Raw genomic sequence first — 71,872 nt, 5'->3', positions numbered from 1 at the left:
GAAGGAAGGAAGGAGGGAAGGAAGGAAGGAAGGAACGAAGGAAGGAGGGAAGGAAGGAAGGAAGGAAGGAAGGGGGAATCAGCTTACCAGTAGAGGAGAGACAACCCATCGAATCGCTCGGCGTCTTTTGGGAGGAATGGCATCGCACGACGATCCGAGACAGAAAAAATAACAACAACAACCACACACACACACAAACACACACACACAAACACACACACACACACAAGTGTTAGGGCCCCATGAGGTGGGGGTGAGGGGGGGGGGGGGGTGAGGGGGGGGGGACGCGGATGAGATGAGGCGACGGCGGTTCAAGAGAGGTCGGCGACCGTGACCAGAGTGAAGAAGGAGAGGGTTGGAAATCCGCCTCGACAGAGAGAGAGACACGCTTACCTTTACTCACTAATCCATGCTGATACCCGCCACACACACACACACACACACACACACACACACACACACACACACACACACACATAAGCACATGCACACACACGTCACAGAGGATGTAACTTTAAACATTTTCTGAAGAGGCATGCTGAGAGATTAGAGCATTATAGAACATAAAAGAGTTTCCGCTCTAGAATCACCGGCACACGTTCTGCAGACGGATCCTAACAGTATCGAGCAGCACACGTGGGTCAATACAGGGTCTGAATCATTACTGGGAAATGTTTGTGCGATTTAAAAAGACAGACGGGAGGGAGAAGAGGTGAAAAAGTAAGTAAAGCTAACGTTTATTCTGAAAAGACATGTAATTATGTGACTCGTCCCACACAGACACGGGGAGAACGTGTCAGAAGACAAACTGTTAAAACAGAAAGTTAAATTCAAACTTGTTCCAGCAGGTTTCAGTCGTCGTCCTCCTCCTCCTCCTCCTCCTCCTCCTCCTGGCTCCGCTGTTGATCAGCTGCTACGATCTCATCCAACCACCGGACTGCAGCGACATCCATCGGCAGGACAAAAGCCGCCCCAGTGGAGTTTACACCATCTATCCTGCTGGAGAGAGGTCTGCTGTCAAGGTACGCTTCACCTTCACATTCACACCACAAAGTGTTTCTGCCAGATTAGAGGAACTTCCTGTTTATAAGAAGTGGACGTAGTCGCTGTGACGCCTCTCATTGGTTTGTGAACTGATGTTTCTAACCACATCTGGACTGAGGAGGAGTGACGTAGAGACGTATACGTCTCTGGTAGAGACCTGTCAATCGTTGCCCAGCACTAGTAAAAACATAAAAGCAGTTCAACTTACCACAGCTGCTGTTCACTGAAAGACAGTCCATCCTCCTTTCTTTGTTCACAAAGAGTTTAATACCGCGGTTGTTCAGCACATCGGTTCAGTTCCAGTCAGAGTCGTCCTGCGAACGTGTTGGTTGAGTTGTAGATACAATCGGGTCTCAGCAAAGGTTTCATTCTTAGCCATGAAATGTGCAACGCTTCTCCGACCCTTTGATACGATGTCCAGTTTTTCCGGTCTTGAGAAATCCGTTTCTCCTCCTTAAAAAACAAAGCTAGCAGGGTTTGAGCTGTTCCCTCCTCCGTCTACGCTCCATCAGTCAGTAGTTTGATCTGTTGTCCTGAAAAACAACCCTAAACCTCTTTGGATGAGGTAACAGAAACAACACAAGGATCAAAGAAATTCAAAAGAAATTAAATTTTAATACATTTATTTTGAAATTGAAAATAAATAAAAATGATTAAATATATAAAATTGAAATCTAGATTTGTTTAAATTAGAAATAAATATAAAATGTATATCCAGATTAAAATTTTATATTTTTAATTTCAAAATAAATGCAGAATTCAGAGCATATCTATTGCTGAGGAGATGAGTTTATTACATGTAGTAATGATCTGAATCTTTAGTCATAATGGACGTAGACACTGATGCGTCACATTTAATGGCATCAGCGGTAATCCTGTGATTTCAAAACTTCCATCATTTGTTCATTTGTACCCAGAAAGGAAACTCGTTGATGTCGATGAGCGTTTGACCTGCAGAGTCTCAGCGATGACACATCGGACAGGAAGTGACCCGCTATCTGCTCAGTCTTCAGACAGAAGAGTGACTGAGGACATTTAATGAAGCGTGTTACTCAAGAAGAAGCTCCGGTTAAACAACAGCAGCTTCCTCTTCCTCTTCCTCTTCCTCTCCCTCACCCACATTCTCAAATACTCATTTATTTGCACTTTGGGCTCATTGGAAACTCTTTATTACTGCCAGAAATATGTAAAAAAACTAATAAAATGAACAATCAATCAAATACAAATCCATTTCTGCCTCTAAATATAAGATATACATATATATATATATATATATATATATATATATATATATATATATATAATTATATATATATACAGAATAAAAACATAAACAGTAGTTTCTCTCGTTTAAATGTTGATTTTCAAGTTGTGATTCGAACATCAATAAAGTTCCATTTGGATATATATATATATATATATATTTACATTCAATATATACATACACATTTTATACATTAGAATAAATAACAGAAGTTGGTTCATTGTTAAACACGATGTTCAGTGACTAACAGAATTGATCGTTTATTGTTCTGATGAGTTGATTTTCTGTTTTATATTCGTTACTTTATTGTGAAATGTTCCTGATGTCACGCGTCACCTCACAGTGTGTACTTGTACTGGTGTGTACTTGTACTGGTGTGTACTTGTACTACTAGTGTTGTAACAGGATGATGACGTGATGAAGACGACCACACAGGAACATCCTCCTTTAGAGACATAAATACACCGACAGCAGTTCATCAACTCTTTATGAAGGCTGACTGGTGAGTTCTGGACATTAGAATAAGTCACTTTTATTCATGTAGATTTTATATATATATATATAAATATATTTAACTCTTTAATGTGCGAGATGCCAAAGTTTCACACAGTTTACATATTTTGAAACGTGTTTTTACAGCGTTAGTTTGGTTGATGTAGCTAAATAGTATTTTATTTAATGTTCTTTTCTACTACAAATATATTTAATTTGTACGTTTATTTGCTGTAGTATACTTTCACGTTTATTTTACTGTGTTTAGAGTTGTCAGTATTTTTTTTATTTCGTAAATTACTTTTATTAAGTATTTTTAAAACTGCATATATGTTTACATTATTATAAACCGTTTTATTAAGATGTATCTGTTTTAAAAGATATGAAACAAAATGCATTATTCAGTGTAACTGAACACAAAGTGACTGTGTGTGTGTGTGTGTGTGTGTGTGTGTGTGTGTGTGTGTGTGTGTGTGTGTGTGTGTGTGTGTGACGTTGAAAAGAGGAAGTGGAGAAGTTTCCTGAATCTCAACACTTTCCTCTTTGAGTTCATTGTGTTTTCCTCCCACAGCTGTTCTCAATAGAAGCTGAACATCACTTTCATCAGTTAGAACAGATACACGATATAAAATGTTCTCCGGTCACAACACCACCTCCTCCACGATGAACCTGACCACCCCCCCGCCCGGCTGCCCCCCCGTCGGTATCCAGCTGGAGGGCCTGATTCTGCCCCCGGTGCTCACCGTGGACGTGGTGCTGGGGCTGCTGGGGAACGTGGTGGCTCTGTGGATCTTCTGCTTCAAGCTGAAGACCTGGAACCCCAACAACCTGTTCCTCTTCAACCTGGTCATCGCGGACTTCCTGGCTCTGGTGAGTCTGCCGCTGAGGATCGACGCCTTGCTCAGGGGCCACTGGGTGTTCGGAGACGGTCTGTGCCGGATCAACCTCTTCCTGATGTTCTCCAACCGCTCGGCCAGCATCGCGCTCATGACGGTGGTCGCCATCTACCGCTACTTCAAGGTGAGGACCAGCTGTGAGGACGTCACCACGAATCTACACGATTTAAAGATTTGACACGTCAGCAGAGCGTCTATATTTCAATATGACACCAAAACTAATGTTACAATAACAAGAAGAATAACTGTGTTTATGTAGCACCTTTAAAAACAGAGTTTACAAAGTGCGTTAAAGAAATAAATGAACAGTGAACTAGAGAGATCTAGAGAGAACCAGAGAGAACCAGAGAGATCCAGAGAGAACCAGAGAGAACCAGAGAGAACCAGAGAGAACCAGAGAGAACTAGAGAGAACCAGAGAGAACCAGAGAGAACTAGAGAGAACCAGAGAGAACCAGAGAGAACCAGAGAGAACTAGAGAGAACCAGAGAGAACTAGAGAGAAATAGAGAGAACTAGAGAGAACCAGAGAACCAGAGAACCAGAGAGAACCAGAGAGAACTAGAGAGAACCAGAGAGAACCAGAGAACTAGAGAGAACCAGAGAGAACCAGAGAGAAATAGAGAGAACTAGAGAGAACCAGAGAGAACTAGAGAGAACCAGAGAGAACCAGAGAGAACCAGAGAGAACCAGAGAGAACCAGAGAGAACTAGAGAGAACTAGAGAGAACTAGAGAGAACCAGAGAACCACAGAGAACCAGAGAGAACCAGAGAGAACCAGAGAGAACTAGAGAGAACCAGAGAGAACCAGAGAACTAGAGAGAACCAGAGAGAACCAGAGAGAAATAGAGAGAACCAGAGAGAACTAGAGAGAACCAGAGAGAACCAGAGAGAACTAGAGAGAACTAGAGAGAACCAGAGAACCAGAGAGAACCAGAGAGAACTAGAGAGAACCAGAGAACCAGAGAACCAGAGAGAACCAGAGAGAACCAGAGAGAACCAGAGAACTAGAGAGAACCAGAGAGAACTAGAGAACCAGAGAGAACCAGAGAGAACTAGAGAGAACCAGAGAGAACCAGAGAACTAGAGAGAACTAGAGAGAACTAGAGAACCAGAGAGAACCAGAGAGAACTAGAGAGAACCAGAGAGAACCAGAGAGAACCAGAGAGAACCAGAGAACTAGAGAGAACCAGAGAGAACCAGAGAGAACCAGAGAACTAGAGAGAACCACAGAGAACCAGAGAGAACTAGAGAGAACCAGAGAGAACCAGAGAACTAGAGAGAACCAGAGAGAACCAGAGAGAACTAGAGAGAACCAGAGAGAACCAGAGAGAACCAGAGAGAACCAGAGAACTAGAGAGAACCAGAGAGAACCAGAGAGAACTAGAGAGAACCAGAGAGAACCAGAGAACTAGAGAGAACCAGAGAGAACCAGAGAGAAATAGAGAGAACTAGAGAGAACCAGAGAGAACTAGAGAGAACTAGAGAGAACCAGAGAGAACCAGAGAGAACTAGAGAGAACCAGAGAGAACCAGAGAGAACCAGAGAGAACTAGAGAACTAGAGAGAACCAGAGAGAACCAGAGAGAACCAGAGAACTAGAGAGAACCAGAGAGAACCAGAGAGAACTAGAGAGAACCAGAGAGAACCAGAGAACTAGAGAGAACCAGAGAGAACCAGAGAGAAATAGAGAGAACTAGAGAGAACCAGAGAGAACTAGAGAGAACTAGAGAGAACCAGAGAGAACCAGAGAGAACTAGAGAGAACCAGAGAGAACCAGAGAGAACCAGAGAGAACTAGAGAGAACCAGAGAGAACTAGAGAGAACTAGAGAGAACTAGAGAGAACCAGAGAACCACAGAGAACCAGAGAGAACCAGAGAGAACCAGAGAGAACTAGAGAGAACCAGAGAGAACCAGAGAACTAGAGAGAACCAGAGAGAACCAGAGAGAACTAGAGAGAACCAGAGAGAACTAGAGAGAACCAGAGAGAACCAGAGAACTAGAGAGAACCAGAGAGAACCAGAGAGAACTAGAGAGAACCAGAGAGAACCAGAGAACTAGAGAGAACCAGAGAGAACTAGAGAGAACCAGAGAACTAGAGAGAACCAGAGAGAACCAGAGAGAACCAGAGAGAACTAGAGAGAACCAGAGAACCAGAGAGAACCAGAGAGAACTAGAGAGAACCAGAGAACCAGAGAGAACCAGAGAACTAGAGAGAACCAGAGAGAACCAGAGAGAACCAGAGAGAACCAGAGAGAACCAGAGCTTCTCCTGAAGATAGCGTTCCATCATGACATCATGATTTGCGTTTTCTTTGGCCGTATCACCGGTTTAAACGTTTGACGTGATGACTTCCTGTCCTCTGGCTCCAGGTGCTCCACCCTCACCACCGCTTCACCCGGCTGACGCAGCGTCAGGCCGCGCTGGTGTCGGCGTTCGTCTGGCTGCTGGTCGCCGCTCCTCGGCTCCCCATGCTGGCCTTCAGCCACATCAAGGGCGCCGGCGACGGGACCCAGTGCTTCTTCTTCACCTCCTACAAAGAGGCGTCGCGGGCCATCGTGGTCCTGGTCGCCACGCACCGCGTCCTGACGGTGCTGGAGTTCGTCTTCCCGACGGCCATGCTGCTGTTCTGCTCCGTCCGCATCTCCGGCTTCCTGAGGCGCCGGCGGATGGGGAACCCGGAGAAGGTGCGGAAGGCCATGCGGGTGTGCGTCGCCATCGTGGCGGTGTTCACCGTGTGCTTCCTGCCCACCACGGTGGCGACCGTCGGGGTGTGGGTGATCCGCTCCTACCGGCCGTGGGACTGCGCCTCCTTCTACACCTTCACCCAGCTCACCATCGTGTCCCTGGGGCTGAACTTCCTGAACTCGGCGCTGGACCCCGTGGTCTACGTCTTCTCCAGCTCCATGTTCCGTAGGGCGCTCTGCGGCGCGCTGCCCCGCGCGCTGCGCTGCGGGGAGCCGGACGACAGCGAGAACGCGCCGTCGACGGGGACTCAAACCACCGACCAGCAGGAGCTGAAGTCCACGAGGCCCGAGACAGGAAGTGGAGCCGTGTGACCAGCTTTCCCTCCATCAGATGCTCATGACTCATTGTAATGGTACCGAAACGTTTGGAGGATTTAACTGTTGCTTCATATTTATTCTCATTAGTAGCGATCCAACTTTTTCAAGTTCTGGTTCATTTAGTAAAAAGAAACTTTATTAATCTTATTTTTCTACGTAATTATGATCATTTGTAACTCAAACTATGTATTTGAACAAATGACAGATGTGGATTTGACCTCTGGCCCCTAACATGACCTCTGACTGACTGAGTTCATGTTTTCATGGTTCCACGTTGGAGACGTTTCAGATTCACTGTCATTGTTTCAGACTCTTTACTCTTTGACATAAATTCCTGATGAAAGATGCTTTGTTGTAAAGTTGATGATCTGTTTCAGAGGAGTTTCTGATGGATGAAGGGCTCCATCTAGTGGACACGTCCTCAACTACTCCTGCCTCAGATGTTTGAGCAGTTTATGGAAATGATTTATTAGGAATAAACTCCAAGAGATGAACCGTCTGGTCTTTAAGGTCCTCAACGACAATCATACGATACGAGCACAACTAGACGAAACATTCAACGAAGATAACAAGACAACACATTAAAGTAAAGATTTACATTAAAATTAAAGAAGAAAGAAAATCATACAAATAACAATAAACATCGATGATGATGTGACAGAGAACTCACATCACACGAACACAGAGAAAAGCAGCGTCAGACGATCTGTGATGCGTTCAGGTGCATGTGTGTGTGTGTGTGGGGGGGGGGCTGAGTACCTTCTGCAGCTCAGAGCTGAGGTCAACTCTCAACATAAAGGACACACACACACACACACACACACACACACACACACAGCCTCTGAATGATGGGTTGCTGATTGAAGAGACAGAAAGTGGACACAAACACACCAGTGATGAGGAGTGGGATGATGTGTGTGTGTGTGTGTGTGTGTGTGTGTGTGTGTGTGTAGCTCTTGTCCAGTCAGAGCGGTTGATTGAAACAGACTCAACCATCGTTTTCTCTTCGTCTCTCTCAGCTCATCATTTCCTCTCTTTTCATTCTCGCTCTTATTTTCCAAGATGGCGACGTGACGACTACGTCCACTTCTGATCAACAGTCTGGAAACAAGAAACATGTCGTAAATAAAGCATTTCAGGATCTTTCAGTATGAACACCTGAACACTAACGTGGTGGTATTTTCTGTGCGTGCGCTCACAGACGGTCTGAGGAGAGACCTCCCGCTGTGAGCTCAGCTCGTCCTTCAGAAGGCCGACCGTCTCCGGCACAAAGAGGACGAAGCGCGTTGGAGGCGTAAAGAAACCACGAGCCGCTCTGAAGAGGCTCTTCACCGCCCGCCGGCAGCAGAAGTCCACTCCAGTAATCAGCGGCGCTGCTGCTCTGTGGAAGGACGAGTTTTAAAGACAGAGCAGGACTCTCACCTCCTCACACGTCTCTCTTTACATCTTTATGTGACGGAAGTCTGGAAGCCGGATCACATACAAAAACCAACATGACAAAGTCTAGCTAGACCCCAACTGGGTCCATGCTGCACCCAGACTGACCTGGACTGATCCAGACTGACCCAGACTGACCTGGACTGATCCAGACTGACCCAGAACAGAATCCGTGTTTAATTTAGGCAAAGAAATATTGATTTCTGTGACTAACTGAGATCAGGAGTAGTTTAGATCACATCTATAGAAATAAACCTTACGTCAGGATTTCACATTTGAAAAGCTCGTCAAAGTGAAAAACATTCAACCTTAAAGTGCATTAATGTTATTTAACTAAACGATATGAGAGGGTGAATAAAGGGAACGCATCTTTTAAAACTAGTGAACACTTGAAGATGCACGGAAACTAAACGTATTCATGAAGTTGAATAATGAACATTTTAAAAAGGTATGAAACGCAGCGACCAGCCGCTCCACACGCGTGATCCGTGTTCCTGCTGCAGACGTGTTGGAAGGAAACATCTGAATCATTCGGTCTGGTTTGTTTTATTCGTTACAGATTCAGTCTGAGAAGAGAGCTTGTAAGTCTAAACTTTGACTCGGTTGTGCTTGATGTGATCGTTTGCATGCTAGCTTTAGCATCTTAGACACGAGTCCATGTTGTAGCCAGAATGTAAAGTTTACTTTTTGGGAACTCTTGACGTATTTATCACAATAAAGTAAGACACTTTGTTTCATTGCAGAAACAGCCGATTGATGCATTTTGATGCATGTCACATGTCGGCCAGAGAGTCTCTTCTGGGACTAAAACAAGCGCTCCTTCTCCTCACAGCCACCTCTACAGACGTCCAGTGAGTCAGCAAAACCTTCTGCTTTAAAGACAGTTTTAAGTTCATCAATTCTCAATTTCTTGCAAGAAAATCGTAAAGCTGAGATGTGAGCAAATGGCAAAAAGTTGCCCATAAACATAAAGTGGCAGAACTTGTCATAACATGCAAAAAAAAAAAGTTTGTCTGGTCAAACCATTTTAATGAGCTCACGCTGCAGCAAACAAACCTCACAGAATGAAGTTCCAGTGGTTTTACTCTCAACACCAACTTTGTACGGCCACAGCATCTTTAAGAACAAACGCTTTAAGGGGACGGACTAGGAGACGGTTTTAATGTTAAAGGGAAACCTTGAACAGAGGATCACAACCCACTAAGCAAGACCATCGTCTGCATAGTTACTCAAGAAACATCTGGAGTGGACTTGAAATATATTCATTACACTTTGTGTAATTTTAGTCGGACCAATGCTGATATCGGGCACTTAGTGGAACGGCTTTGGTTAAATGGTCACATGGCAGAATGTGGTTCTATCGAGTTAGAATCTCGACTTTAAATTCTGTATTGTGGCAAATCCCAGAAACCTTTGTTAACCAGTCAACTCTTCACAACTGGACCTTTGGTCTCGCTGAAGGGTACAGATCTCACTGCTGCAGGCAACCTCGAAACGTTTGCAAATATACATGTAAAGACGGTCAAAGAAGATTCCTCTCCTACTTATTTACCAATAGTCCTCGATGGGCAGAGGTTCAAAACAAAGCCGTAATATGAAATAGTTAGGACTAGTAAGGGCCCCATTCAGACCTCCATATGTGGTCTGGAGTCCAATCCCAAAGACTTCTATTGATGCATTTTAAACTCAAGAACTCTACAGTAAATAACACAACTGTATGGTTCTTGCTGTCAGATTATTTTATTAATACTTTTCCAAAACAGTTCCAGGAAGGCTGAAGATCACGTAACAAAGTTCACCTGAAAAACAGGGAAAAGGTCAAAGGTTAGTCATGAACATCATTGAACAGCTTAAACTTCATCTGCTTTGTTTACCTCATTAGACCGTCCCTCCTGGAGTCTGTCTCGGTGGAGGTGGAGGTTTAGGGTAGAACGGGGAGTACCTAGTGTGGGAAGAGACTACGGCTGCTCGCCGGTAGCCATTTCTGGACTGGATGAGTTTGGACGAGTGAGGCGGAGGAGCCGGCATCCAAAAGGTCGGGTCGTAGAACGATGGGTCAACGATCCCTGCAGGCAAAGCCGCCAAAGGCCAACCAGAGGGAGAACCAAAACCACTACCAAGGCTGGCGGTTGCAGGAGCAGCATAAGCATAAGCTCCACCTGTCGGGTTGTAGAATGAGGATTCAGGTCCCGGTGCAGGTCGAGTTTCCAAAGGCCGACCAGGGAGAGAACCAGAACCAGTACCAAGGCCGAAGCTTGCAGGAGCAGCATAAGCTCCACCTGTTGGGTTGTAGAATGAGGATTCAGGTCCCGGTCGAGTTTCCAAAGGCCGACCAGGAAGGGAACCAGAACCACCACCAAGGCCGAAGCTTGCAGGAGCAGCATAAGATCCACCTGTTGGGTTGTAGGACGAGGATTCAGGTCCCGGTGCAGGCCGACCAGGGGGAGAACCAAAACCACCACCAAGGCCGAAGCTTGCAGGAGCAGCATAAGATCCACCTGTTGGGTTGTAGGACGAGGATTCAGGTCCCGGTGCAGGTCGAGTTTCCAAAGGCCGACCAGGTGGGGAACCAGAACCAGTACCAAGGCCGAAGCTTGCAGGAGCAACATAAGCATAAGAACCACCTGTCGGGTTGTAGAACGAGGATTCAGCTCCCGGTTTAGGCCGAGTTTCCAAAGACCGACCAGGTGGGGAACCAGAACCAGTACCAAGACTGGAGGTTGCAGCAGCAGCAGCATAAGGACCAGCTTCGTACGTCAGGTCGTCGTCGAGCGAGGAGTCACCTCCCTCTGCAGGCTGAGCGACCAGAGGACGGTCGGAGAAAGAAGCAGTTCTGTCACCAAAGTCTATGTTTTTAAGAACAGCATCAAGTCCATCAGTGGTACCTTTGTTACCTGAAACCAAAGAGAAGAAGACACAGGTCCAGGACTGTTAGAGTGAAGACATTCAAGCGTCTCAACTAATCTTTGCTTTATGATCAGATCAGACGACTAAATATACAGAACAGCAAAGGCTCGTGGAATAACAGTTTCAATGCTTTAGGGGGCGAGAATAAGGACCGGAGACTTACCACCTCTAAAAGGAGCAGATCCAGGACCATAGCTGAAGGCTTCAGGAGTACCGATGTAAGGAACGGGTCCATTACCAAAGTCCAAGGTTGGAGCCTCTTTCCCAGCAGCGGCGAACATGAAGCCAGGGGGAACCAGGACTGGGCTGAACGCTGCTGCGTCACCTGAGCTCACATTGGAGTCTTCACCGGTGGCAGCGTCAGATTGAGGAATCTCAGAGAAGGTGTGAGTCTTCTTCCCAGTGCTGCTAGCTGATGGGTCGGTATGGAGGTCGTACCCTGCACCCTGGGAAGGAGCGTTGGAATCGGGACTATCAATGAACTGGTTTAGCTTGTAACGTGGTGACCAGTCCGCAGCCACAACAGGAGTTCCCAGACCAGATGGGGACTGGTTTCCAGTGGTAGAGCCGGCATGTTGGGGGGCCGCCTCAGGCTGCTGATAATCAGCAGATGGTTCATGCTGCAGGTTGACCAGAGGAAGACCAGGATCAGATCCATTACTTGAGCCCCTAACACTGTAGCCTGAGTCTGGAGGGACACAATGAGTCGTGAAGAAAAGTCTGCAGCCAACACACGGTCCAAGTTCTGATTATTTGGGATAATTAGTGGTTTAAAGTTTGCATTTTAACCTGAAAGCCTTTTCAATCAAAACACAAATTCTCTTGTTATTCTACTTTCAGATCCGTCATCATTGATTTTATATCTGATTAAAGTCTAAAAACACATGAACCTCACCTCTTTCAGCAGGAAGACAAACTCCACCGCTAACCAGCAGCAGACAGATCCAAGAGACCCTGAGAGACACAGAACACAGCAGCTCATCCTCTGAACAGTTAACTTGAACTAGAAGGATCGTGGTCTTTGTCGTATTAACCCCTTCAGCTCACCTCAGAGACGGTCCAGACACCATGTTTGACTTGAAGCAGCGACTGGTCCTCAGCAGCTGGTGGCGGTTCGCAGACTGAAGCTCTGTGCTGTGAACTCAACGAGGCTCCTCTGGTCTTTTATACTGACGCTCCACATGCGCTCTGCTCTGATTAGAGTCATTGAGAACACCTGAGTCCCTGCAGCCGGTTTCCAGAAGAGAGGCTTCACGCCTTAGAGCCTGGAAAGTGACTTGAAGCTGTCAGATAAATGTAATGGAGTAAAAAGAGAGTAGAACATGTGAGTACATCTTGTAGAAGATGTACTCACATGTTCTACTTCAGTATAAGTACCAACACTATAGAAATACTCTGTTACAAGTTCCGTAATGTAATTTCTACTAAAGGTGCAGTACGTAACGTCTCCGGTGTGCTAAACGTTTGTGAGCGCTCCCTCTTTAGAGGGTTTGGTTTGTTCATTCTGAAGCAAACAACAACAACAACAACAACAAGCCTTATTTCCAGGAGATTAAACACAAAATGAAAACGTACTTATTGATACTTTATTCCATTTCTGCCAACAGATCCCTCTTAATGCCACACACTGTTCCTTTAAGTCCAAATATAAAAGAATAAGAATCAAAATATACTAAATAAAGTACTCACTCTGCAGAATGTCAGATTAATGTGTTTTATTATCAGATCGTAACTGTTGAAGGCGGAGCTTATTTTAAAGACTTTGGGGAGCTTTGGTATCAATAAAGTCGTATCTTAATCTATAATAATAATAATAATAATAATAATAATAATACAGCATTGATTAGTCGGTTATATTTTTAGTCTGAATCTCTAAAGTAGCTTCAAATGAAATGTAGTGGAGGATAACACTGAAGTAAAGTAAAGATCTGATCTTTGGTCCTTTAAATATGAGAGTAATATTTAAATATGAGAGTAATATTTAAATAAGAGAGTAATATTTAAATAGAAAAGTGAAGCGAGTTATTGATTGATCACTGAGAAGCCGGCGTTGTGTGAAGGCAGTCGCACCGAGCTGAAGAGACTTCAGAGAGCGACAGAAAAGAGGCTCCGACACAAACCCAGCCTTCTTCTCCTGCAGATGAAAGTGGAGAGAGTGTGTGTGTGTGTGTGTGTGAGAGTGTGTGTGTGTGTGTGTGTGTGATTTGCTACCTGACCTTTGACTTCGCAGCCACGCTCCTGCAGCCAGGCTTCCACGAGTGGAACAAAAGCTTCAAACAGACGAGAGGAGACACTTAACTGCTGCACTGGATTCACAGAGAACGTGTGTTTGTGTTCTGCAGGACGAGAGTCATGTGATCTAAATATTACCGGCTGCTACAAAAAACCTCTGATGGTTCAAGAACTAAAGTCTGCAACAGCTGAAGCTTTTGTCCTCGTTGTAAATTGCTCCTCATCACTAGATGGCGCCGGATCCCACACACTGCACCTTTAAGGACAAAGTACTTCTACACTGTGGTACTTTTAGTAAAACACGTGAGTTCATCTTCCACAACTTCCAAAGACCCAAATCCCTCGATGCGTCTTCTGCTACGACTCATAACGACGGACCGACCAATCAGAACGTGACGTGAAATGAGACAGAATACACTAGCGAGCTAGCACAAGGCTACCGCTAACAGCTTGTTTTAAGAGATCTTGTTACTCCTGTGTTAGCTTCTCTGTACGGGCTCCCTGCTAAACCCAGAATAGAATCTAGAATCCTTCTCTTCACCTACAAAGCCCTGACTGGTTGAACACCGTCATGTGTTAAGGGTCTCATAGTAATCTATTACCCCACCAGAATGAAGGATTACTAGAGTCTCCAAACATACTTCTCATCTAACTCGTCAAAGAAAGTGAATCAACATATTTCAGGAACTTTTCCTTTTAAAGTACATTGTCTTCTTGAATCTGAGGAGACTTTTAAAGTCCTCTTTAGACTTGACCTGACTCAGTTCAGTGTATTTTGATCTGTATTTGATGTATTTCTCTGGTATTGCCTCTTTATTTCTACATATCTTGCTCTTGTCGGGTCTATAAATGTGTGCCCTGCATCTCTTTTCACTCCATTACATTTATCTGACAGCTTCAAGTCACTTTCCAGGCTCTAAGGCGTGAAGCCTCTCTTCTGGAAACCGGCTGCAGGGACTCAGGTGTTCTCAATGACTCTAATCAGAGCAGAGCGCATGTGGAGCGTCAGTATAAAAGACCAGAGGAGCCTCGTTGAGTTCACAGCACAGAGCTTCAGTCTGCGAACCGCCACCAGCTGCTGAGGACCAGTCGCTGCTTCAAGTCAAACATGGTGTCTGGACCGTCTCTGAGGTGAGCTGAAGGGGTTAATACGACAAAGACCACGATCCTTCTAGTTCAAGTTAACTGTTCAGAGGATGAGCTGCTGTGTTCTGTGTCTCTCAGGGTCTCTTGGATCTGTCTGCTGCTGGTTAGCGGTGGAGGTGAGGTTCATGTGTTTTTAACTTTCTGAGAACAGACTTGAATCAGATATCAAATCAATGATGACGGATCTTAAAGTAGAATAACAAGAGAATTTGTGTTTTGATTGAAAAGGCTTTCAGGTTAAAATGCAAAGTTAAACCACTAATTATCCCAAATAATCAGAACTTGGACCGTGTGTTGGCTGCAGACTTTTCTTCACGACTCATTGTGTCCCTCCAGACTCCAGATATCGCTACACGTCTACTAAGGGCTTCAGTGGTGGAGCTCGTCCTCTTCTGTTCGACTCTCCCCTTGGAAACCAGTCCCCGTCCGGTCCGGGAACTCCCATCGTGGTCTCAAACTGGTCACCAGGTTATGAGCTGAACCGGTTCATTGTTGGTCGCGGCTTCAATGCTCCTGAGGCTCCTTCCCAGGGTGCCGGGTCCTCCTCCTCACTCATCCAGTCCAGGAATGGCTACCGGCGAGCAGCAGTAGTCTCTTCCCACACTAGGTACTCCTCGTTCTACCCTAAACCTCCACCGAGACAGACTCCAGGAGGGACGGTCTAATGAGGTAAAAACAGCAGATGAAGTTTAATCCGTTCATTGATGTTCATGACTAACCTTTGACCTCTTCCCGGTTTTTCAGGTGAACTTTGTTACGTGATCTTCAGCCTTCCTGGAACTAATGAATAAAAGAATCTGACAATGAGAACCTATTGTGATGTTTCATTTACCAAACGGTTCCTGTGACCTGAACCGATTTATGCACAGGCTTAAAATGTACTATATTTAAACTAGACTGTGTATAAGAAGTGGACGTAGTCTTCATGACGTCTCTTGTGTGTTTGACATTTTGAAGCCTCAATTTCAGCGATTTGGCCGTCGCCATCTTGGTTTTTTTCTCAACCAGTAAACAGGAAGTGATCCTATCTGGACTGAGGAGGAGTGACTTAGAGACCTGTCAATCACTGTGTAGCCCCGCCCCTAAAGCATCCCCTGCTTTATGGTCTGTTTGACTCTAAATGGACCATCATTTACTAAATGAACATCATGCTGTATTGAAGACTTGAAACTAGAGATTGAGACCATAAACTCATGTTTACAATGTTTACTGAGGTAATAAATCAAGAGAGAAGTAGAGTCATTTTCTCATAGACTTCTATACAACCAGAGGAGTCGCCCCCTGGTGGTCATTAGAGAGAATGCAGCTTTGACCTCACGCTTCAGAGCTGAAGGTTGTCTCCTGGTTTAAAGGTGTATTAGGTAGCTTTGTCTAAACTAAATGTTCCAAGTTGGCAAGCAGAAAAGACAGAAGCCTCACATTTCTAGTTGAGGATTATTTTTCTATTACACTTTTTTTATGAAAATGTTGCATATTCCATCATAGCAGAACTGATCAGTATTTGAGTCTGAAAGTGTAAACAGGAGCCGCTCCTTCACAATTCATTCTGAATGCACACAAACAAGACTGTCTCTTCAGCTTCATGTTTTATTTTATGTCTCTGAACGAGCTCTCAACAGAAATTACCTTTAGGGCCAATTAAACACAAACTAATTAATCTTTAAAATATCAAAGGCAGCTTCAGTGAGTCCATCACTCAATCAACTGGACTTCAGTCTGTTTTTACAGCGACCAATTAAAACATGAACATAAAGTCAGCATGTCGGATACATTTGGTTTAATGGTTGAAACTTGAGTCTTAATAGAACGACTTGTCTTGTGGCTTTCATGACTTATGACTGAATGTTTGATGTGATGTCACAAAGTTCCACTGAACATCAATTTATCACATTAAAATACTGCAAACCCCTTTTTTAAAAATGTGTTGTATATTTGTGACCAACAACATGTTGGTCCGTCCCTCATTACTGTCTGACTTCCTGTCTGTGGTCTATTGGTTCCTACTGTTTCTTCAGAGACTCACTTTTTGGGTTAGAGATTTTTGTTTGGGACTATTTTCAGCGGCGGATGAATCTATATTTGGTGTTCTAGTATTTGTGAGTTTGAGTCAAACTAAACTGTCAATCAGAGTTTAACTTTTAATCAGTTTTTATAAGAAAAGAGTCGATGCTTTAAAAACATTGGAGTCATTTAAAGCTCTTCAACAGTCAGAAATACACGACAGGAATACAATATTATTATTATTAATATAATAGAAACTAAACTCAGACAAAAACATTTCCAACATAAAGTTATAAAATGCATCATGACATGAAAAGTAAAGGAACGATCAACCAAAGATCTCTGGGTCTCAAGCTGGAGGTCGAGACCCCAAAAGAGGCCCCAACGTGAATCTGAAGGGTCAGAAGAAGAAGGAAAGGAATTCAATAATGATAATAAAAAAATAAAAATACAAGTTTTCATAAAATGTTGAGTTTTTCTGCGTTTTCTCATCCAGTCTGTTGAGCTGCTCATCACAATAACAACGTGATGGAGATCAGGGAGGGTCACCCTGCATGGCGTCTGACGTTGAGGGAGAACCCGGATGAAGGAAAACTGAACCCGTAATATTGAGTGTTTATTGTTCCAGGGCCTCGTGGGGGGGCTCACAGGTCCTGGATTTGACCCGGAATAACATAGCAGTCGGTGGGTCCGGAGGAGCTGAAGGGCAGCATGTCTAAAGAAATCTCCGCCTCGCACTCGTACTGCAGGATGGCGGGCAGCAGTAAGTTGCTGTGGTGGCGGGAATCCTCTGAAGTAACGGAGACCTTGTCGAAGTCCTGATCCTCGTCTCCGTCCGTGTGCGGCGGAGGAGGCGGCTGCGCGAGTCTCTGCGGCCCGGGGCCCGGCGCGGCGCAGGCCTCCTTCTGCATGGTGGTGTCGTGGTGATAGGACACCAGCTCGTTGCTGAAGTCCACCGCCTCCACCGCGGAGCTGGAGCAGTACTTGTTACAGCCCAGGATGGTGGAGAAGGCCTTCCTGAAGTCCGCGTTGAAGGCGTAGATCACCGGGTTCAGGGACGAGTTGGCCCAGCCGAACCACACGAAGATGCTGAAGGTGGTGTCGCTGACGCACGGCGGCTCTCCCTCCGAGTCCAGGTCGCAGAACGGAACCACGCAGTTCAGTACGAAGAACGGCAGCCAGCAGAAGACGAACACCCCCATGATGATGGACAGGGTCTTCAGGACTTTCGTCTCTCTCTTGAAAGACGTCTTCAGCGAGCTCTCGTCCTGCGTGGACGCGCGGTGGTGGCGGTGGCTTTGCGCGCGGGGCCCCGCAGCCCTCTCCAAAGACGAGATCCGTCTGATTTGGATTTGCGCGATGCGGAAGATGCGCGTGTACGTCCCCACCATGATCACCACGGGGATGTAGAAGCTTATGAGCGACGAGGAGATGGCGTAGGTCCGGTTCAGGCTGGCGTTGCAGTCCTCCGGGTCGTCCGCCGTCGAGTTGTCCGCGCGCGCCCGGTGCCAGTTGAGCTGCACGGGGATGAAGGAGATGAGGATGGAGAGGGTCCACGCGACCCCGATCATCAGGAAGGCGAACCTGCGCGTCATCTTGCGCTCGTACCTGAAGGGGCTGGAGATGGCCCAGTAGCGGTCCATGCTGATGATGCACAGGTTGAGGATGGACGCCGTGGAGCACATGATGTCGAAGGCGACCCACGTGTCGCAGAAGCGGCCGAAGAGCCAGATGCCGGCGACCTCGGACACCGCCCTCCAGGGCATCACCAGCACGGCCACGAACAGGTCGGACACCGCCAGCGAGATCACGAACGAGTTGGTGACTTTGGAGCGCAGGTGGCGGAACTTGATGACCGCGGCGCACACCAGCGTGTTCCCCAGCAGGGTGGAGACGATCAGCGCGCACAGGACGCAGCCGGTCAGCGCGCGGAGGCTGAGACCACCACGCGGACCCTGGCTGTCCGCCCCCGCTGTGACCACCTGGTGCTGGTCCAGGTGGACCTGGTCCTGGTCCTCGTTAGAAAAACTCTCCATGGGTATTCAGACTCAACTTCTTCGCCTTCCTGTTTCCACCATCACCTGCAGCGCGTGTCCGCTCCACGCTCTCTGTCTCCATCAGGAGGAGGAGATCCTCGTGAGGGTCCGCGACACGGAGGCGGCAGAGAGAGACCCCCAACGTAGTCAGACCTCCCGTTACTCCCGACACACCGTCACCGGATCGCATCGCTCCCTGGAGACAAATGTCCCCAACTTTAAATTAGAGATAAAACGATGAGAATAATTCATGAAGTCATTCCTCAACATAACGAGTCAGTCTGCTGAGTCTGAGCGGGAATAATGCAGCAAACACAGGAGGGAAATAAAGAAATATTAAATATATAGACTTTAACAACTGATTTCATATTTAAGCTAACTGATCTGAGTTTGGGGACGTTTTCTCAGTAGAAGACACATTTGAATGATTTGTAGAATATTATGGTTTATTGTGAAAGAAGCTCCAGAGCAGCATGGAGGATGTGACTCCGCCCTCTAGTGGACAAACACTCACATCACTCTTCATCTTATTCATTCAGCAGAAAACATCACGTGTCTCTTCTTCACCTCACATGAGACACATTCACTGATGAAGATCAGTCACATTTTAATATGTAAAGATGATTCACAGACACTGATCTCTGAACAAGGATCACGTTTTTACTTGTATGATATTTACATCCTAAATAATAACTGATTATAGTTTTATAACAATGAAAAGTAACTGTTTCACGTTGATCAGTCAACTTGTGTTTTTTCAACAATGTGAAATAAATTCACTCATAATCGACACAAATGTGATATTTGTGGTTTGTGATATAGATAATAAATCAAATGTGAAAACAATTTCAAACATCAAAGTCATAAAACATGAGGAAGAATTATTTCTAAAAACATGAACATGTTACTCATATTTACAGTGTTTCTGTCTGAATGATGAAATCATAATTCAATATTTGATGAGAGACACTTTATGGAAACATTCAGCCGGACTATTGTTTTTCTTTATTTAGAATCAAACATTCATAAATATGATTCATTTCATTTTTAATGTTTTTTTTTGTAAAAAAGTATAAATTTAGATTTTCCAATTAGCACAAAGTTAATAATTAATCCAGTCAGAATGAAACCTTGTTGATCCTTTTACTGCCATCTTTCATAAATGATGAAATGAATTATGTTTATATATTATTATTTATTATTACTGTGTGTATATTTAAAGTGAAGCTGTTTGAATTGAATAATGATGAAACATCTTTAACATCAGATTGTTGTTCCAAAAGCAAACAGAAGACGAGCAGCGAGTCATCAATAACTCATCTTCATCAACATGAAACTGGATCAATTCATGAGATTATTATGTTTTATCTTCAGATCAAAAGATGAATAAATGATCTTAATAAGAAAATAAAGAAATAAACTCATTAAATGAAGCTCAGCGATGATGTAACTAGTACATCAAGTACTCTACTTGAGTACACAGTTGAAGTACTTGTACCTTAATACTTTCTACTACTACTTCACTGTATTTATCTGACAGTGTGGTACTAGTACCTTTACTGAGTATTGTTACACACTAGTTCTTTTACTCAGTGTGGTATGGTTACTGCTACAGAGTATGTTTATGATGCAATATCAGTACTTTTACTGTGGCAGAATAGTTTTACTGTGTTATTAGTACTTTCACTATTACTGAGTATTTTTACAATTCAGTATTAGTATTTGTACTATAACCGTGTAGTTTTTTACTGTGATATTAGTACTTTTACTATAACTGAGTACTTTTACATGATGTTTTTAGTACTTTTACTTTACCTGTATATTATTACATGTTGTACTTTTACTGCAGTATTGTATCTGAATACTTCCTTTGTGATTAAATGATGTTTATTGATTTATTAATGGAGTCCGGTGATGAAAGGGTTATGTTTACTGTGGACAGATGACGTCAGTGTCAGCTGTTCCTCGGGCAAGCGCTGTCCGCGTGCACGTGTGTGTGTGTGCGGATGATTCAGCAGCTCGTGCAGCAGCAGCTCGTCCTCTGCACGGACGGATCTCCGGTAAACAAATAACAACGGCTTTCATATCGGTCTCGATTCACCTGCTAAGCAGCTCGTGAACCCGTGCAGGTGACACGTATACGCCGGAGACCCCGTAGTGTTCGGCACCGCTGTGACAGGCCGGAGAGCAGCAGCGGACCCCCCGCAGAGAAACGCTCCGTTCCGCTGGATGTTCTCAGGGTTTCGTGTTTGTATCTGGACGGTTCTCTTCTCTCGCTCCTCAACAAGGTGTCCGGCGGGATCGAACCCCGCCACGTCCTCACCGACGCCCCGCTGGGTTCATTCAACCGGCGCGACTTCGCACATTTCCGCATCTTCCGCCGTCTGATGCTCCGTCTATCCGGCAGGTGAGTGTCAGTCTCCCCGAGCGGAAACCCTCCTTTAAACTGTTCCGGTGACACGTCCACGTCCACTAACACGGACGAACACTCGCATGCGACACGAGACGCGGTCTAGTCCGCTCACACGCCGGTGGACCGGAGACTACGGCCGGTTCAGCGCGTGTGGAGGAGAAGTGAGTGTTTTCTTGACGGGCTTCTGACGCCATGAGAACTGATGCAGCGCATAGTTTATACACCATAACGTGTCACCGTGACGTCACATGTTGGTCATTGATTCAACATAAGCTTATGATGTCATGATGAAACAAACTTAAAACGTTATCCTTAAGAAATGTCTGTTTAAGAATAACAGAAATGAACTCTTTGATTCATGGAAAGAAAATGAATCTTTAAAGTCAACAAACATCCATAGATTCCAGTTTCTTTGTTTTATGTGAAGAAAAGTGAAAATGTTTCATTGTTGTTTGATGAAACGAGACATTTAAGATGCTGTGAGACATCGTAACGTGTTTTATGGAACAATTAATCAATTAATTCATAAAATAACCAATAATAAAAGTGATAAAGTTAGTTACAACCCTGAATACTTTAAAAAGAAAACACAAAACAGTGTGTGGATATCCCATAATGCTTTGTTTACATGACAGACAGTCATTGTATTGTCTTTATAGGTGTGTATGCATGACAACACTTTATTGATGTGTTGCTGTTTATTTTAACCTTTTAATCTCCACATGAATATTCATGAGGGCAGAGTTGTTCTATCAGTGTTTTATTTGTTCGGGCTGCAGATGATTACTTTCTTGTCTGAGACTGTTCGTTGAGACAAAACAAGACATTTAAAGATGTTAGTATTTAGATAAATATAACATTTAGATTTTACAATGAAAACTGAAAACAATAAAAATAGTTCAGTTGATTTTTGAGAAGCTGGAACAAAAACCAAGAAGTCAAAGAGACAGAAATGTGTTTGAGTGAAGAACGTCTCTGAGGTTCAACCACATTATTTACATTCTTCAGTTCCACCGGGTTCTCTCTAAAGTCCAGAGGGGGTTCCTCACCAGGTCTCTCTTGTCCCGGTCTCTCTCCGGAGCGCCATGAAAGATTCTCTGGTTTTATCTGGGTTCCAAACTTTAGATCCATTTGGTTCCATTCGTTCTGCTCTTTAATTCTTTGGCTCGTAATATTGTTTGAGTTCTCTGGTTCTCTGGTCTGGTTTGGTTCTGTTGTTCTGTTGTTTGGTTCTGTTGTCTGGTTTGGTTCTGTCCTCGAGATCTTAAGCTCCACGGGCTCTTGAGTTGTTTTGCTCTGCAGCTAGAGAACAATAACTAGTGACCTTTTGTTGTCCCTTGGTTCTGCTGGTTCTGCCTTTTTAGACCTTTAGTCTTGTCTTGTAGATCTTTTGTTCTCTGGCCTCTTGGTGACCTTGTGTTGCCGGTTCCATAGTTGTTGGTTCTCTAGTTGTTGGTTCTGCTGGTTCTCTAGTTGTTTGGTTTTCCACTCTTCAGGTCTGTTGGTTCTGTTTGGTTCTCCCTGACAGCAGCAGAACAGAAGATGAAAAACCTGTTCCTTACTAGAGAACTAGGAGGAACTGAAACTGAGGACGGGATGCAGCAGAAGACGTGAGAGAACAGTGAAACCCTGAAAGAGCCTCGGTCCAGCTGGATCTGGACCGGTGGAGCTCAGCTCATCAAACATATATTGTTCTGGAACATCTCACCTGTGAATCATTGATCTAAAGAGTGAAGAACACAAAGACGTTTCTTCTTTATCTAATCTAGAGAATATGAATGATTTCCATCACGATGGATCGGTGTGTTTCTATGAACTGGTTCTAGACCTCATGGGAAACATTCGGTCTGAAGTCTCTGTTTGGACCATGTTTAATAAACTTCAAAGACATTTTATAATTCTTAATAAACTCTGATTCTCCCAAACAGCTGTTTTGATCGCAACTCAAAACCGTGAAATTTGTCCTCTGTGTCTTTAACTTTGTCCTCAACTCCGTCCTCACTGTGTCTTCTCTCCGTCCTCACCGTGTCCTCACCGTGTCCTCACCGTGTCCTCACCGTTGCTGATTCACTCTCTGTGTCTCCTTCTCCATCGTACTGACTCCTTGTCTCCTGTCTCTCTGTCTCCTTCTCCATCGTACTGACTCCTTGTCTCCTTCTCCCTCGTACTGACTCCTTGTCTCCTGTCTCTGTGTTTCCTTCTCCCTCGTACTGACTCCTTGTCTCCTTCTCCCTCGTACTGACTCCTTGTCTCCTGTCTCTGTGTTTCCTTCTCCCTCGTACTGACTCCTTGTCTCCTGTCTCTGTGTTTCCTTCTCCCTCGTACTGACTCCTTGTCTCCTGTCTCTCTGTGTTTCCTTCTCCCTCGTACTGACTCCTTGTCTCCTGTCTCTCTGTGTTTCCTTCTCCCTCGTTCTGACTCCTTGTCTCCTGTCTCTCTGTGTTTCCTTCTCCCTCGTTCTGACTTATACAAACAAATAAATAAGTTATTTCTTCTCACTCATGACTTTGTTTATATGTAATATTATACGTTGAATATCTTCCTCTAAACCAGCAGATGGTTGCATGAGATTCGTGGAGCTTTTATCGGCTTTAATCCGTTCTGAGTTAATTAAATTCACTTAAAGTTTATAATCACATCTGATAAAGACGAGCAGGAACTGGAACCACGTGGAAAATGACAGAAATATATATTTATTTCCACAGTTTCCTAATGTTGATACTTAGGAGTCGTGCTAAACCTCTGAGAGTCATTCTCTATACATAATATATTATCATTATATTTCATAATCGCACATGAATCCATCAGTAGTTGATCTAGTGTCACCTCCGGGGTTTTTGTGGCAGGAAACGTTTGTTGAATCTGTGCATCTCTGTGTCTCTGACTGTCTGCACAGTTTCCTCTCTGATCTCTTCATCATCGTCCTCTTCCTCATGATGAACTCGGTAGCTTCTTGAAATGTGTTCTTAGCTGAACGTGGTGTTTATTTATTCTTTGAGATCCGGTTTAAGTCAAAGTGGTTTCAGATAAAGTTCCTGTGACTCTTTTTCTTAAAGGGACCGTGTCTGACAGCAGAGAGCAACAACATGACCCTCAGCTAAGCCCCTCCCCTTTCTAAGTGTTTAGGGAACTATGGTGGCCCTTTAGGGACAGACGGTGACTGTAGTATTTTAGTACTACCAGCAGCTACTCATACCAATACTCTGTTCTAATCATTGTTTTTAAAAAAGATTTATAAGATTTTCAAAACTCTCTGTCTTTAACGTTGATATCAAAGACGGGAGTAGCAGTAGATGTAACATATTGTGATGCAGTTGTTCCAACATGGTAGAAGGAGTGGGGAAATGAAGGCTGGGAGGAAAGAGGAGGAGGAGGAGGAGGAGAGGACATCTTCGTCCTCTAGAGCAGGGGTGGCCAACCCGCGGCTCCCGAGCCGCATGCGGCTCTTTGCCCGGTTTCATGCGGCTCTTACGTTCATATCGAAGTTTGTATTTGTGTTTTTTTAATGTGCGTGTTCGCTTCGCTTGAGTTAAATACGGTATTTTCGTCAAACGAGCATGTGCGGCCACAGATTACGTTCCTCGTCGACCCATTTAACGCCGAGACGGACTGTTTGAAAGCCCCGCTAGTCACAGATGAGGCTGCGGCTGAGTTGGAGATGATCGATCTTTGTGAGGAGGACCAACTCAAACCTGCTTTAAGGGACGGGACCATTGAGTTCTGGAAAAGTGTGCCAATGAAAAAATACCCCAATGTCAAACGGGCTGCGCTTAAGATACTGTCAATGTTTGGGTCAACATACGTCTGCGAGTCTGTGTTTTCTACCCTGAAACACGTGAAATCAAAGCATCGATCTGTTCTGACTGACACCCATGTGAAAGAATTGCTTCGAGTGGCAACAACGGAATACAAGCCAGATTTGAAGAGGATTGTTCAAGGCAAGGAATGCCAGAAGTCCCACTAAGTAACATGCATAGTAAAAGAAAAACACTATTGTAAATTATTATATTTTTGTTTGTGGACTTGGTTGAACTGAGAGTTTGTCTGTGTGAGACAGTGCACACAATGTTCATTGTTGAAAATGACTGGCCTGTGGTCTTTTTATTTATTTATTTATTTATTTGCACAATTCAAACAATAAAATTTCAAAACAAACAAACATAACAGAGATAAATGAATATCACAGTGCAGGAGGAGGCAGAAAGCCAACTGGGCTTATTTGAAGCCTCCACCTATATAATATTAAAATTTTTCAAAATTACAAACATAAAGTATGAATAAGACATTACATTACAACGAAAGAAAGGAAGAAAGAATGAAAGATAAGATAAAAAATAATGTAATTGTGTCAAGTGTGTGCGAGCATGTGTGTGGATGTGAGAGTGAGCATTGTCCTGTGTTTGTTCAGTGATGTTGGTTTATACACCTGCAGTAACTCATAAGCAATAGTAATACAAGTCCCTATGAGTGAAACAATTATAAATGTAATGTAGCAGACAAAACAAGAAAGACATGAACAATAATACATAAAAGACTGTTACAAGACCGCAGTTAGATGTTCTTTTAGGCACCTTTTGAAACATTTTACAGAGAGACATTTTTTAGTTAAGTGGGAAAAGTCATTCCATAATTTGGTTCCCCTGAACCTTATTGAAAATTGACCTCTGCTAGTCAGTAATTTAGGAGGATGAAGATGTGAAGATTGGCGAGTTGAGTATGAGTGAACCTGTGAATTGAATTTGTAGTAAGTCTTGAAATGATCAGGAATATTCCCTTCACCAGAAAGTATCTTATAAATGAAAACACAAGTTTGGGAAGTGTTGATGTTATAAATATTGAGAATCTGCAATTTCTGAAATAGAGGAGCAGAAGATGAGTGTGACTGTGATCGGGTTGCGATCCTAACAAAACGTTTCTGGAGGACCATCATTTTTTGCAGAGAAGTAGGGAAAGTACTTGCCCAAACTATATTACAATATGAAAGATAAGGATAAATGATACTGTAATAAAGAATAAGTAGACAGTCTGCAGAGACAAGATGTCTAACCCTACTTATTATTCCAATAGATTTGTTTATTTTTCTACTAACACAGTCAATCTGTTTACTCCAACTTAAACTCTCATCAATAATAACTCCTAGGAATTTTGTAGATGACACTTGAGGCATCTCAACAGATTCAATTTTAATTTTAGATAAATCCTTAGAGTAAGATTTTTTGCCACTGAAAATAATAAAATTAGTTTTTTTGATATTCAAAGATAGTTTATTTAATTTGAACCATGTAGCATAGGCAGTTAAACCAGCATTAACTTCCATAATCAGTGAATTGAAATTTGAATGAGAAAGAAGTAGGGTTGTGTCATCTGCAAACATTATCGGAAAAAGGCTTTTTGACACATTAGACAAATCATTAATATAAATAAGGAATAATAATGGTCCAAGAATGGAGCCCTGTGGAACCCCACATATTAGACTGGCTTTGTTTGAATAACAACCTTTAACACAAACAAACTGTCTTCTGTTGGAGACATAATCTTTTAACCATTTGTATGCAATGTCATGGAATCCATATTTATGCAGCTTTTCCAATAAAATATTATGGTTTACTGTATCGAAGGCTTTGGAAAGGTCTAAGAAAATACTGCAGGTAAATTCGTTATTGTCAAGTGCAGAAATAACTTTATCAACAACGTAAAGTAAAGCCATATAAGTTGAATGATTTTTACGGAAACCGTACTGGTGTTTGTAAAGAATTGAATTAGACTCGACATGAAGCATTATTGTCTTAGGAGTCCATTTCTGTCATTATCATGTTGGTGTGTGACCTTTACAATAAATCTGGCTGAGCAAAGGTATGTGTGTGTGTGAGGAAGGGATAGGGTGATGTTCATGTGTGCCCATGTGTATGATGTGGCTCTTTGCGGTAACACAGTAAAAAATGTGGCTCTTGGTCTCTGACTGGTTGGCCACCCCTGCTCTAGAGAGACAAGCACGGGATGGAGAGACCCAGAGAAAGATGGAGGAGGAAGAGTGATGATGAGGAGATGATGGATGACAGCTAAAGGGTTCAGATGACAGCACACACAGAGGCTCTCCTCCTACCCATAATCCCTTGCTGTTATGGGGTTGTTTGAGGTTGCTGGTTCAGATTACGGTCACATTGCTGAAGAGCAGCAGCTCAGATCTGAGGTTTCATTCAACGTATCGATGACTCCACCGACAAGTGCAGTTACGTCACAACAGACCTTTAAACTCTCCACGGCAGCAAACACTTCCCTTTATCTGATAAAGAGAATAATATCTGACACAACAGACAGTGAGGCGTCTATAAATCTATAAATCATACACATGAAGCTCTAAAAGCACGCTCTGTCTGATAAGACGTAGTGATAAAACATTACTGCAACTAAAAGTTACTTATAGTATGAAAAAGAATCAAAAGCTCAACCTAACTAAGTAGTTGTGTTGTCTCAACCTAAGTAGTTGTGTTGTCTCAACCTAACTAAGTAGTTGTGTTGTCTCAACCTAAGTAGTTGTGTTGTCTCAACCTAACTAAGTAGTTGTGTTGTCTCAACCTAAGTAGTTGTGTTGTCTCAACCTAACTAAGTAGTTGTGTTGTCTCAACCTAACTAAATAGTTGTGTTGTCTCAACCTAAGTAGTTGTGTTGTCTCAACCTAACTAAGTAGTTTGGTTCAATCTTCTCCAAATTGAAGATTTTCTGATTTAGGTTGATTTATATATTTTAGATTCTGTTAACTGAATATATTTAGTTTTCAGACTCCTGGTTGGACAAAACAAAACTTTAGACATTCAGTAGGTCGAACAATGAATCTATTAATCCAGAACATATTGGCAGATTAATTGACAAAGAACATAATTGTTTTTCAGAGTTTGAGGCCTGGAACATGTTTTTGAAGTTATTGTCACATAACATGTTTTTGAGGAAATATAAACTTTCCCTGAATGAGGAGCAGAAGCTGATGAAGCAGATGTCGTGTCTGTGATTGAGACAGAGCGGCAGCCGATCAGGTTTCTATTGATTCATTCATCATTGATCGATGAGGGAAGGTGATCCTGCTGCTGCACAGCGTTAGCCTGTTAGCTGTTTTTATTCTAAGCTGCTTTTCTACACATACACACCTGTGTGTGTGTGTGTGTGTGTGTGTGTGTGTGTGTGTGTGTGTGTGTGTGTGTGTGTGTGTGTGTGTGTGTGTGTGTGTGTGTGTGTGTGTGTGTGTGTGTGTGTGTGTGTGTGTGTGTGTGTGTGTGTGTGTGTGTGTGTTCAGCCTCAGCATGTGAAGATGAATGGTGTTCAGTGGGGTCAGTCCATCTGTGAACTTCTTCTCTTTACTATCAAACAATCACAATTACTCTTAAGTGATACTCAACATTACTATTATTGTTATTATTATAATGTGTCTTTGTGAGCCAGAAACACTGACAAATATGTATAATATGAGAATACTTTGACCAGACTCCAGCAGCTGTGAACCGCGAATAAATACAATTTAAAATGAGCGAATAACGATTCGACCAACATTCTTATCTCGTAATTTTTTGTACTTATTAAAAATTATTCTTATTATTTTATTCTTATTATATATTATTTTATTTATTCTTATTATTCTTATTATTATCTTGAATCTTTATTTATTTGAACTGCCAGTTCTTTCAAAATATAACACAATTATTAAAATAAGCTGATTTACGTTTAGAAGAATAGTCGGTCTGGAGGTTTTTTTCACGTCTTTATGACGTAATTATGAAGAGAAATTACTCGATAAGATGGAGGTTTCAATAAATGAAATCATAATGGATTAAAAAAAATATTGTATAAAAGCTTTTAGTAAAATTATAGAAGAGTTTATGACATTATTATAATTATATCAGTATATATACGTATATATTTCTCCATTGATCGTTTCAAAGCTTTCAGCTGATTATTAGTAAATCACACAGCTGACATTTCTTTGGTTTTAGTTACTTTTACTTGTTCTGCTTATTAGAGGAGATGAAATATAAGAAGACATGAAGTAAATGTGGATCCGATCTTCTCTGGTGTTCCTGGCCGGTGGCCCTCGATTCCTCTCAGCTCAGCGAGCAGAGAAATGGAGCGCGAGGACATCGATAACCCAGTGAGACTCAATGGATGTACAGTAGAGGAGGAGGAGGAGGAGGAGGAGGTCAGGGTTCAGAATAAAGGAGGAATCAGTGAAGGAAACAAAAGAGAGGCGTTCTGGTTCCATTAATTCTGAACCCTAAAACGCACCAGCGGGATGAAAAAGCATGTTTTCCTTCAACAATCGGCAAAACTAGATCGCCGTCACAGCCAGAAGCTTTAATAACCGTCATTACCGGAGGATTTGACTGAACTTCAGGGAAAGAGGAGAGAGGAGAGAGGAGAGGAGAGGAGAGGAGAGGAGAGGTGAGGAGAGGAGAGGAGAGAGGAGAGGAGAGGAGAGGAGAGGAGAGGAGAGGAGAGAAGAGGAGAGGAGAGGAGAGAAGAGGAGAGAGGAGGCTGGAAACCTGTGAATAGTTTAATATTTATAATACTCCATTTTTTTCCAACATTGGTAACACTTGTTGGCTTTTGGAGAAATGTTGGATCTATATATTTATATATATATATTTATATATATATATATATATATATATATATATATATATATATTTTCCATATTTTTCATATTTTTGTAAAATAAATGATCAAAGAAATTCAACGTGCGTGTTTCTTTCTGTTTGATGCTTTATGTCATCGTAGCTTTGTTGTTCTGCACTAAAGACGTGTTCTAGTTCTCTACTTCATGATGGGTCTGTTTCCATAGCGGAGCGGGGCTTTTATTTTGAAAATCAAGACCACAGAGGGTTAAATCTGAAAGAAATCCCTTTTAAGTAATCAACCAAATGTATCATTAAGTCAAACTAGTTTTTGATTTGAACGAATGTTAACCTGAGCATGAGATGAGCAGCAGCATTCTTTAAATGTTGATGTAATATATTAAAGTCTGGAGCCTTTAGAACTTTATTTTGTTACCGGCTTCTTGGTCCAAACTATTGATTTCATTGTTAATATCTGTTAACTATATCTGGTTGACCTCCAGGGCAGCTCATGTTCATAACGACTGCACTTTAATCCTGTTGTATAACGTCAGTGAAGCTGAACCTTGAGCCCGACTGTGGTTCAGGTTTCAGTCTGAGGCCGTTTGCTCCTTTAAGGAAGTTACGTAACACAAAAATGAGAAAGGAACAGCTGTTTCTTGGCTGTTTTGGTTCCTTCTCCCCAGAGGATGAACCCTAGGGACTACATAGAAGGATTTAGTTTAGACCTAAGTGTAGAAGCTGTTCATTTAATCACCCAAAAACTTCACACATTCATGCTCCCCTCAGGACAGAACTAAAGCATTCATCAGGCCTCAGACTCTGTGTTTAATGCTAATTAGCAGGTCAAAGATGATACTTAACATTCATGCTGTAGATGATTGATTGATTTGTGTCACGTGATGTGCTTCATAGATTATAATCAGTCATAAAGTTATTGGCTTTCTTTGGTCCTTTAGTCTTTGTCTCCTGGACACAGAGAGAGCGGATCGTTGCTCAGATATTACTTGAAGAGAGACAGACGAGGGAGGATCTCTTCATCATTCAGTCGTGACCTCGGTCATCACTCTTCATCGCTCCTGTGTGTCCTTGGTGTCACAGCTGGACACACACACACACACACACACACACAGTGCAGGAAAACATGGCCGCCTGGCCTTTGTCATCATGACTTTCTGTTTCTAGAGACTGCAGCTATCTGTCTGTTGAAGGTTGAACTTCTCCACGTTATGTCTGAATATGACTCGACCTACGTTATGTTGTAGAGTTATGTATTTATATTCTGCGTTGTGGTTCATGAACTCACTTTCTATCCAGTTATAATCTTTTTATCCAGACGTCTGATGCTAACGTTAGCTCAGCTTGTTTCTGTGTCTGTGTGGAGCTGATGTGGACTAAACACTCACAGAGCTTTAGAACCAACGGCGGATGATTCCTCTGAAGACGAGGTCTGACTTCGTCTCCCGCTGCAGACAGCAGACCCTGGTCGCTGCAGGTCTTTGTGGGCTCGTGATGCTTCTCGCTGTGTGCGGTGACACAGCAGTGTGGAGGTGATGACTCAGCATAATGCACCACCTCTTACAGGAAACGCTTCAGTAGTTTATCTGATGAGACGATACGGTAACGTATGGCTGGGACTTCCTGCCGCTGGCTCAGTGGGTTATGTAACAGTGAATATTCTTCATGTCGGTATGTTTCTGTTCAGCTTTTTAATCTTTGAAGCCCTTCAGGACGTGCAGCTGATCACTGAAATCACAAGTTCATACGTCTCTGTCCTCCTTCATACGAACACGTCAGCAGGTTTAAATTTAGGAGAGCTTGTGATGCTCAGTTCAGTTCAGTCTGGAGATACGGTGGCCTGGGGCGGACAAATGACTGAGGAGGCTTTCAACATCAGACTGCAGGGCGAGATCATTATTATTATTATTATTATCATCATCATCATCTGGTCTCATGATAAACACAGGAATCCAAAAGTTGAATAAGGGGTTGATTGTTTTTTTAGATTAAATGACATTCAGATCATTAATAAGTTGTCACTACACAGCACTGTTGTTGTTTGCACTGTTAGCCGCGTTAGCGGCTAGCTGCTGGCTCAGCCGTCACCATGTTGAGAGCCGAGCGGAGGCAATAAAATGCTCCGAGCATCGAATTAGCACCTTAAATGTTTCCTTAGTTTCCCTTAAAGTTGAATTCGTTATATGAGCCTGACTCTGCTTTGTGTGTCGGTTAGCATGCTAACGCGCTAAACTAAGATGGTGAACTTGGTAAACCTGCTAAACGTCAGCATGTTTGTTGTTATTGTGAGTGTGTTAGCGTGCTGGCGTTAGCATTTAGCATTTAAGTAGAGCACGCAGACTCTTTAATGATTCAGGTTTGGGGAGAACAAACAACACGTTTCTCATTGAGCATATATACAGCTTCACTTGTGTTATATTCTTTCAATTCATATATCTGAATGTATACACACACACACACACACATTCTCTTCACTTTTGGTGTGTGTGTGTGTGTGTGTGTGTGTGTGTGTGTGTGTGTGTGTGTGTGTGTGTGTGTGTGTGTTTGTGTGTGTGTGTGTGTGTGTGTGTGTGTTTGTGTGTGTGTGTGTGTGTGTCTGTGCAGTAGGGCTGTGATGGGTGTTTTTTGTTGGCGGTGCAGGGACGGATGATTGTTTTTTTTAAGGGTGTGGTGTGTTAATGTGTTACCACTAACCGCATCGTCACACACACACACACACACACACACACACACACACACACACACACACACACACACACACACACACACACACACACACACACACACACACACACACACACACACACACACACCCTGCAGTGTGGAGTTGCCACGTGTCTCAGCCGTTAATCACGCTGACAGTTTGAGTCAGAGCTGCTTCTCTCTGGTTTTTTTCCTCTGACTCAGGACTGTAAATTGCTTTCTACAAAAAGGCTTTTTGTTGGCGTGAAACTAATCTTTCAACAACCATGTTCATCTCGGGATTCTGCAGCAGAATAAAAATCTCAAACATCCAGATTAAACATGAAGCTACATGCAGAGAACTCTCTTATTTAACACTTGAGTGCAAGTTCTGCAGGAAAGAAATGAATAAATGTTTCTGTGTTTACATGCACAAGACAGTCGTTCTATTTAATTACACTGCTTTATTCCCATAATCAGAATTCTTATCTATTTGAGTTATTATGTTATCATTTTAGATTGTGTGTCACGACATCTTTAAATATGTTTTCATATATCAAGATATGTATTGTTGTGTCAACTGAGACAATCCTGTCTATTTGTGTGAAGATCTGTGTGTTACCGTCTCATCCCTCGTATGCTCCTCTGATGCCTTCAAAGAAGGTTCTTATATCTGTTTCTGTTGTCTCCTCCGTCTCCAGCTCCTCCTGCGCAGTGTATCCATGGTGAAGTGGGCGGGGCCTGATGTCAGCCCCTCCTCTTGTGGATCCTCCCACCATGCCCACCATGGTTTCTAGGCTGCCCAAGTTTGGCTCGAGGCCCAAATCCACCGCACCTTCCAACGGCGCTCAGACGGTCACGGCTGTCATCGCCGCCGCGAGCGCCGGCACCCGCCTCACCAACGGGTTCTACCACCACCCCGGCCCGGCGGGGGTCAACGGCGGCCCGACCGCGGCCCCGACTTCTGTCAAGCAGAATGGATTCATCCGAGTGCCGACTGCGTTCTCCATGAAGTGGAGGAAAGAAAACGAGACGGTGGAGGACGGAGGAGCCGACGGAGAGAAGGAGTGGAGACGTGGAAAGGGCGGGAATCGCTCTGGTAACAACATCCATCAGTTTTACCCCCAACGGCAACCGGGATCCCCGTCGGTGTCGCAGCGGGACGCCAAGAAGACCACCACGTCCTCCGCAGGGAACCTTCCCGTGACGTCGTCCTCATCACTGCAGTCCGGCCCCAGAACACTTCCCGTCTCTAAAGGCGGATCTCTCGGTTCCAAACCAAGCCAAACCGCATTCGGGCTAAACGACGGCACGAAGCAGACCCCGAACGGTCTCTCTGGATCCAATCCCAAGGGAGGAACCAACGGTTCTCTGAGACAACCCCACGGCACCGCTCGTTCAGGTGGTTCTGGTCCCGGCTCTCGATCCGGCTCCCCGCTCCAAAAGAAACCGCCGGCCAGCCGCTGTTACTCCAGCGACAGCCTCGGCTCCGCGGCCGCGTCCGTCCAGCTCTCCGAGAGCGACCGAGTCCGGTCACGCAGCCTCACGCAGGTCCGACGGCAGCCCTCCCCCACCCTCACCCCTGCTTCCTCCTCAATATCTCGCAACCCAACCTCCGCCCGCTCCTACGCGGTCAACAGGGCCGCCGGGCGAGGAGCTTCCTCCGCTCAGACTCCTCCAAAAGGCAGCTTGTTGGTGAAACCCCCTGCTGGTACCAGCCAGACTCCTGAGGGAGGAGCCAGAGGAGGAGGAGGAGGAGTCAAAGTTCAAGGGAGGTCAGGGGTCAGCATCCCTTCCCTCCTGCCCACCGCTGCCTTAAAGAAGCCCCTCCTCCTCTCCGGCCTCGGCCCCGCCTCCAAGCCCAGCGGCATCAGCTATAAGCTGTCACGGCCGTCGCTCATCAAGCAGTCCCGCCCCCTCCGAGTGACGACAGCCAATGAGCACGGAGGTGAACAGGAAGTGAACCGAGGACCGACGGCACGGAGGAGCTCAGTGGAGACGCCGTCTACCACAGAGACCAGTCCAGGTATGAAAACTACAAGACACTAAAACACGCTTCTTTCTGTTCAAATATTCTCATTTTCTCATCACTTCTCATCTTAAACCTCATCAACTCATCTCATGTATTTCATCACATTTTCATTCCTAATTTTAACTAATTTCTCATCAAATCGCACCTTCAAAGTCTTACTTTATCTCTTAATTCTCATCAAATCTCATCTCCACATTAGATATTTAATATATACGAATATATATACATTTCTTAACTGAAATCACTCATCATTTTATATCTCATCTCATTTTTAACTCAAATATCAAATCTTTCGTGCGTTTATCTGTTTTCCTCATCACGCTTCACTAACTCTCATTCATGCCGTATTTTAGACCTCAATCCTCGTCACATTCGTCGTCTCATGAAATGTTTTATTCCATTTTTCTGTCGCTGATATATGAAGACAAATTTCTCAACTCATGCCTCGTATTTTCTGTCATCTGTCGTCTAAACTTCTAAACATCTAAAATCTCATTTTATTCAGTGTTTCATCTCATCACCACATTCCCATTTTCCGTCTTAATCTCAAATGTTTCATCTCTTTATTTTATGTCTCATATGTTCTACTTCATCTTTTGTCTCCTTCTCCAGAGAGTTCCCCGGAGGCTCCAGAGAGGGAGGGGCTGGTATCCCAGGGAGAGGTGTCCATTGTGGGGGAGACGCTGGAGGACATGTCCCTGTCCTCCAGCTCGTCTCTGGACAGAAACGACACCAGTCAGGAGTACATGGACGACTTTGACAACCTCGGTAAGAAAAGACAACACATGAACACAACAGTTCTCTTCTACTTTTTAAAATGTGTCCCGAACGTTATTATTTCCGTAATAAGTGTAAATCAGCAGCGTCTCGCTTTGTGTACGCAGGAAACGGAGGCGTGGCCATATTGCTCCTCTCCTCTAAAAACGAGGAAGACGACTCGGGGCTCGACCAATCGTGCGCCAGGTTTGACGAAGACGAGGCGGCTGTCGGCGGCGTCGCCAAGGCAGCGGGACTCTGTTTCCTCGACGAGGGCGTGGACTGGTCCGGGATGACGCTGAGCGGTGAGTTTTATATTTTACTGGATGAACGAGGAAGTCCTGAGAAGCATTTCTGTCAAACTGATGGCGTTTCTCTCTGCAGGCGAGCGAGGGGAGCACCAGCTGAACCCGGTCCCCCATCGGAGGAGGTCCAGCCAGCCGGACTACCACGAGCAGGTAACCACCAGATCAATAAAGACTTCTGTGACTGTCCTAGATTACATGATGTAATACATGAGGAACACTTCACTGTAATGCACAGAATACATCATGTCAACATGAAGGAAATATTTCCAAACACAAACAACCAGATTTAACGGTAAATACTGTAAAGAGGAGCTGCGCGTCTCTTCCTTCAGCTTCCGTGTCCTCTGTGACCTCTGTGTCCTCTGTGACCTCTGTGTCCTCCGTGACCTCTGTGACCTCTGTGACCTCTGTGTCCTCCGTGTCCTCTGCAGGGCGGCTCGTCGCTGGACTTGTCCCCCTCAGACAGCTGCGGGTCCGGGGGAACCTACATGTGGGACGAGGAGGGCCTGGAGCCACTGGGGGGCGCCACCACCACCACCGCCTCCATCAACACCATCAACACCACCAACAGCAACAACAACACCACCCATCACATCGGGAGCTTCGACTCGGACCTCAACAGCATCGTAAGGCGTGTGTGTGTGTGTGTGTGTGTGTGTGTGTGTGTGTGTGTGTGTGTGTGTGTGTGTGTGTGTGTGTGTGTGTGTGTGTGTGTGTGTGTGTGTGTGTGTGTGTGTGTGTGTGTGTGTGTGTGTGTGTGTTATCTTACCTGATTTTTTTTTTACGGAGGTGTAGGGCCACTGGAAAGGGTGGACCCCACATTTGGGTGAAAAAAGTTCGGGCCCAGCAAAGGGGGAAAACAAGAATGTGTGTGTGTTTAGTGAAAGGAGATAAAAAGAACAAAGTGAGGGTTTAGTCTTCCAGCAGCACCGTCTACATCCTGCTGGAGGTCTTTGTCCTCCCAATCGGGTCGTCTGGTCTCGCTCTCATTGGACAGAGCTGGTTGTGGTTCCAGTGAAGCGACCCAGAAGAGAACACAGTGAGCATTAAAAACAGGCAGAAACACAAACCGTTGGCACGCGTCGCACATTTTTTAAAAACTAGTCTGGACTCGAGGTCTCAAACCTCCTTCTGTTCCACAAACGTCTCATTTAACACGAAAGCACCCAGAAGTCTGAATCCTCCTCCAGGTCTTGATCGACTTGCTCAGTTGTTGTCGGTTACGGTTCTGCATATCGAGTCCAGTTCTGATCCAAAATATTTTGGTTTGTTAAGTAATATGAAGAACCACCTTTATTATGCTGCAGGCTCAACAGTAATGTGTCATAAATCATGAGATATATTGTGTATTAATTTAGTTTTAAAAGGTAAGAAAATACTACAAAAAGCGTCACTTTAATTAAGTCACAGTTGGTTCCAGTGTAACGTTCAGAGTTGAGGTAGAAACCGTTTCTCTAAAAACCTTAAATTTATCTCTTTGCAGCAGAAATGCTGTAAAAGCTCCAACCTGTGCAGAATCCTTCAGTGTCTGAACAGACATGAAAACATTGAAGCAAACCTGAAATGAAACGGATTCACAGCTGTAGATTATTTAACATGAACACTGAGACCAGGTCTGAGGATCAGGACCGTTGAGGTCTGAGCGGAGTCCTCTGGCTCCCTCTGGTGTCTCATCTCTGAACTACAGCTGAAGACTTCAGAGCGTTTACACTCAACATAATGAATGAATGAGGATCAATGGGATCAAACTGGTAATAATAGTTGTTATAATCTGCTTATAGCGCTGCATAATTGTGAATGACCAGCTGACCAGTGAACTCCAATACCCATGAGCCTCCTTGTGAATCACATTTTGTCATTTTGTCACAAACGTAATCTTGGAAAGAACTCATTGTTTTAGTATCTGACTTTCACATGTGTGGGAATCTCCAGTTTGCTTCTTTAAGCCGACATCTGTAGGTAATAATACACCGACTATAGATAAGAACCTCATCTAACCACACTTCAGAAGACCAGAACTATCCCTTCAACAACACGTCAGTCATCTCCTAAAAGAAGAATTATTGGCCGAGCTTTTAGATTTCACAGGTGTGCCTAATAAAGTGGTCACTGAGTGTACAGCAGGTTTTGGATACACACACAATACATGTTAGTAGAATTAATTGTTGCATGGCTAACAATGACAAAGCATAATACAAGGCATAAATAATGTTTTATACAGATTGCTGCTTCCTGAAACGGATGTTTAAAAGCACAGATTAACCGTCACATCGAGCATTGAAGGCTTCATTCAAAACAAAGACGAAAACGTAACCAGCCTGCAGGAAAAGTGACGTTTCAACCAGCTCATACCTTTAATTATGATTTCTAGCTGATATATTACTTCACCTGTAATATCCTGATGAAGAATCAGCAATATGTCCTATAAATATTATTTGGTTCTCTGGTGTTTATAATATAGAGAACGTGGCCCAGTAATGATGCTTAAATGGTAGTTTTGGGGTTTTCAGGCTCTTGAGCCCTCGTTCCTTCATCGTACCAGAGACTGTTATTGATCAGCAGAAGGTCTTCTACTCTTTCATCAGCGTCTCGTTGGAGCTCACGTCGTCCTTCGTGCTGCAGCTGCTACTTTCTAAAAGAAGGGAATAAATTGGTTTTGATTTTTGTCCTTTTTGTGAGTTTCTTCAGGGATTTTTCTATTTTGTGACGTAAAAGAGCTGCAGAACATTCTGGTCCATTTGATGCTCCTGTGAGCGTATAAATCTGTATTTGTGTGAAGCTGATTGAAGCACATTTATAAATATGATGCAGCATACCGACCACGTGTGTTTCTGTGTCTTTCAGGACGTCCTGAACAACCTGGACTCGTGTGATCTGGATGATGATGACCTCATGCTGGATGAAGACCTCCCAGAAGACGCCTCTCTGCACAGCGGTACGTCTGTATGTGTAAAGACGTCAGAAACTAGCATACGGTCAAATTACAGTAATTATATTAATTATAGTTTATCATCTAAAGTAATAATGAGTGGGACAGAACATGATGAATGTCCATGTAAGCACTGATAACAAACATCATATTATTATTAGACTATTTCTTTATATTTTAGTGTTTGACAGATAGTCCAGACTTGGGACAACGCGCTAGAAACCAGGACAATTCCAGACAAACGGGGACATCTGGTCACTGAGTGGAGGATCTAAAACTGTTTGGTTCATGTTAGCTAACCATTCTGTTTAGTAGCTGAAATAGCCTTCTTCAAGTTACTTACAGTTCAGGTTAGCAGTTAAGATAGCCTCGTTTAGCTAGCAGTTCAGTTTAGCTTTATCCGTTAAAACAACTTTAGTTTCATTTAAGCTAACAGGTCAGTTTAGGAGCTAATAAAGTGTGGTTTAGGTTAGCTAACGGTTCACTTTAGGAGCTAATAAAGTGTGGTTTAGGTTAGCTAACGGTTCACTTTAGGAGCTAATAAAGTGTGGTTTAGGTTAGCTAACGGTTCACTTTAGGAGCTAATAAAGTGTGGTTTAGGTTAGCTAACGGTTCAGTTGAGATAATAATGATATTGAGATAATAATGATGACCCTGTCTCATCATGCTTGTGGTCTGAACCCTGCAGATGGAGACGGGATAGCCCACATGGCTCAGTGGAGGATGAGACAGCTCTGCTGGGGAACACAGGACGTCCACACTGACAGTGAAAGGTGAGGGAAGGTACAGCTTAAGAGAAAAACCTGCTCAAACATATTTGACTTGCCTCCCAATTATACAGTTGTTGCTGCCAACGTCTAAACGTATTGTGGCCAGCAGAAAGGTCAAAGAGTCAGCGTAGATCAACGGGCTTCTTACTGTCAGTAGATGTAAATGTTGACTGTGCTCAGGTCAGCTCAAAGTTGAAAGGTTTGTCCTGGTTTTTGGTTTTTAGGGGAAAGCTCATGAATGCATCCCACCAAAGGTTTCTTGCTCTTCATTTGAGCATGACTGTGTGCAGTCGTATCTGAAAGAGAGTGAGATGGAAGGTCATAGGTCACAGGAGTCACTGAGATCAATATATTTTACTTTTTGTGTTTTGTGGGATATTCTGGTGCTAAATATTAACATAAAATAGCTTTTTTTATTATTACAGCCCACCACAGAATATCTTTGCTGCATATTTACAGTCTTAATAATTCAGTGACTTTCTAAAACTATCTCTAAAGAATATTAATTGCGGTGCAGAAGCTTGTGAACGGCCTCTTTTGGCTTCATCTACAGTGGGTACGGAAAGTATTCAGACCCCTTTAAAATTGTCACTCTTTGTTTCATTGCAGCCATTTGCTAAAATCAAAAAAGTTCATTTTATTTCTCATTAATGTACACTCAGCACCCTATCTTGAAAGAAAAAATCACAAATGTAGAAATTTGTGCAAATTTATTAAAAAAGAAAAACTGAAATGTCACATGGTCATAAGTACTGATGACAAGTTATCCAGAGTGTTATTACTGTTGGTGGAGTGTTTGACACAATATTCAGTATTATAACATATAACACAACAAACTTTAATCAAATTGTTAATAGTAATTAACAAAAAGAATGAAATCCTGTCATCTGAGCTTAATTCTTTAATGAGATGACACGTAGGTATTTATGGTAGAAACTTACCCATCATGCATCATGTTCAGTGACTTCCAGAGCTACAAGCTGACGGAGGATTCTGGGAATAAGAGGACGGACGTGACCGTGGACAGCGAGCTCATCCTGGACCTCTGTCCTCCGAGGTGACTTCACAACAAACACAACTCCCTCAGTGTCACTCTGCATCTACAGCACATGATCACGTGTGATAACCACCTGGAACCATCGTCTTTGTTCTTTATTCCCTCCGTCTGGAATCAGTACTGTGTGGCCAGACAACATTGTTAGATTTGGGTTATGTGACACTAGTACTTAGGCCGTTGAGACGAGCACTGTTGTTCCTGCCGGTCCCTGAACGCAGCACCGGACTCATGCTGTCTCTGTTCCTTCACCTCCCCAGGTCTCCTGGTGCTCCTGGTCTGGGTCTGGATGTGGAGGAGCTGGCTGAAGACTGTTCTGCAGTCAGATCACAGCTGGAGTACCTGCAGAGGTTACTGCTTCAGGTGAGAGGTGGAGGAGGAGGAGGAGAGGAGAGAGGAGGAGAGGGGAGAGGAGAGAGGAGGAGGAGGAGGAGGAGGAGGAGGAGGAGGAGGAGGAGGAGCAGGAGGAGGAGGAGGAGGAGGAGGAGGAGGAGGCGGAGGAGGAGGAGGTTCGCTGTTTAAAATGGGTTAAAAAGGTTATAATGTTCTGAGGAATCAAATGTTTTCATACATTGTATCAAAATGTGTTCCGTGTACTACTACTACTACTACTACTACTGCTACCCTGTTGATGCTGTGTGTTGTCCAGGAGGAGGACGTGGACGAGGACACTCTGACCACAGACACCCTGAGTCCAGAGACCAGTGACTCCTCCCACAGCTCCAACACACAGGTTTGAATCTTCTCAACCTTTATTTAAACAGCCGAGGACGACAAAGCACGTCGGCGTTAAAGGGGAGAACGTTCAGGTGCTCCTCTGATGGTCCCGACGGCGTGTTCACGAGCTTCAACTCCTGTTTTATTGCTTTGAAATCTTCTAAATGATCCGGCATGTAACCAGCCTCTCCTGCTTCTTCTTCTAGTTATACAATCCTACATTTCCCAGAATCCCTTTCCACAGCCCTGACTTGTGTGTGTGTATGTGTGTGTGTGTGTGTGTAGGTGCAGGATCTCCTGCAGGAGGTGCAGCAGCTCAGAGAGGAGCTGAGAAGCCGAGACCGAACCATCGCACACCTCACCCTGCAGCTGGTGTGTGTGTCATCTTCATCTCCGTCGTCTTCATCGTCATCGTCCAGCTGTTGTTGTTGTTGTTGTTTACAAACATCTGTGTCTCCTTGTGTGCAGACTGTTCCCACGGCGACCACCAGGTGTCGTTGCCAGGAGACGATGACGGCGGACAAGACGGACGGACAGACGCAGACGAGTGAGACGGAGAGAGAGAGCACTGTGAGCACACACACACACACACACACACACACACAGAGACACACACACACACACACACACACAGAGACACACACACACACACACACTGATTATATTGGTTATTATTTGCTCTTTATCATCAAACATCACTAGAAGATATGAATCTTCCTCCTTGTTTTATGTTTATTGATCTTCTGTCTGAAGCTCATCGATGGATTCATGACGTTAGTGTGAGACGTCTCAGAGCGTCCGCTTTACTCCGGTCACCTGAAAGGGTTTCTGGGTAATGTAGTTGTGTAGAGTTGCTGTGAACTAAAGACGACAAAAGTCAGAATCCAGAGTCTCCTGAAGATTTCTATTGACGTTATGAGTCAGTGTCTCCTCCTCTGTCTCCTTGTCTCCTCCTCACTGTCTCTCCCTGTCTCTCTCTGTCTCCTCCTCTCTGTCTCCTTGTCTCCTCCTCTCTGTCTCCTTGTCTCCTCCTCACTGTCTCTCCCTGTCTCTCTCTGTCTCCTTGTCTCTGTCTCATCCTCTCTGTCTCCTTGTCTCCTCCTCTGTGTCTCTCTGTCTCCTTGTCTCCTCCTCTGTGTCTCCTCCTCTCTGTCTCCTTGTCTCCTCCTCTCTGTGTCTCTCTGTCTCCTTGTCTCCTCCTCTCTGTCTCCTCCTCCCTGTCTCCTTGTCTCCTCCTCTCTGTCTCCTTGTCTCCTCCTCTCTGTCTCCTCCTCCCTGTCTCCTTGTCTCCTCCTCTCTGTCTCCTCTCCTCAGACCCTCCCTCCTCTTCCTTTCCTCTCTCCTCCCTGGCAGTATCAGCGCTCCAGTCCTTACAGGTTGAGGCCGAAGCCCAGCATCCCCCCCCACCTCGCTAGAAAGAGTGAGTCACACCCCCCGCTCTTCATCCTCCTCCTCCTCCTCCTCATTGTTTATAATAATAACAACAACAACAATGTATCTGTAGTTGAAGTATGAATCAGGTTCCAGAGGAAGACGGAGTGAAATCCTTTATTTCTTCCATCAGATTGATTTGAACGTGTTTAATCTCTTCATGGTCTGAAGATTCTAACAATAATATTCATTCAATAACTTTCACATTAAAGGACCAGATCAGAGATGTTTCTAAGAACAACGTTTATTCTGCTCCCTTCACTCCTCCTTCCTCCTTCCTCCTTATTCTACGTGTGTCCTTAATCAGGAACATACGTTCACTTCTCCTCGTCCGTGTGCATGCTTCCTACCTTGCTTCCTTTTTCTTTCCTCCTCATCACGTCCACTCTGTCCGTCTCACGCTGAGGACACAAGTCCTGTTGATGTTTGTCGTCTCCTCTAACCTTCCTCTGTGTCTCCTTGTCTCCTCCTCTTCCTCTCTGCTCTCGTCCAGGAGTGGAAAACTTAGTGCTTTACTTCAGTGACACAGCGCGGTACGGTACCACCTTTTATATCTTCTTCCTCCATCTCCTCCTCTTCCTCCTCCTCTTCTTCCTTCTCCATCTCTCCGCTCACCCCGTGGTCTTGTACCATTCTACTTATATATATATATATATATATATATATATATATATATATATATATATAATACATAATAATACATAATATATATATATTTCTTGTCCTCTACTTCATAATTCAAATATAAACCAAACTAATCTAAAACTATTGAGTCAATAGATCTGATTAATCTGACGATCCCCCCCCCCCCCCCCACACACACACACACACACACACACACACACACACGGTGAATCCTCCTCGAGAACGCCTGTGTGTAGTCGAGGACACTCCTCTTCCTCCTCTTCCTCTCACTGATGCCTCATCTATGAATGTTGGACTCTCGGGCTGCAGTACTGCCGGTCGCCTCCAGGCGTCGCTGTTCACCACAGAATAAGCCGTTTGTTCTCCAGAAGTTAAACTCGGAGTCGCCTCCTGCTGGATGTTTCCAGTCATGTTGAGACTCAGACCAGCAGTGCATGTTTCTACATGTGTAGAACATCAGCAGACCAGACCAGCTTTCTAAATCCTGATGTTTTACTTTATTTATGCTTCTTTTTGTTTGCCTACACGTGTAACTGGGTCGGTTCACCTCCTCCAGGAGTTCCTGTGCAGTAAAGAAAGTTTCATATAATCAATAATAAACTGTGAGATCCATCAGTGGGGCTGGTTTTCCTCGGGTATCATGAAAGCATCATCACGTTGTGATATTCAGGAGTGAATGACGGAGAGAGGAACGAGCGAGGACTGTGAAACGAGTGGATTTCTGCAGGTGGTGCAGCAGCGAGACCGATGAAGACCCAGAGCGGGAATCAGGTCTGACTTCACACAGGTTCTCCGGGATCAATACGCTGAGATTGCAGCACGTGATGGATTCCACTGTTCCTCTGATTCTGCTGCTAAACGGGATCATCAGAGTGGAGACGAGAGCCGGCTGCAGGATTACAGTGTGTCAGTCACACTGCGATGGTCCTCTATCTCTGTGAGGACGTGTGGGCGCTCTGATGAGGGGGGGCGCTCTGATGAGGGGGGACGTTCTGATGAGGGGGGGCGCTCTGATGAGGGGGGGTGGCCTCTGATGAGGGGGGACGTTCTGATGAGGGGGGGCGTTCTGATGAGGGGGGGCGCTCTGATGAGGGGGGGCGCTCTGATGAGGGGGGGGCGCTCTGATGAGGGGGGGGGCGTTCTGATGAGGGGGGGCGCTCTGATGAGGGGGGGGGCGTTCTGGGGAAGAGACTAAAGATTGTGTTCATTAAGGACGTTTTTATAAAGTGAGGACGTTCTACAACATTCTTCTTGGAAGTTGAAGTCCGTGAAGAGTGAAGACGCTTTCAGGAAGTCAGGACTTCGTCCGGTCCAGATTCTGTAACGAGCTGCTGGAGGTTCACGTGGGAGCGAGTCTGATGTCATGGCTAAAGATTCATGATGTCATAGTTTGCTCTCGTTTCTTGAACCCGTCTGACTTTCTTGTGTCACTGACACATTGAAGATCAAAGTGAAACTATCACACATCTCATGCACAGTTATCGCTGAATCAGCATCTCAGTAGAACTTCTTCATCATGAGGACTGTTTCTGTCACACACACACACACACACACACACACACACACACACACACACACACACACACACACACACACAGATCAAAGTCTAAAGATGACCGTTCATCTGAAAGAATAACTCATTTTTCCTCCAGCTAGGAGAACAGAGGTTTGTTATATTCAAGCGTTGCCGCTCAGTCATCAGGGTTTGTGTGTCGTTGACGTTCTGCAGCTCAGAAACGATCAACATGAGAATCAGAGACATCGTTTGTGTCAGCAGTGAAACACGAACTTTTTTGTGTTTAAACGTCTTCTGCAGGACGACAGTGAGGACATTTAGGACCAGATGCTGGTTTGGTGACCTCCTGATGTCTGAATCCTCCTGATCTGACTTCATGAACTCAGATTCTTGTGTGTCAGCTGATCTCTGGGTAACATTCCTCCTTTTCTCTTCTTTCAGTCACAGATATTTCACCCCTCCAGCCAGGACGACCAGGAACCAGTGACGCTGCAAGCTCCGCCTCCAGCTGACCCCTGCTCCGCCCCCTCCCGACCCCAGATCCCCGCACGCCACGTGACCGAGGGAGGAAAGGGACCGAGGAAAGAGGAAGAAGGAGAGAGGAAGGAGAGGAGGAGAGCCTCCAACAGATCCCTGCAGCCCCCCCAGCCCTCCAAACTCCACCTCTTCACGTCTCAGATCTCCAGACCGGCGTCCGGGAGCAACGAGGTCAAAGGCAAAATGGCGGCCTTCACCTCCGGCTTGTCCCGCCTCCCCAAACCAAAGAGCCACTGAGCCGTCGGCCCGTCGATCCGTCTTCCTAACGCGCAGCGACGACGTCCAATCAGCCGCAGGAAGCGGTGACGATCGACTTCCTGTCGCCCTAAATTCTGATTCTGAGGTTGAAATACGTCCACTTAAGTTATTTATTGTTAATATTTTGAGCACTGTGACTGAGAATAAAGGTTTACACACTTTACTTTACAGGTCCCACAGTGATTTCCTACAGAACGGTAAATTCCTCCGTGATGTTAGTGATGAAGACGGCGTCCTACGGCGGCGTCATGGAGGAACAAACTAAAATGAATCGCGTCTTTCTGTTTCCTGTTTCTTAAACACGTTGTTTTATCTTTGAGGTCATTAAAAAGTGTTTTACAGGAAAACGAACGGCTTCACTCTCTAAAAACTGATGAAGCTGCAGATTTAATCCACTTCATAAAAACTCGTAAATGAGTTTCCTTCATCGCGCTGCTTTCTACGAGCAACACGTCAAATATTAAATCAAGAGCACAAATTATTCATTTGTTTTAGTTCCTCCATGAAACCTCCGTCGTACTCCAGCGGTACTTTAAGATGATTAGCTCCAGTTCCTCACTGCAGTAATAAATAAGTTCTTTCAAAGTAACTCAAAATGTTATTTTATCTCCAATTACTACAAAATATATCCGTTAAGTTTCCACCAGATTACAGGAAATTACAGGACCAGTAAAATACAGCGAAACCTTTTTAAAGGATGCTCTTTGGTATTTATTTATTTACCTGATTGACTTCCTGTCTGACTGACTTCCTGTCTGACCGTAAGCCGACCGTGTGAGACTCGTGGAACCTCACTGCTCCTCCACTCGTCCTCCCTTTCTCCTCCACTCGTCCTCGTTCCTTTCTCCTCCACTCTTCCTTCCTTTCTCCTCCACTCGTCCTCCTTCCTTTCTCCTCCACCGAGGACACAAGGACTTTTATCTCGAACATCTCAGACCTGCTGCTCTACAGAACATCTCTTAGGTCAGAAACGTTCTTCTTGAATCGTCTCGTTGTCGCCTTCATGTGTTCATTTTGTGCCTCACATCTGGTTTGATTTCTTGTTTTCTTCTATGATTCCTTTTTTCACGTTGGATTGAGGATTTTAAATCCCTGACAGATGTGTTCTCCTGCTGCTGTTCACTGTGAACTCCTCCTTCCTCCTCTGATCTTTGCTCCTGCATGAGTTGATCAATGTGTCCGTCCTCTTCCTTCTAAAACGCTTGTGAAGCCTTTTAAATAACGGTTCATCAGAGAGATGATGAACGCTCACAGAAGAGGTTAAAGGTCTTGGTGTGCTTCAAACCAGTCTAAGTACACTTACTGAAGAACAAGTGGACTTAAAGTTACTGTTGCTCCTCACAGGAGAGCCAGACGTCTGCTGCAGTACCGCTTTAGTCCACAGGGACCGCCAGAAGCAACACAAAGTCAAAGTAGCTCGTAGTACCTTCAACTATTTAAGATGTTTATGTCACTCATTTATCTGATATTCTCACAATCTAAATTAACTCCACCTCGGCCAACTTCCACATAAAGTGAACTTAATATATTATTATTGATGCATTTACATGCTTTCATATTAATAAAACAGGATCCAGCAGCACTAGCATAACGAGTACCTTTACTGTTACTTTGAGTACCTTTTGTTGCTGAAATACAACAAAAATGTGACTTATTTTAAATTCATCCTCACCTCCGGTCTGGGTGATGCGTTCAGGAACACGTCGTACAAACGTGTTGGTTTGAAGCAGAGCTTTAACAAACAATCAGTATTTCAGAATCGACCCTCAGAGGAAGAGTTTAACTCTCGTTCACATCAGCCATCGTCTGTCAGACTCTCACACAATATGCAATAAATAATATGCAACATCACACTGTAAGCAGACCTGCCCGCGTGCCCTCGAGCAAGATAGAAAGTATATGCAACAAAGAAACACGTTTAGTTTCACACGCAGCTGAAGATGGTTCTCGGTTCTTCAGACAATTCTAGAAATAATTCCTGTTTTTGGTCTTTTATCCGTCAGAAATCACACAAAACAAAGTGAAATATATATAATATAATATATAATATAATATGAAATATTATTGATTAAATGTGAACGATTGTAACCATGAAATGATCCTTCAGGTCATTTTAGTCTCTTTTGTTTGAATCCAATCTGAAACTGTTAAACTCATGTTTTAGGCTTTTTAAATGTTTAATGACTCCCATGATATCATTATATATTATTATTATTTCCCACTATATTCTAATAAATAAGCTAACTGATGGATTTAATGGGCTGAAGTTTATTTATAATGTTGAAGTTTATTCACAAACGTTTTCAGCTTTAAAAGTTTTCATTTCCCCACAAGGAGCCGTTTCTCCTGAACCTAAATATCTTAAAGTCGAGCTCTTCTTCTTCTTCTTCTTCTTCTTCTTCTTCTTCTTCACGTGTCTTTTAGCTTCCAGCGGGTCGATATTAGTTAATTCATGTAAGTGACACAAAGCCCAGCGGGGTGCGTTCACAACCGAGCGTCAGCTGCTTCACTTCTAATTCATCACCAGTAAAAACACACACACACACACACACACACACACACACACACACACACACACACACACACACACACACACACACACACACACACACACACACCATGTTCTGCCTTTTAAAAAAGATGAATTGAAATTAGAAGTGAAAATTAATTATAGTTCGCTGCTCAGCTTCCAAACGAGATTTTAATGTTTTAAAAGGAAAATCGTTTTTCTTCACGTTGTCTCTTCATGTTTCTAAAATATTAAATGTGTATAAAACGATAGAAAACAGCTGGTTATTGACAAACACCATGAAACCTGAAGCTGGACTCTGTTGATTCAACCAATCATAAAATATCTCTACTCACAATGCCTGCTTTTCAAAATAAGAGCTCTCTGTCCACGACAATCGGTTCAGCTGCATGAGGATGAACAGAACATGTGAGCTGGATCAGTGAAACCATGTTTGGAGATTAGTTTTCCTGTCAGTCATCGGGACTCGTCAGCGTTCGTTCGTCGCTAATTTAAATGAATAACGTTCTCTCTTATTTTGAAAAGCCACTGATACGACGCTGTTCTTCCCATCGCCTGTTCTTGTTGTTGTTGTTGTTTATTACTTGACCACGTCACACAAAGCGCTGTCTGAGAGAATCTTTATTATCTCACATCTGTGTGATTCTCTGAAATCTTTGTTTTTGTGGTTTTAGTTTTCAGAGTAAAACCAGACGACTGTCTCAACTTTGGTTTTCAGTTTGAAAGATATTTTGTTGATTATTGACACTGTTGTTTGTGTTTCTTTTATTTTGAAGGATCTGGTTTGTGAGTCTTTGAGGTCACTGAACACTGAAGAAGTTTTCGTTTTGTCTCAGAAAAAGATGAAATATTTAAATATTTACTGTTTGTGTCACATGTTAAAGTCATTCACTCACTAATTAATCCCATTTCTTAAAATCACTGTTAAGCATCTGTCAATGAACACTTTCTGGAGATTTTCACAATAAAGGTCTTTCGGTACGAGGACAGCTCATGAAGGCTTTTATTGTGAAACATCTCTACAGGAAGTGTGTGAGTCTCACTGACAGAAGCTTAAATGACAATAAAGCGTAAATGAAGACTTGGGCCAGTGTTTGAGGATTTGCAGGGCGGAGTTTCACAATAAGATGCTTTGTTCTCAATAATATTTCAATCACTGTATTTAAATATACATTTAATATCGTTCTCATGTTCTATCTCCACAACTAACCCTGGAATAATCAGAACAATGTACTCACATCTATGCGGTATCTTTCTACAGTATATCCACTCTGCTGTGTCCTGTATACTGTGTTTTGGGGGGAATGCTTTTATTTTGAAAAACTTGAAGGACTGGTATTTTATGCTGACAAACTTCCTGCCGTTTGCTGAATTTAATTTGTGCAATAACTCTGGAGAACTCTTATGTGCTAAACTGTACAAAGTCTTACTTACTGTAATTATTATTATTATTATTATTAACGTGTGAGCTTGTAAAGCATCTGTCTGAAAAATGCACTTTAAACAATCGTAAGGAGACGATATGAATCCTCGTTCAGCTCTTAAGACTAAAACTAAGTTTGTTTCGACTAAGTTTTATTTTATGTTTTGTGTTTTTTTATCATGAAATCTGACGTTAAAAAAATAAACTAATTGTACTTTTGAGGTTTTAGCTCAGGTGAACTTCCTGAAATGAAGTTTTAGTTCAAATCAAACCAACAAAATCGAGATGTTTCCATCGATCAAAAGAACAAGAAAGAAAACTACAAACATGGCGTCCCGACGTTCCCAGTATGACGTAAACGCAGCCGATAGTTTTGTTGTATTGGTTCATGTTTAATGATATCGACTCGTTTCTCTGTGACACCTGTGACCTGATGGATTAAGATTCTCATATCTGTTCAATATTTTTCATGATCACCTGCCTCAGACCCGTGACATCACTTCCTGTTGTGACGTCACGGGTCCAGGAAGTTGAGTGACCGGAGCCTTGACGACTCGCGTGTAGCCCCGTTGTGATTGGCCGATACGGCTCCCTGCTGCTCACTGGCTCATATTTATTCTCCTCTTCTGTGATTGGCTGAGATCCTCTCTGATGCTGCTGAACGCTGAAATAAAAATAATATACAGACTAAAAATAAAAGGTGAATTTGTGGAGTCTGATTCTGTGATGAAGGTCTGAAATCTGCTAGAAATCAAAGTTATTGAAACATTTTTTTAATCTTGAAGTCAAAAAGTTTGAAAGTTGTTGTTTTTATTTTGACATCAGCTGGACATTTAGGATGTTCACCTATGAGATCAAATGAAGTCAAACACACACGGACTGCATGTCTTTACTGTTTAGACTCTGAATGAACCTGCAGCAGAGGAGCTGCACTCACTTACAGGCAGCTCCCTCCTGACAACCTCGTAAAACTGTGTGCGTGTGTGTGTGCGTGTGTGCGTGTGTGCGTGCGTGTGTGTGCGTGCGTGGGTGCGTGTGTGCGTGTGTGCGTGCGTGTGTGTGCGTGCGTGGGTGCGTGTGTGCGTGTGTGTGCGTGCGTGGGTGCGTGTGTGCGTGTGTGTGCGTGCGTGGGTGCGTGTGTGTGTGTGTGTGCGTGCGTGCGTGGGTGTGTGTGTGAATCAGAATCAGAATCTGGCTTTTTGGGTGAAAATAAGAATCTTTTCATAATTATTTGTTATTTTGATATTTTCTATCCAAATTACTCTCATACTTAAATACTACAAATACACACACACACACACATATATATATATATATAAGAAGTGATAAGAAGTTGGAGCTCCAGGAGGACGAACCTCTTCAGCCACAGCGCAGTAGTGGAGCTGAGTGTGTGTGAGCTGTTCAAGTAGTGTCGCTTTCTTTTTGTGAGAAAGAAGTGTTCAGTTTGAACTCATCTGTTGCTCGTACGTCTCTCTCCGGGTCTTTGACTGTGGTTATGTGGTATATATATATATATATATATATATATATATATATGCACTCTTGTCTGTTATGTAGTATTTAATCCGGCAGCTGAATATTTCTTTCAACCAAGTACCAGAACACATGCAACAGACATCACGAGCTCCGCTCACTTACCTCCAACAACAGGAACAAACCTCTTTAAACACAGTTATCTACCGTTTATTAACCACCTCCTCATGTAACGTATAGAACAGGTAACGGCTCACTGACGGTATGTTTTACATCATGTGTTGTATGTGTTGTGTTTTGTTCTTTCTGTAGACGCCGAGGCGTCAGCTAATGGGGATCCAGTGAAACCTGCTGGAGTTCAGCTGGAGAAGTGAGACCTCGTGGAGACGCTCACAGGAGTGAGTTCTAGTGAAGATGCAGCCTGGTCCGTAAAAAAGGACGTCTCCAAAACAGCGTCAATTTAGTTTGACAGCGTATCAGAAACACGTTTATACCTTAAAAAAAGTCCATAAAAACAGAACCGCTATAGAAACAGTGAATGGATGAGAGAACATGGAATGATGGGAATTAGAGAGGATTAGTGTCAGCAGGAGAACCGGAGGTCCAGGATCGATAATGTTGCGTGATTAAGTCCAGAGAAGACGCTCTTTTGTTATGTGCGGTTTAACAAACCAGATCTGCCCTCTGAGGACGATTACGTTTCAATGGAAAACCGATAGAAGCCGGACGGCGATGAGAAGTCTTAACGCACTAAAACCGACACAAAACCAATGTGGTCTGCTCGGAACCCGAGTCAGGAGTCACTTCAACTTACCTTCAGCCGTAAACACAAAAACAAACACAGCGACTGAAGAGGATCGAGAGGTGCTGAGTCACATCAGGAACACAAAGAGAACCCAGAGTTCACTGATGAGGCAGAACTCCACTCAGTGAATCTCAATGATTCATATCAGCTGCTTATCGTAGAAACAAACCTCAACTCAAACTACATTAGAAATTCCTAAAAGCTCATAGTGAAAATGACATTAATGATTATTATTAATAATAATAATAATAATAATAACTTCATTTATATAGCACCTTTAAAAACAGAGTTTACAAAGACAAAGACAGACAAAGCAGCAAAAACAAGACAACAACAACAACAACAGAAAGCTCAGTGAGACAGTCGATACCATTAAAATAAATAAATAAAAAATTTATTCAAATAAACAAATACAAATAAAACAGTAAAGCGCCGACGTCACATAAAAGCCAGTCGGTAAAAATGTGTTTTCAGAAGTGATTTAAAATCGATTTCTGACTGTGAGCCTCGTCTCCTCATCGTCCACAAAGACCTGGTCATCAACAACAACGTTCAACCCTCAATCTGAGGTCTGAGAAGAAGACGATGTTTAACTCGTGATCTCATAGAACTCGTGCAGCTCCACAGATTCACTTTCAAAGGGAAACACATGAAAACAAAGCGAAGATGTTCCAGCTGTAGAGATGATGAGCCTGCAGGGACCGAGGTCCCAGAGAGAGCCCGCTGAGTGAGGCTGCGTTGAGCCGGACTCCACAGACACTCATTGGAGCGCTGTGATCACACAGAAATTAAACATGTGGACTCAACCTACAGCGGTGTACAATGTACTGTATTTATTGTAATTTATTTAAATGTACTATTATTATTACTAAATCCAGAGTGTTCACTACTGATGACCTGAAGATGCAGTTGTTACTTTTTCAATAGAACAGAAGAAGATTTCCCACAGAAGTGAAGACACACCTCCATGAAGATCAAGTCTGATCATGAACAGGGCATTTCTGTGGAACAGATACTTGATCATTTGCCGTTGTGTAATAGTTCCTGTTGAGGCGTGTGTGTGTGTTTGTGTGTGTGTTGTGTTAAAGTCAGTGTGTTTATGTGTGTGCGTATTTGTACCAAACGTTTTTACTTGTTTGTGGCTGAAAAGCAAGGATTTGCTAACGCAGTCCTGACATAACAGCAAGGTGAGCACCACTGTAGGGAAACTAAGATGGACTGGTTGACTGCGCTACCACTCGCACTAATGTGCATGAGAATGCAAACTAACAGGACAACACACTTAACAACACTTAACACCGCATGAAATGCTCACGGGTCGACACAGTGCGGTCCAACCTGGTCAGTGGGTTTACATTCAAATCCACACGTGGGACAACTGAGGCAAGCCGAGACGGACAGGCCCACATCCAGTGGTGTCCGTAAACTGTAAGTCAGCTTAAGTGACATAAGTAGGGATAATATATGATAGTAACATGTGTTTGTAACGTAGTAGTTTGGTTGCCTGTTAACTTAACGTATAGTATTTGGTTACTAGAGTATAGCGAGGAAAGACAACAACAAACTCATGCATCCAGTCACAAGGTGCTACTAAGAGCTTCCCTCCTGTACACACAGCACATGGACCAGAAGACCAGAGGGAGGTTTTAGCATCTCTCAGTGTGAGTGACATCCGTCACTAGAGGGGGAAATGTGGAAGGAAAATGTATGCGTGTATTGCATGTAACTTCATCTATTCATGTCATTAACCTTTAGGTCGGGTTTTGAAAAATTCAATATGAAATGTAAATATTAACACCAGCAGTTATGTGTTTTTTATTTCATCACTAAACAGTTCTATCATTTAGTTAACTGCTTAAAAAACATGTTTTAGTGTGCAGGACCTCTTTAATGTAACAGGAGCCAGACAGATGATCACTTTGTTCTGTAAAGAACAGAGAAATAATGAGACAGGAAACAGGTAGAGAGCTTCAGCCAGACTTTATTATACACGTTTGTGTGTTTTAACTGTACTTTGACTACATTCGTTATGCACACATTTCTCTTTATGAACCCAGGTGTCTCACAACAACACAACATTCAACCGGCCACATTGTTCTGCATCACAACAGAAACGCAGAAAAGTGAAATATGTGCAACTCCAGGTCAGCATGACACTTTGTCATCTTGTTCTCATGGCTGAAGTTAAATGAAACATGTGGACTCTGTCCGTTTACAGTTCAGTCCATTCTGTGCATCCACATGTTCTTCAGTCCCTGTTGATCTAAACATACAAACTCAATCCTCCGTTCTTAACTGTTACCAACACTAAGAGCTTCCTTTATACTCCATTTGCACCAAAGATATTCCACAAACTACAGCGGTGTACAATGTACTGTATTTATTGCAATTTATTTACATTCACAATAATTATGAAGTCCAGAGTGTTCACTACTTATGACCTTAAGCTGCAGTTGTTACTTTTTCAATAGAATAGAAGTTTTCCCACAGTGGTGAAGACACACCTCCATGAATAGAGAGATCGTATTATGAACAGGGAATTTCTGTGGAAGAAATAATTGATAATTTTCCATTATGAAATAGTTCCTCTTGAGGCGTGTGTGTGTGTGTGTGTGTGTTGTCTGTTACAACATGGGTATCACGTATTTGTTCCACAGAAATGCCCTGGTTAAGATAAGATGAGACCTTTGTATTCATGGAGGTGTGCACTTCTGTGGAATCACTTTTGCAACTACGTCCACTATCTTGCTCCCTCTCTCTCTCCTTTGCCCCCCCCCCCACTCTTGCGCACACACACAAACACAGTGACTTTAACACACACACACACACACACACACACACACACACACACACACACACACACGCATCAACAGGAACTGTTACATAATGGACGACGCCAAACGTTTTTACTTGTTTGTGGCTGAAAAGCAAGGATTTGCTAATGCAGTCCTGACATAACAGCAAGGTGAGCACCATTAGCTCATAGCTTATTTCAGCACATAACTTAAATCGACCGTCAGATGCTTTCCACCCTGTTACAGGGGATTGGCAGCTGCTGCTTATGCTCATGAAAAGGCCTCTACGATGACTATGGGTATTGCCTTGACATTGCACACTAGCCACTGTCTTCACGCCTTGCTCAATGTGCCAAATTGTGTTATAACAAATGCACAGCGCTCGTGCTACGATGTCATACTTTCTGCGCCTGAATTGACTATTGCGCGGTGTCACACAGTTAACCTGCTGAGCGTCTTACCCTCCCACATGAGGGTATTCCGCACGACAAGTGCCCGTTCAACAGAGACTCCTTTTGTATTACTCATTAAACATTATCCATTCTGTTAACCATTAGCCGTTAGGTCTGTGGACTTAGGACATATTTAGCCAGCATCCTTGCAGAAGCGTACATATATATTTGAGTTTACTCTGTTATCTAACCTATGCTGGGCAAAATGTGTATTATGTTACGGTATAATTTATACTTGGTGTGATAACATGTATCCCTGTAACCTGCTGAAACATACGGTGGTGTATCTATGAGATGATGTGTATTGTTGTCAACCAGTGAGCAAAGTGTGTCACATGTCCTGAGAACCGGCAGAGGTCGGTGTGTTGGATTAAAAGAAGGAATTCAAATTGGCAGACCGCACCAAGGTCATCTGTTATCTATGCCCGGGGGTGGGGCTGCAGTGCCCAGACATCGTCTCACGAGGCAGGCACGTGGGGGCTGAGCCTCTCCTCCGGTTTTGCTTGGGTATAAATATTCTCGAACTTAGAGGATCGGGGCAGTAGTTGGGGGAGAAGTCCACCAGGTCTTAACCAGTGTGGGATTAAAATTTGATTTGATCAAATCTCCGGACTTTTGAAAACCGCTTGCTCACTGGGTTAAGGGTTTTTAATTTTTGTCTCGATTTTTTTGCTTTTTTGTGAATCATTTTTTCTCTGTATTGAAACCAAAAGAAATATACTCTGAATTGGACAAAACAAACTTTTGAAAATTTAACTATTTTAGACTGCTCCATCTTTCCATCTCTTAAGGGACATCGGAACTCAAAGAGAGGGGTCTCCTCTCAGGGCAGATCTCCCAGCCCCTGTGGTAAGTTGCAGGACATCCACACCTCGGCACACCACTGATACAAGAACTCACGCACACACATATCCTCACATCCGTTCTTACAGTAAGAGAGACCTGGGGAAACCCTGCTCCAAGCCGGTCATAAACGGCCGTGGCTTTGGATGAGATTTATACCAGTTTGATCTCTGAGCAGGGGTAGAATTTTTTGATTTTAAAACAACTGCTATTTGAGCCCTAATTATATTAAGCCGTAGGTATAAAAAGGCGAGGAAGTAAAAATCAAAACTCAATGTTGTGTGGTCAAGAAAATAAAGCCAACGAACAATGAATTGTTTTGATGCTAGTCATTTATTACTATCTGGTACAATTGGCTACCCGTAGAGGTTTCTGTTAGCGGAGGCTTCCGAGGCAAAGTTGGGTGAGGCGCGTGGATGAAGCGTCTCCCGGTGCGAGCCGAGTGGTTGTGCACCAGATGCTTATTATCAGGCCACGAGGGTGAGTCACATAGAGAGAGCTGGTCGTGGCGGGGTCCCTCAGTTTGCTCACACACTTCTGAGGGATCGTCGTTCACTTCTGTTCGTTTCAGACAGAAGCCTCTTTTTACAACATGCGACAGCACAAACTACAGCGGTGTACAATGTACTGTATTCATTGCAATTTATTTAAATGTACTATTATTATTAAATCTAAAATATTCACTACTTATGACCTTAAGCTGCAGTTGTTACTTTTTCACTCCAGAACTCCAGTCTGTGTCAAACTATCTTTTTTTATCAGTCTTTTTGTTGACTGAAGGAGTAGAGTTTACTCCCAGTGTTAAACTCTCAACACTAAATATACTTAACAGTGTAAATGAAGTACTGAAGGCTGTGTGCTCACCTTTCTCATCAGGTGGAGAAATGGCCTCAAATCTCAAGGAGGTTGCTGCCCTGGGTCGACCTTTCACCCTAGGAATGCTCTATGATGCTCGGAAAGATGCACTGATCCCAGGTAAGTCTGAGATTACATTATTGTTGGAATGCTGATTCAGCAAACTTCTTCAACTACTACTAATAATACTCATACTACCACTACTCCAAATGCTATTACTACTGCTGCTATTACCGCTACTTCAAATACTATTACTACTACTACTTTTTTATTATTATTATTAAACCTTCATTTAACCAGGAGAGTCACATTGAGATTAAAAATCTATTTTTCAAGGGAGACCTGGCCAAGACAGGCAGCAACATCAGAACACATAGTTACAGACAGAAAACACAGAACAAGACAAGTTAAAAGAAACTAAATTAAGAGACACTGACGTAACCGTGTTAATTTAAAAAACATTGACATTTTTGGGAACCTGCCTCTATTTCTTTCAATTTAGATTTAAAAGCAGTAAGTGTTCATTCTGCAACATATTCCATGATGACGGTGCAGAGTACACAAAAGCCCTTTTTCCCATTTCCGTTCTGGCATTTGGGACAGTGAGCATAAAGAAGTCCTGAGAACGCAAGGAGAATTGTCCGACACTTTTCTGCCTGATGCAGACACACAGGTAGTTTGGGAGCAGATCAAGGATAATGAAGGTGTACCAGTGACAGAGCCTACGGGTGGTCAAAGCAGGCCATCCTACCCGAGAGTATAACTCACAGTGGTGAGTCAGAGCTACTAATACTACTGTTATTTTACTACGACCACTACTACAGCTATTACTACAACTACTGATACTACTACTTCTTCTAATGCTACCAATACTTCTACTACTAATAATAATGATACTACAACTACCACTTCTACTACTACAAATACACCCACTGCTACTACTAGTACTACTACTACTTCTTTTAATACTACTAATACTTTTACTACTAATAATATTTAAAGTATAACTACCACTTCTACTACTACTACAACTGCCATTACTACTACTATTATGGCAACTACCACTATTACTACTAAAACGTCTACAACTACTACAAATGCTAACTACTACTACTCCTACTTATATTACTGTTATTTCAACTACTACTATGAGCACTAATACTGCTATTACTACTATTATTACTACTGCTACTAATAGTTCTACCAGTTCTACTACTATTACTACTACTACCACTACTACTATTATTAATAGTAGTAGTAGTGGTAGTAGTAGTAATAGTAATAGTAATTCAGCTCTTAGCTTCTTTAGATAATACAGTTTAGCTTCCAACTCTGCCAGTTATACATTTCAACTAGAAGGGTTTTCAGCAGTGCAGTTCAATGCGTTTGGCCTTCAACATTACTCAGGCAGGTTGTCTCCCATTTCTCTATTTTAGGCAATTGTCTTGCGATTCATTTAAGCTTTCAGCATTCCAACGCATTCTCTGCAGGAAATGCATTTTCTAGTTAAAAATAGTTCCCGATATAATGACGTCTGGCACAGCAAAATGAGGTGACCTTTATATTTATTTACTTTTCTGTTCTTCTAGGTGGGTGTACCAGTGGGTGGGGTGGGTGGGACAGGTTTGTTGTTTGTTTGCATATGTTAACAAAAAGCTGAAAAACAATAGAAATATAAGTACATTTTTACTGTATTCTATGTCTGCCAATATTTCCCAAAAATGTTTTGATATATATATTTCTCTACATATCTGCCTTTCACAGCTTTGCTTGAAGAGACTTTGAAATAATTTCACCTTTTTAACATCCATACACACCATTCAAATAATAATCAAATGCTTTTTAATTCCATAACGTAGTTGTGAACATTCATTAGTTCAATCAATTTCAGGGAAGCATGTTGTATTAGTAGCTGATACTTTATCCTGTGATAAATAAGACGATTGAATTGTTGTTATTCTTGTAAAATGTGTCCGTGTTTCTTACTTGCTCTTTTGGAATCAAACAGCTAGTTAGCTAGCTTTGATTATGGACCGCAACATTATCTTATGATTAATTAGCAAACTATCTAAAAACGTGTCAAACAATACTAGTAAACGCAATCAAGATCACAACTTACTTGGTTTTGAGACTTTTTGAGAAAAATAATAATAATATTGGACCTCCTCCTCTTTTTCCCCTCTGCCTCTTAACCATGAGTAGACGCTTCTTCTTCTTTCTGTTTTAAAAATGTCACAAAATGATCCTCCTGCTTTATGTTTTCTGATTTCTAAAGGTTTGACATTGTGGGATGATAAAACTCTACAAGAGAAGATAACTGAAAGTGTTCAATCCAGCAGTCAATTTGCAATGACTGAATCTGACACCATTGAATCCAAGGCCTCTCTGCTGGATGTTCACGCTTCTCTGAAGGTCAGTTTCCTCTGTGGACTGATCGAAGTTGAAGGATCTGCCAAGTATCTGAATGATCAGAAGAAATTCAAGAATCAGAGCAGAGTGACGTGTCAGTACAAATCTACCACCCACTTCAAACAGTTGTCAATGACTGACCTGCTAACCTTAGACGCCCACCAAGTGGAAGTTATTAAGAAGAGCTCGGCAACACATGTAGTCACAGGCATCCTTTATGGGGCAAACTCTTTCTTTGTGTTTGACAGTGAGAAGTTAGAGGCCAGCAGCGTTCAAGACATCCAGGGCAGCATGAAAGCTGTGATGAACAAGATCCCCACATTTAGTGTTGAGGCGCAAGTTGGCATCAAGCTGACTGATGAAGAAAAATCCCTGACTAATAGATGCTCCTGCAAATTCTTCGGAGACTTTCTCCTTAAGAGCATCCCTGTAACATTTGAAGAGGCAGTGAAGACCTGTGGACAACTTCCACAGCTACTGGGAGAAAAAGGAGAGAATGCTGTCGCAATGAAGGTCTGGCTGATGCCACTGAAGAATTTGATTCCTGAAGCTGCTGAGCTGATGAAAGTGATCAGCGTTGGACTGGTCGGGAAGATGCAGGATGCTCTTGAAGATTTGAGGGAAATACGAATGAGATGCAACGATTCTCTGGAAGACGAAGTGGTAGAGAAGTTTCCATTTATTCATGCAGAGTTAAAATCTTTCCAAAAATTGTGTGACCGCTATGCATCTGACCTCCAGAAGACCATGGCGAAGAAACTCCCCTCCATCCGTGAAGGTAAAGAAGATGAGAGCTCATTGGAAGAATTCTTTGACAACAGAGACAAGTCACCATTCAGTCAAGAGAAACTAAGCAAGTGGCTGGATGACAAAGAGAGAGAATTCAACGTCATCAGATCCTGTGTAGATACCATGAAGGGAGCAAAGATCGTCAGAAATCAGTCCGAGCTGGACAGAGAGGTTCTTCATGGAGATGTAGATCATGCTCTGTGCTTTGTTTTCACCTCCATGATAAGAGGTGATACCGACCTTGATGAGATGGCCACCTACTTGGACTCCACTAAAACAGGGAGTACTAATGAAGACCAGTGGTTCTCCTCAAATGAAGTTTTTACCACAATGAGAGAAAAAGCCAAAGCTTTCCATGACCTTACCAGAACACGGAAGAACAACAAGCGGTTCAGGTTCCTAATCACAGTCATTCCCAATGAGAAACACAAAGGAGCAACCATCTACCATTACAAGAAGGGCATTCTGGTCAGTGAAGACTTTTCAAAACCTGACCTTTCTGCAGAAATCACAGACAGAAGAGATCTGATCTGGTGTAAGTTTATTCATGCTTTTGAGTTAAAAATACGCTGTACTAACCAATGTCCTCCAGAAACCTGTTTGACCTTCAGAATTAATGAGTTTGTGTTGGTCTCTCCATCAGATGCCTGTGATCTCACCCTGGACCCAAACACTGTAAATCATCACATCATTCTGTCTGCTGGAAACAAGAAAGCAACAAATACATCAACATGGCAGAGTTATCCTGATCACCCAGAGAGGTTTGATCCACATACTCAGGTGATGTGTAGAGAGGGGTTATCTGGGCGCCATTACTGGGAGATAGAGTGGGATCAAGGTTCAACTAACAAATCTATTTATGCAGCTGTGGCATACAAGAGAATTAACAGAAAGGGAGGTTCAATGAGCGCTTTTGGAGAAAATACCATATCGTGGGCTCTTGGCCAATATTCAGACAGTAGAAAACACACACTGGAGGCCTTTCATAATGGTAAGTTGATGGAAACTGGTTTCCCCTCTGGTGGCATCCCAACACTTGGGGTGTATCTGGACTGGCCTGCTGGCACTCTGTCCTTCTACAAAGTCTCCTCTGACACAATGATCCACCTCAACACCTTTCACACCACATTCAATGAGCCTGTGTACCCTGGCTTCTGGGTTAGGTATGACAAGAACTATGTCCACCTGCGTCCAGTTGAATAGGAGCAATGACAATGACTTGTTAGATCCTTGGTCTGTTCATAGAGAGACGGGTTTACAAGTAAAGTTTAAACAGTAAAGTAACATCCCATGTTAACTTGAACATGTTTCACAAATTCCAAAAATGTATCCAAACCCAGAGAGAGCAGGAAAACACATGATCTTATAAAGTTACAACATGTGTAATGTTCTGTTCATCATTTCTTGTTGATTGGATGCACAGACTCAAACTGGTTTCTGCTTCACAGCTTCACAATCAGTTTCAACTTTCTTTTTAAATCACGTTTGAATCATTTTATTTCTATTTGTATTTCTGATCATTATTGCTTTGTCAAAACAAATGTGTTGACATATACTTTCAGAGCTCATGTCAAAACTTGCATAACTTGTTTTAATGAATGTATTAAGTTGATTATGTTGGGACATAAGGGTTAGGCTTACACAATGGAAGCTTCTGGGCGTGTTGTGGTTTTCACACCTAACTGGCATAAATGAACCATGACACCTGTGACCTACAGCCAAACAGGAAGTCCTATCTTAAGGTGTTATTTACCTTTGTATGCATATGGTTTATCCTCTTTAACTTTCCATTGTCTATGATGAGTTACGATCTATTTTTATTATCGAGGTAACGGTGTTTTATGTTCAGATATCAATATACTCGTTACATGTAATCCCATATTGTTTAGGGACAGTTCAATGATGATGAGCTTTAATGTGTGTTTTTCTATCATTCATCAAAATGTAATCATATGTGTTTATAATGTTGACTAAATGTTAAAGCTAAAGAATTAAGTGAACTTTGAGTTAAACTCACTCTGACCTGATGATTGACAGTCAGCAGAGGAGAAAGGTTGTAAACTCAGAAACTAACTATTGTGATTGTTAGAGAGACGTCCTGTTCAATGAGGGGGGGGGGGTTAACCTAAAGAATAAGTCTGTCAGAAACAATAAGACTACGAAAACTGTTTTGTCCAATGGTTTAAGAATGATCTGTTGTCTACCTTATATGGACCCGGAGGTTGCAGAAGCACCAAGGAGAAGTGTGTCTATAGGAGGAGACAACAAAGGATGGAGGCTTCTGGGGGTTCTTGCTCTTTGAGAGACTTGGTTCTTTGTGAGCTTGGTACATCTGACACTTTGTATTATCTTTTACTTATTTTGTATTATTCATTTTTTGTAAGCTTTTACCTTACTCTTTGTAAAAACCAAATAAAACTGGTTTGTATTTTGTACATTCCAACCAAAGTCCAGTGTTGCTCATCTCTGGTGGGGCCTTCATAGTCTCCTAAAGGTGAGAGAGCTCTTCTCCTGGGAGAGGCTGACAGTAGTGAATAAACTAGACATGACATTTGAATGACATTCCTGCTACAAGCTAACGTTAAGATGGTGTTGTTCAGTATTGTTGTGATTTACTAACTTGGTTGGCTCAGATTGTTTTTGATGCTCTGCTTATGTATCATATATGATGTTGCATAATGTGATTATAATGTTTAGACATCAGCTGTTGTGTATTAGGAAGCAATGGGGTCAGATTGTCATCTAAATCAGGAGTGTTAGGATCAGGGTCCTGAAGCTGCCCTTGATAACCGAGCGAGGTTCCCAACCACACGGGGTTCCTCCTCCAGCGGTGGCCCTTTAGAGCGGGTCCATCCTGGAGTACTTCCAGTCCTCCTCCACCTGTTGCACACACACACCTAGATCTGTTGATATCCGGCTGTCGAGAAGGACGATGGTTTTAAGCCTGAAATAAGTGATACGATGGTGACTAGTGTTATTAAGTTATCCTGGCTTTTGCCCCCCTTAGCAGGTTAAGACGGTCTCACGTGTAGACTTTAGGGGGTGCGTTCGTTACCGAGGTCAGAGGTCACTGAACAAGCCGTCTTCCAGTGCTTCACTCACATTGGGAGGGGGTTACGCAGCTAGGCTGCACACCTTTTCAATATATACGTATACATGTAATGACCGGCGACGCCCCTTGGCCCGCATGTCCGATTGACTTGAAACTCCACACATGTTCGGCTCCGCTGGCTCTACAAAAAAGCCTCTCAGACCCGTAAACTCCACCTCCAAAAATGTTCCGCCATTTTTAATTTTGTGAAAAACACACTTTTGCGAACTCCTGCTACATGTTGGGTCCGATTGCTACCAAATTTTCTCTGGATCAGTAGTGGTTCTACATCATCAAAGATTATGAAAAGCTTTTTGATATCTCCTTGCGTTTACAATATATCGAACAATAAACTTCTTAGTGGCGTGGTTTATATATCAATACACATAACTTCTCAGCCGTTTGTCCTAAAATCACCAAATTTGCAGCATATGTGCACATCGCGTCCCGTAACATATCCCAAAGTGTAATTCCATTCAACCACTAGAGGGTGCTACAGTAAACCTGCCTTGTTTTGCTTTTTTGTCACTTTTTGCAGTTTTCAGCTTTTGCACTTTAACGAACTCCTCCTACAGAATTATTGAGATCGACCTCAAATTTGATCAGGATGCTCTTCAGACCTTTATGATGAAAAGTTATCAAATTCGTGGGTTTTCATGGAAGAACCTTGACGTGGCGTGGCGGCAATTTTGCCTCATTCGGCATGAAAAAGGAAGTTGCTATAACTCCAAGGTACATTATTCAATTTGCAGAAAATGTCTTATGCATGATGCTACTTCAAGTCTGAGCATATTTCAATGTCAACATTTTCTATAACTCATAGTGCCACCTACTGGCAAAAGGAAATGTCACATTTTATACTTTTACTATACTATATATACTATACTATACTATACTTCTCCTAGACAGTTGACCAGATCGAAGTCAAACGTGGTCAGGAAAGCCTTAAGACAATGATGATACCTTTCCATGAATTGGCTTGGGATGCTCAAAAAGTCATGGAACTTTGTACATGTGTCATAGGTGATGGGAAGACAAATTTTGTATTGATTTTTGGTTGTTTTAAAGCGCCCCCTACAATATTTAAAAAGAGCAGCCCCAGCACTACGTTTGACCTACGTATATGAAACTTGGTAGGCACATGTATCCCATAGAGACTTAAAAAAAAGTCTCTTGGGACCATGCTCTAAACCAAACAGGAAGTCGGCCATTTTTGATTCTATGACGTTTTTTGACCATTTCAAGCCTGTTGAGGCTGAAGCTACTGGAGGAATCGCAAGGCCGCTGCTGTGTTTACTTCTTTCTGCGCAGGCGCATCATAAAGTAACTCGATCCGGTCCAAATTCAAAACCGTATTTAATTAAACAATGACGACTGTAAACTGATGAATACAATTACAATCTATAATACACTATCGATAGTATGCATCTCGAGAGCAGAGACCACGTGCAACTCCACTCACAGGCCCGACCAAGTCGGATCCTGCAAAGCGAACTACCATGGCCTGGCGCACGTCCTCGCAAACAGTCCTTTTATGTCCTTTGATGGTCGGAAAGTGTCCGAAATCTGTCGTAAAACACAAAGGCCGTCTTCTGGGGTCAGTGATTGGCTTCCAATCGCTCTGACGCCTCCTTCATCGATCCACTGCTCATCTCAATGGCTGGACCCCTTGTGACATCACCTCTGACATCACCTCTGACCTGCCCTCTGTCCTGCGACCGCATGGTGTTACCCAGGAGTCCTCTCTGTTGTTTTATGGCCGTCTGCTTCCCTTCAGTTGTCTCCGGTTCTCCTCCTCCTTCCTTGGCCATTTGTCCAGCACCTCTGTGTCCCCTTTGATGTCTCTTCCTCATGGCTCAGAACCCCCATAACGATGTGACTGTACTTTGGTTCAACATTTCCAATGATTATGTTAAAGACTCCTACAAGTAAACTTATTGCAAACATATTATATCTTCTATAAGTAAACATCCTGTAAACCTATATTACATTCCATAAGTAAATATATTGTGACTCTTAACATAATTTACATTCTCATCATTGTGACAATTTCATTCACCACTAGGGGTGCTATAAATTCTACTAAATAATGCTTTTAATTCTTAAATTCTCCACAAGCCTTAGTACTGTAACAAACTCCTCCAAGAGATTTCACCCGATTGATTTCACCCATTGATTTCACCCTGATGCTGTACTTTAACGAACTCCTCCTAGGGAATTAATCAGATCAGGGTTCAGTGCAGTTTGGTTCACATTTAAATATTTGCAGCTTCTCTGTGAGGATTGTCTGCTTTTCTCTCTGTGTCGGACTGTTGGTCGGACATAAAAAGAGCAATATGAAGACATTAAGTTGACATTTAAATGATTTAAACCTCAACTTTCTGTCTTCATGAAGTGTAAAGTGACGAGTGGTTTATGTTTTTTAGATCATGACAAAGAGGAACAAAAAGAATCAGCTGTGATCTGAACGATGAAGAAGAAGTTTTCAGCGATGTGAAGAAGCTTCTGAAGGTGAGGATGCTGGTGTTCTGATCGTTAGACCCAAACTGAGCTGCTGCTTCTTCATCTTCTTCATCTGCTGCTGCTGGTTCTGGTGGTTCTGGTGCTGCTGGTTCTGCTTGTTCTGGTTCTGCTGGTTCTGATTCTGCTGGTTCTGCTTGTTCTGGTTCTCTTGGTTCTGGTTCTGCTGGTTCTGGTCCTGTTGTCTTCATGAGGTTTGTTTTGTTGTGAATCTTGAAGAATGATGCTTTGCTTGTTGTTGCTCCATTGTTTTAGTTTTGTACGTTGTACAGCAAACAATGATGCATTGTTATTATTTGATCATAATCATTCTTAAATAATTATGATATAATATTACACTTATATTAATTATAATATATTCTAAAAGTAGACGCAAAAATGTAATTTTTTCTCTTATTTCTCTTCTTTGAACTCTTCAAATTGTGAAATAAATCAAAATAAATTGTGAATATATATATTTACAGTGTAAATAAAGTTTTAACGTTAACCCTCACAGTGTAAATAAAGTTTTAACGTTAACGTTCACAGTGTAAATAAAGTTTTAACGTTAACCCTCACAGTGTAAATAAAGTTTTAACGTTAACGTTCACAGTGTAAATAAAGTTTTAACGTTAACCCTCAGTGTAAATAAAGGTTTAACGTTAACCCTCACAGTGTAAATAAAGGTTTAACGTTAACCCTCACAGTGTAAATATAGGTTTAACGTTAACCCTCACAGATTTAACGTTAACCCTCACAGTGTAAATAAAGGTTTAACATTAACCCTCAGTGTAAATAAAGGTTTAATGTTAACCCTCACAGATTAAACGTTAACCCTCACAGTGTAAATAAAGTTTTAACGTTAACCCTCACAGTGTAAATAAAGGTTTAACGTTAACCCTCACAGTGTAACGTTAACACTCACAGTGTAAATAAAGTTTTAACGTTAACCCTCAGTGTAAATAAAGGTTTAACGTTAACCATCACAGTGTGAATATATATAATTAACATGGAGCATATAATATAAAACAGTGACTTCACTCCTAAATCAAGATCAACAAACAAACAATAACTTGCATGAAAACAATAAGCTCTTAAAACCTCCTTCTGTCTCTAAACGTCTCCAACGACCGCTACGAGCAGTGAAGTGAGTTCCACACTCGATGACTCTTTTACCATTTGACTTTCTGTTTAACACCACGATCATAAAGATGAATGTGATTAATGATGATTGATTAATGATTAAATGTACAAACCTTCTTGTGAAGTCTGCACAGATGAAGATTGTTACGTTTCTGCACCGTTGGAGGTTAAATTCAGCTGTTGTTTGTTTTCCGATCTGATGACATGATGTAACAATCTGTGTGTGTGTGTGTGTGTGTGTGTGTGTGTGTGTGGTCACTGCCACAGGCGAGGTTGCGCCTCTGCATAAGTAATCACTAGTCTCTATGTATGTGGCTGCTTGAGTGTGTGCACATTTATCTGATGTGTTATTATGTGGTTGAAGTACTTCCTGTGTTTGTGTGTGTGTGTGTGTGTGTAGTCGTGAATCTGCAGTTTCCGTGAAGTATTCATGTTCAGCCGTCTTCTCTGGGATCTCCATTTTCTTTTTCTTTATCAACCTCTGATGGCGTGAGGATAGCTGGTGGAGGGTGTGTGTGTGTGTGTGTGTGTCCAATCTCCGTCTCCCGTCTCTCCATCATCAGTGCGGCTGTAAAAGTCATGAGGCTGTAAAACCGAGCGACAGATTTAAGAGGCGCTGCTGCTGATTCGTTTTATTTTTTACACGGCGGCCATATTTGTTTTTGTGTTTTTTCTGCAGCTCAGATTCACAGATCACTCGACCGTCACTATCGGTGTGTCACAGGATCAATAGTCCACGAGGACGTTGCAGTAAAGTATTTCAGTCAGAAGTCAATGTTCCACGTTGAGCTGTAATGAACTCTAACGACGTCGTGTGAAACATGTTGGTCTTTGCTCAGTGAACTGGTTTCAATGGGATTGATGGGAGCTGGTTGACTAGCAGCTCCTCTCAAATGACCTGTGTGTGTGTGTGTGTGTGTGTGTGTGAGACAGGTGTTGGTCTCGTTGTGTGTAGTTTAGCTGTCAGCAGGAATGAAACATGACACCAGGAGGAAGAATTGATCGTTCTTCTTCTCGTCCGAGCAGCACTTGTGTATAACGAGAGGCCACTTTACAGCCTCGTGAATAATGTTCAGATGTTAAATGAGGAGGCTGACCCTCGTCTTCACTCCTCGTAGAAGAAACACAAACAACTACAAACAACTACGCCGAGGACAGCGTCCATTTGTCATGAGCTGAATGAATTCCTTCGGTGAAGCTGTGACCGTCTGACCGTCATCACCTTACTGCTCAGCAACACGTTGTGATGAAGTGATTCAGTTTACTCATGAGATGGTTGTGCATCGATAAATCCTTCTGATTCAGCACGTTCCTGCTCCTCAGAGGATGAGCCTTTTTAAATTGATTTAATGATATATTAGTATAGTATTACTATAGTATTACTATAGTATAGTATATATTGTTATAGTATTACTATAGTATATATTGTTATAGTATTACTATAGTATAGTATATATTGTTATAGTATTACTATAGTATAGTATATATTGTTATAGTATTACTATAGTATATATTGTTATAGTATTACTATAGTATAGTATATATTGTTATAGTATTACTATAGTATATATTGTTATAGTATTACTATAGTATATATTGTTATAGTATTACTATAGTATAGTATATATTGTTATAGTATTACTATAGTATATATTGTTATAGTATTACTATAGTATATATTGTTATAGTATTACTAAAGTATAGTATATATTGTTATAGTATTACTAGCGAGTGGAGTAGGTAGATCGTTGTTCTGCAGACGGTGAAGGTTCTTTACTCTTTCTTGATAAATCACAAATGAAACTTGTTCTCTTCACATGTCACTGAAGCTGTACCTTCTGTTTACACCCTGAAGGAGGATGAGAGCTTCCAGATGGATGTAGCTGCCTCGTCTCCCCCGAGCTGTGAAATCTGAACGGTCGATCAGAATCATTTCTCACTTCCTGTCTCTCCTTCACTAGAAGCTGTTTGACAAACTTTTGTCTGATTTGTAACTCTCCCAAAGAGCCGGTTTCATTTCCTCCCTGCTGGCTTCAGCCGTTCTTCTTGTATTCACAGAGAAACTTCTCTCTGAATCTCCAGCTTCCACTCATCTGAACCTCAAACACACACCTCGCCGATCACCTCGCCGCTTCACACCCTGAAGTCTCAGACAGACGAGGACATTTCTGCTGCTTCCAAGGACGCCAAGAGTCACGAAACCCTCACGTGAACGATCGTGAAGTGAGTCGCTGGAAGAGAAACAGACTCTTTGCCTCACTTTAGGATTTAGAGTAAAAGAATCATAAAAGTCACGGATCAGCACAAAATACAACAGAAGCAAATATAACCTTTAGAGTTCCATGATTCTGCTGTTTTGAAACTAACTGCAGATCATTGTTGATCCAGATTAGCAGGTGAAGATCGTTTTTGTTTTGTTGACCTTTTCTTTGACCAAAATCCTCAAAAATGATTTCAACGCTCTGAAGTCAGTAAACCATGTAAATCATGCCGAGGAAGATGAAGAGGAAGAAGAAGGTGGGGCACTAGTTTCCTCTCCATAAAGAGACGATAAACATGTCGACACATAAAACACTGCATTTAATACTTTACATCAGGTGTTCAGGAAGCTCTAAAGTAAAAATGTGAAACACGTTTCTGTCTCTTCTTCATCACTTCTTCATCACCAGACATGACGGAGTTTAGTTTCCTGGAGATCTTTGACTTCTACAACATGTACAAAGCAGCTCTAGAGGTTATTTAAAGCAGCTCTACCTCCATGTAGACGGCACATCATGGAGGAGTATTCACTGTATCTAACAAACCTCACGTTGGCTGGTTTACTACAGCGTATGAACCCAAAGTACACAATTCAACTGTGATTTAACTGCAATACACAGTTGAAAAAGATGCAGAAATAACAACATAATGATGCAGATTTGTAAAAAGTCTGAATTCATGGTTCGTTAGTTCTCCTCAAGACAACGAGCAAATCACTGTTAAAATGCTTGTTTTTTGAATGGAGTCTGGTTCTATCAGTGCTATGCTGTGCTAACATTGTAGCAGCTCCACATACGGTCATATAGGCGTAAATACAGCAGCGTCTTTATTGTTTAACAGATGGTTTGTGCACTATAGCTTCCTCTGGCCTCTGTGCTAACATGCACAGACTCTTTGCTTCATGTTGAGTCGTAGCGCTCAGACGCTCGTCTCTTAACGGCGTTGGTGACTTTGCTCTCGTGCTTTACGAGTCCTGAAATAGCTTGTCTCCTCCGTCAGGTGTCCTTTATGCGTCTTCTCCACCCGACACAAACTGATAGCAGATGTCTTGTTTGGTCCCCAGCGTGGTGATGGATGTGTGGAAGTGTTCTTCACTTTATCTTCTTCTTCTGTAGCTTCACCTCCGTCTGTAATATGAAGTGTCACATGTGAGCGGCCGTCACACATTCATCTCTCTGTTTCTCACTGATAAACACAACAAACGTCTCAGAGATGTGTTTTACTTCTCAGGTGTGAGATTTGAATCCGTTTGTCAAATGATGACTCAGCATTATTTCAGGAAGTGTTTTTCCTTTGTATTGTGTGTCAAACTACAGACCTCCATTCACCCTCTAAAGGCTTTAACTCAGTCACTTATTCCCGAACACAAACTCTTTTTTTAACTAATTATTCAATGTTTATTATATAATTATAATTTACAATAGTTAAATAATGTAGTATAATTATTAAAATTAAATAATTCATTATAATGTATACAACTAAATCATTTATAATTATTATTATAATGTTTAAAAAGCAGGTTTAATCTGATTTATTGGTTATTAAATGAATTGCCGATTAATTCAGTTAATAAGTAATCTTTGCAGCAGCTGTGTAGATTATATTTTTATTGACATTATTGTTATTGATGTATAATAATGTGCTTAGAATTAGTGTTATGAAGTTAAACAGCTCATAATTCATCTCTAATATTTATTTTATATTCAGTAAAACTTTATTTACACTGTGAGGGTTAACGTTAAACCTTTATTTACACTGTGAGGGTTAACGTTAAACCTATATTTACACTGTGAGGGTTAACGTTAAACCTTTATTTACACTGTGATGGTTAACATGACACTAAGGGTTAACGCTAAACCTTTATTTACACTGTGAGGGTTAACGTTAAACCTTTATTTACACCGTGAGGGTTAATGTTACACTGTGAAGGTTAACGTTAAACCTTTATTTACACTGTGAGGGTTAACGTTAAACCTTTATTTACACTGTGAGGGTTAACGTTAAACCTTTATTTACACTGTGATGGTTAACGTTAAACCTTTATTTACACTGTGAGGGTTAACGTTACACTGTGAGGGTTAACGTTAAACCTTTATTTACACTGTGAGGGTTAATGTTAAACCTTTATTTACACTGTGAGGGTTAACGTTAAACCTTTATTTACACTGTGAGGGTTACACTGTGAGGGTTAACGTTAAAACCTTATTTACACTGTGAGGGTTAACGTTAAACCTTTATTTACACTGTGAGGGTTACACTGTGAGGGTTAACGTTAAAACCTTTATTTACACTGTGAGGGTTACACTGTGAGGGTTAACGTTAAAACCTTATTTACACTGTGAGGGTTAACGTTACACTGTGAGGGGTCAGTACGGATCAATAACGGCCTGTTACATCTCTAGTTTCAGCCATAATTCTACATTCTTACAACCTTTAATCTCTGGTTTTTGATTATAAGGAATACTAGGAATACCAATAAATGGGTTTTAAAAACACTAACTGACTGTAAAATGTGTTCATTGTAAAACCGTCTCATCACATAAATGTGTGAGCAGTCTGCAGTGTTGGCAGACAGCCAATCACAGTTGAACTTCCTCTCCTCTAAATTGTCTTCTAAAGCAGTGAAAGTGCTGCTGGGATTGTCATGGTCCCTGAGAGATGGAAAATGTAATGCACAAAAAGAGAACCAGCATATTTAGCTCCTAAAAGATGAGCTCCAGAAATAAACAAGGCGTTCAGACTCTGTGTAACGGTGACTACGGGTCCCCGGAGTGGTCAAAATAAGTGGCGAACAGCTTGAAGAGCTGCGCTCCAGAAAGAGAGAAACGCCTGGAGAATAAAAAGTTCCTCTTTTTACCCTCGTTTACGAGATGAGAGCCGACAGAGGAGCCTCATTAGAGAGTATCGGCCTCACTCAGTCAGCATTGTGAGGAGGAACGCTTCCTGTCAGAGGGGTCCTCACATCGTGGAGTTACAGCCTCTCAGGAGAGCAGCTCTCCGGTGGCCCGGTGGAGTTTAACAGGTTCATCTCTGTGTGGGAGGAACCAGCTGAAACCAGCTCAACAAGGCCGTGGATCATAAAACCAGCTTCACGTCCGGATAGTGCAACAAATCACATCTGTGTGTGTGTGTGTGTGTGTGTGAGAGAGGTTTTTTATTGTTGTGGTAGTTTCTTGTTATTCTGCATCTTTTATCTGCAGACTCTGTTAAAGTCAGCAACCTACACATTAACAACTAAAAACTTTATTTAAAGGCTTTATTTGAGGAGAGATTTTAAATGAGACGTGTTGAATTAAAGGTTTTTGATAAATGTCACATGTTA

At 42.7% G+C, this 71,872-nt stretch overlaps 5 protein-coding genes across 6 annotated transcripts in view; 3 read left to right on the top strand and 2 right to left on the bottom strand.

Annotated features, from left to right (window-relative positions):
* Positions 1 to 143, bottom strand: part of stxbp4 (syntaxin binding protein 4) — a gene marked incomplete at both ends in the record, with an annotated part of 24,756 nt that extends 24,613 nt beyond the window's left edge. Inside the window, one exon of the mRNA XM_079182257.1 lies at positions 88 to 143. Coding sequence (XP_079038383.1) covers positions 88 to 143 — 56 coding nt within the window. The remainder of the gene's footprint in view (positions 1 to 87) is intronic.
* A 3,287-nt stretch (positions 144 to 3,430) lies between these two features.
* Positions 3,431 to 6,753, top strand: hcar1-3 (hydroxycarboxylic acid receptor 1-3; the record flags this gene model as incomplete). Its single annotated transcript, XM_079182960.1, has 2 exons — positions 3,431 to 3,820; positions 6,067 to 6,753. 2 exons carry the CDS (start codon positions 3,431 to 3,433, stop codon positions 6,751 to 6,753), a joined length of 1,077 nt encoding a protein of 358 aa, XP_079039086.1.
* Positions 6,754 to 17,126: 10,373 nt separating this feature from the next.
* On the bottom strand, positions 17,127 to 18,467 carry LOC306712993 (D(5)-like dopamine receptor; the record flags this gene model as incomplete). Its single annotated transcript, XM_079182495.1, has 1 exon — positions 17,127 to 18,467. The coding sequence occupies exon 1, from the start codon at positions 18,246 to 18,248 to the stop codon at positions 17,127 to 17,129; it is 1,122 nt and encodes a 373-aa protein (XP_079038621.1). The 5' UTR covers positions 18,249 to 18,467.
* A 2,062-nt stretch (positions 18,468 to 20,529) lies between these two features.
* On the top strand, positions 20,530 to 45,822 carry LOC306712990 (uncharacterized protein). The gene is made up of 14 exons (XM_079182491.1): positions 20,530 to 20,925; positions 32,933 to 34,257; positions 34,876 to 35,031; positions 35,148 to 35,324; positions 35,404 to 35,477; positions 35,759 to 35,953; positions 38,172 to 38,262; positions 38,945 to 39,029; positions 39,988 to 40,083; positions 40,341 to 40,443; positions 40,730 to 40,813; positions 41,083 to 41,169; positions 41,266 to 41,367; positions 44,831 to 45,822. Exons 2-14 carry the CDS (start codon positions 32,976 to 32,978, stop codon positions 45,161 to 45,163), a joined length of 2,865 nt encoding a protein of 954 aa, XP_079038617.1. The 5' UTR covers positions 20,530 to 20,925; positions 32,933 to 32,975; the 3' UTR covers positions 45,164 to 45,822.
* A 6,736-nt stretch (positions 45,823 to 52,558) lies between these two features.
* Positions 52,559 to 62,006, top strand: LOC306712991 (stonustoxin subunit beta-like). 2 transcript variants are annotated; one of them, XM_079182493.1, is made up of 5 exons: positions 52,559 to 52,602; positions 55,454 to 55,511; positions 56,382 to 56,480; positions 58,636 to 60,093; positions 60,202 to 62,006. In XM_079182493.1, exons 3-5 carry the CDS (start codon positions 56,390 to 56,392, stop codon positions 60,759 to 60,761), a joined length of 2,109 nt encoding a protein of 702 aa, XP_079038619.1. In that variant the 5' UTR covers positions 52,559 to 52,602; positions 55,454 to 55,511; positions 56,382 to 56,389; the 3' UTR covers positions 60,762 to 62,006. The 2 variants fall into 2 exon arrangements, with proteins under 2 accessions (XP_079038619.1, XP_079038618.1); XM_079182492.1 differs by lacking the exon at positions 52,559 to 52,602 and adding an exon at positions 53,095 to 53,120.
* Positions 62,007 to 71,872: the final 9,866 nt, after the last annotated feature.

Source organism: Pholis gunnellus (assembly GCF_910591455.1).
Source record: "Pholis gunnellus genome assembly, chromosome: 21".
Lineage (NCBI taxonomy): Eukaryota > Metazoa > Chordata > Actinopteri > Perciformes > Pholidae > Pholis > Pholis gunnellus.
This window is presented reverse-complemented; position numbering and strand designations above follow the sequence as displayed.

Bases quoted from the DNA above. Each gene is read 5' to 3' on its own strand.
- LOC306712990 (XM_079182491.1), top strand. From the start codon at position 32,976: ATGTCAGCCCCTCCTCTTGTGGATCCTCCCACCATGCCCACCATGGTT. The intron at 35,325-35,403 runs GTGAGTTTTATA...TTCTCTCTGCAG, and splicing joins GTCCGGGATGACGCTGAGCG to GCGAGCGAGGGGAGCACCAG. The intron at 38,263-38,944 runs GTACGTCTGTAT...TGAACCCTGCAG, and splicing joins AGACGCCTCTCTGCACAGCG to ATGGAGACGGGATAGCCCAC.
- LOC306712991 (XM_079182492.1), top strand. The intron at 56,481-58,635 runs GTAAGTCTGAGA...TGATTTCTAAAG, and splicing joins GAAAGATGCACTGATCCCAG to GTTTGACATTGTGGGATGAT. The intron at 60,094-60,201 runs GTAAGTTTATTC...TCTCTCCATCAG, and splicing joins CAGAAGAGATCTGATCTGGT to ATGCCTGTGATCTCACCCTG.